The following is a 72,089-nucleotide window of genomic DNA, read 5'->3' as shown; positions in this document are numbered from 1 at the left end:
ACGTCAAGTATTTACGGATGGACATTTTATTTATTGAATCAATCTCTGCTTAAAGTCTAACATTCCACTATATGAATATATTGCGATACAAAATATAAGCAGAGACTTATAAATCCATACTAAAACAGTTTAAAATAATTAACATAGTAATTAAATTTTGTTATGATTATTGTAAAATATTAAATACGTTTTTTGTGATTTAAAATACTTGTAAATTGAAACCATGCAAGTATTTTTTCATTCACGACCGCTTAAAATTTAGATATTTAGCTTTAACTTTGAGTACGCATCCCTGCTCATTGGTGATCATACGTTGCATATATTTTTCATTAATGTAAATGACTGTTCAAACCTGTGAGACATAATGCACGTATATATGACAAATAAACGTTTAGATATGCAAAAACATATATTCAATCTTTCGGAACATTTGCTTACAATGAAATAAAAAAACAGCCCAAATAATCACCGGTTTGGCGATTAAATAAGTATAACAAAACTTTTCTTTTGACTAGTAACAAACCAATCAATAATTAATTAACATTAACATTATTAACCTATTTCATACCCGTTTGTAATTACATATTTACACAGTTGACATTGCTTACATCCACTTCTTTGTTCTATGTACAAAATGGTATGTCAATTGTTTCAGTATATGTTTCTGTTATGATATGGGAGGGGGGAAAAAGAATCAGTAGATGTCTGTGTTTATCGACTTCAATTGAAATGTAAATAATGATCGTAATAGACTATATAAGTGACAAATGCTGGTTATTCTTCCTAGGAGGATGATTGATTGTGTTAAAAAGATAACTTTATGGGTAAAAATAAGGGGAAAAGAAGGAGTCGAGAAACCTTGAGTGAGTAACTAAACTAAACCAAAAACCCACCCAAGATGGCTACCTATGTGAAATGTGTACCAGAAACACCAAGTATCTAAGAAGTAATTGGCAATTCTAATAAACCTGGAATTCTAGAGCCTAGTAGCTGGAGAGCTGAGAATATAGAGGATGTTGGTCAATATTTCATTTCAAATAAACTAGATGTTAATACCACTACAATGTCTTTCAAAAATGTGCACCGCTTAAAACAGAGAACGGATGGTAAACCTCGGAGTATAGTTGCAAGATTCACAAGTTAGTATGGTAAAGAGAAGGACCAACGTGCCGCTATTGAAAAACTTAAAGACAATGCCAACTACTCTGTATCAACAATACCCTATGGAGATTTCGGAGAGGTGCAAACAACTACTCCCCAGACTGAATGATGCTAAAAGACATGGCAGACGCGCAAGACTTCTGAATGACAAACTTTTCATCGACGGACACTTGGCAAATAACCGACCACCACTTCCCTGACCTCCAGTAGAGATTCATAGATTCGATCACCCACAACCGCAACACTTTCAGTCGGCTAAAGAAACCCCACTAAGACCACGATAGGGGGCTGAAAACAGGAGTTGTAATGTTCCTTCGAACAGTTATAGTAGTTCGGACAATGTAGAAAATGAAATAAAAATCTTATCTCTTAATGTATATTGTCTAAAATCAAAACTTTTGTATCATAATTTTAATGATCTTTGTGTATAAAGAAAATCGTACTTGAAATTTCAAAAAAACAAAATCTGATTTTGTACAATGGGTAACAATTTCAAATGATCTATTACAAGATGATAAAGAATTATTGTTCGGATGTGTGTATATTCCACCTGAAAACTCCAAATATGCATCAAAAGAGGTTTTTACTGAAATCGAAGATAAACTTCTTCATTTAGATGATACCAGTTGTAATATCGAACTGTGAGGAGATTTTAATGCAAAGACAAGAACATTAGATGACTATGTTGTACCTGTCGACTCTCTATTTGAAGTGTGGATGATTTTGATGATAATGGATTGCTAGTATATTTGTATGATTATCAGAAACTATTGTTAAACACTATTTATTTATCAAGATTTTCGGAAGATACGTCTCCAGTTAATAATTATGGATACAAATTGTTAGATTTTTGTAAAAAAACTAAATGTTTATATCGGAAATAGCAGATTGAATGAAAATGATAAATCTGTTGGTAAGGGGAAATGTAAAGATATATCGCTTGTAGATTATTTCTTATTATCCTCAATTGTGTTTTCCAAATTCAAAATATTTTGATGATTTAGATTACAATCCCCAATATTCATATGTACATTGTGGACTAAATGTGTATTTGCATTCCAATGTAAAGAAAATCACTACAAAACTTAATGTAGGTCGTTGCGGGGATTAATTGGGGAGATAAACCTATAAAAGCATTAGGGGTGTTTTTTGGACATGATAAAGAGGAATGCAAAAAATTACATTGGGATTGTAAAATAGAAAAAATGATAAAAAATGTTCAAGACATGGGAAACAAGGAATCTTTCAATTCTAGGGAAAATACTGATTATTAAAACATTAATCTTGCCTTTATTTACATTCTTGGGAAGTGTTTGCTTAACTCCCGAAAATTATCTTAAAGAACTAGAAACACGAAGCTTTAAATATATTTGGGCTCGGAAGCCAGACAAAGTAAAAAGAAACCTGGTCCATATGAAAAAGGAGGCTTACAAATGGTCGATTTTAAAAGTTATTTTATGTCTCTAAAGGCATCATGGGTATATAGACTTGTTAATGGTAAATTTGCCAACTGGAAGCTTATGCCTTTTAAATATCTAAAGGTGTCTAATAATATTTTATCTATATTTGATATGAATTTAGATTATATAAAACATTTAGAATATTTTAAATGTGTGCCAGAATTTTATAGAAAAGTAATAAAGTCCTGGCTTTTGACTGGGGGTGGGAAAACAAATCAACCAGTTACATATGTTGATATAAGAAAGCAAACAATATGGGGGAATAAATTTATTACATTTCATAATAAACCAATTATCTTTGAAAACTGGATTAAGAGTGATATAATATATTTAAATGACATTCTAGATGCCACTATGTCATTATCAGAAAAAAATATTTTAAACAAATTAAATAAAGGCAACAGTAGTATACCGCTGTTCGAAACTCATAAATCGATAGAGATAAAAACAAATCCGGGTTACAAACTAAAACTGAGGGAAACGCATCAAATATGAGAGAACAACGACACAACAAAAACACAACATTAAAATAGAACACACACAGAAACGAACTATAATATAACAATGGCCATTTTCCTGACTTGGTACAGGACATTTTAAGAAAAAAAATGGTGGGTTGAACCTGGTTTTGTGGCATGCCAAACCTCCCGCTTTTATGGCAACGTCAAACACAACACCAAAACGACAACATCACATGACAGGACCACAATACAAATAAATGGGAGAACATATAGGACAAAGAAACACACGAATAATAGCTAGCAGAAGGTACTAGGCTTAAAATTTAATACGCCAGACGTGCGTCTCGTCCACACAAGACTAACCAGTGACGCTCAGGTAAAAAAAGTTTGAAAGCCAAAACAAGTACAAAGCTGAAGAGCACCGAGGACCAAAAGTTCCAAAAAGTTGCGCCTAACACGGCCAGGATTTTCTGCCTGGGACAAGAACATCCTTATTATTTAGAATAATATATAATTTTGCAAACAGTAAATATTATAAAATGACTATATAATAGATATACATGATAAAACCAAAGTGGGGACTAACTACAGAATAAAAACGGATACATTACATAAAACAACTTAATCCAACATATAAAAATACACAGCCGAGTTAGCTGAAGCCTCAACGCACAAAGTGACGTCACATTTGAAATTCTAAAAAAACACACAAAGTGACGTCACATATGAATTTGTAAAAATATTTCCCAAAAATAAGATAGGATTAGGATTGATTCAAGATAGATTTGTAATACTGCCATTACATTTATTAATTACAATGAAAATTACAATACTTATTAATATCAAATTGTGGTAGTAATTAGATAATTAATTGTATTATCTAGCTATGTCGGTGTTTCTTCTGAATCAAACTGTAAACCAAATATATCGTATAAATTTCGTTGAACCAAACTAAAATCTCATAAATGAAGGGGTGATTAATTATCTATACCATACCACACGAACATAACAGAAAATACATTAAGACATTTGACAAAATCCGACGAGAACAACAAATATAACATCAAAATTAAATAGATGAATTTGGGATAGAAAGGTACCGTGACACGTCTTATAGCAATGCGGTTTCACACTCGAATGTAAGGTTAACTAGATTGCTGAATTTCATAAATTGAAACAATCTATTCCACAAAATTGGATTGACATAGTTAAACAAGAAAATTCTGTTCAAAGTACAGTAAATGTCCAGAGAAATAAAATCACATGGAAAGGTCGTTATTTTGAGACTACATGTTTTTCAAATAAACTGTTATATGATTCGCTAGTGAATAATAAAAAAAGAACCGTCAGTAGGGATAAGTAGGTGGCTTAAAATTCTACCAATGCAAGAAGCTCAAAAAATGAATTCATTATATAACTTTATTTTCAAATATTTAACTGAAAATAAATTAAAAATATACAGATGGAAATTACTTCAGTTTATTGTACCAACAAAAAAGCTTTTATTACAATAGAAAATAACGAATAATAATACCGGTATGTGTAATTTTTGTAACATAGAAGAAGACTATTCTCATTATTTTTTCGATTGTTCTTATTTGACAAGATTTTGGCAACAAATATACGACCTCTTAAAAAGGAGTCATTTAGATATTTTAATAAAACTACAACACCTGATATTTGGATACAAAATCACAGACAACAAGTATTACTCAATAAATTTTTTGATTACAATAATTAGTTTTTCAATATACAAGTCATACTATATATCTGAGCAGAAAACAAAAAACATAGACGTCTACAGAATTTTTGTCAATAAATACACCAAGAGAGTAGATACAAATATTAATGGACATAAGGCAATAAGTCCAATGTTACTAACAATTAAAAGGAACATAATCAATGAATAATTTTCTAATATTGTTATTATAGTGTTTTGTATACAAAATGTATGTCAATTAATCTAATCAGCTGATTATTCCCTGGGTAGTCAGTGGATTGTAACAGGGTACGTCAAGAGAAACTTGGAATCTTGATGGTTTATGTAACAAGCAATATTTGATGAATAAAATTATTATGTTGTTAAAAAAAAAATATCGTAGGAGTTGAGAAATGTATACTAAATCCGGGGGGTAAAGAAAGTATATAGTTACTAAGGTGAGGAAAATTCCTACTTTCATAATTGAAATTGTCTCGTTTGTCATATATTCTGTTACTGAGATTACCGCTGTTGTCACATTCGAGGTAGATGTCTACAAATAAGGCTGAGTAAGCTGTATCTGTGGTTTCTTTAATCTCTATTTCAGGAGGATATATTAATTGGATCCAATCAGAAAAGTTTTGATTGTTAATGGAAAGAACCTCATCAATCTACCTGTATGAGAAAATAAATGATCTAGCTTCATTAATCTTCTTGTTTTTAAAAGTGTCTGCGGTGTCTGAAGGAACTCCGACTCATATGAAAATAATAAAAGGTCGGCCAGGTAACCATGTACAATCTGTAATGTGTTTATTGTCAAAGTGACCATATGTAATCATTGATCTGTTTAAACCTCCCACTTTTATTTATTTCCCATTGAACCATACATCATGCACGATTACCTTGAAGAATATATTGATCTCATTAAAGTAATCCATCAAACATAATATGGACTGGTGCATGGTTCTATTGAGAATGTCGCTTGGTATTTACGCCTTCGTTTTATATTCGCCTTTAAACAATGAAAGCTGTATATTAAGAATTGCTTGAAGGGTAACTTTGATTTGTATCAGTACTGTGTGTAAAAAGTAAAATCACAAAAATACTGAACTCCGAGGAAAATTCTAAAAGGAAAGTCCATAATCAAATGGCAAAATCAAAAGCTCAAACACATCAAACGAATGGATAACAACTGTCATATTCCTGACTTGGTACAGGCATTTTCTTATGTAGAAAATGGTGGATTGAACCTGGTTTTATAGCTAGCTAAACCTCTCACTTGTATAAATCACTCTAATTCAACGAGACAATTTAGAATAGTGAATTATGTAGAGTGTATACCCCAAGGAGCACCTGAATTCATCCGGACTTGATTTGGTTCGTGTTACTCAATTTTAGGTTTTCTGTGAAGTACAAATATAATGCAATGTGGTAATGTAACCAAGAGATAAATATCCAACAGTATTCAAATGACGCGGATTTAAGCAACTACTGAGCACCATATACGGGAACCATACGTGCTCCAACAATCACCAAAAACACATACCATTATATAGTCAGCGTTTAAAGGTCTCGACATGACAAAATGGAGAATGACTCAAACGGAAAACCTTCAGGCTTATTTGTGACAAATGAATAATCGAAACAAGTTATGACCGTCAACAACCAAAGACAAACACTGGAAGACAATCACTGGATTACAGACTTCTGACCTTCGACCTTGAGGACTTTTATTGGTCGTTCTGTACTTTTTTCTTTACATGGCGTTGTCTGTTTTTATTCGACTTCTAATTCTGTATTGCTCCTTTGGTATCTTCTCACTTTTTCAATGTAAAATATGTTCGTTATCTCGTCTTATTCTTGTTTTAAATTAATACAACTTTTAAATCGGTGAATCAAACCTTTGAGAGGTATTTCATGATAATATTCGTAATATGAATAGCATTTATTTATTTCAAGTTACCTTGCTCGCACTTGAAGGAACAGTGAGCTTCTATTTATCATTTTAACAACGAAACAAACGCTTTTAGGCATTTAGGTTTATTTGATGTTTGTTTGACATTTTAAGGAGTAAAAGTAAGGAAGTATCTTTGACCCGAAAAAATAATTTACTTATATGAAAAGTAGGATATGTATTTGGTAAACATTGTTATTTGTACGATCAATATGACTTGTAAAGAGGGATTTCATAGTGGAAAAGTTGTCAGCTTAAAAATGTTCATTTGGAAATATATGTAAGCATGCTAGAAAAGGCCTTAACTCGTCAGGTCAATACAAAGCACAAAACACAAAATTTACTTTATTTTCTTTTTGTTTCTATTTCTACTTTCATAACGATTAAGCATAGTTTTTTTTCACAAAATATTTTTCTATTGAATCGATTATGATTACTCAATTATTTAAAATAAAAAGTAATTCCACCTATGTAATTTTATCTTATATAAGACTATTGTTTATCGTCTACATGGTTTTTGTTTTATGTTGTTTGTTTTCATGTGTGTTTACTGTTTGGTCTTATATTATCTTGCCTTATATTACAGATATTTTATTTTTATTTTCTATATGTATGTAAAGGTTCAGATAAAACATCAGCTACTTCATTTATAAGTTTAAAGCAACTATATGCACATGATTTTTTGTTTATACACAGTTTTGATTTAGAAGAATAATCAACATGGTTAGAAAATACAAATATAACACCATTACAAACACAATTCCATATTAATATTCTTGGAAAATGCATAAAATGAAATTGAGAATGGAAACGGGGAATGTGTCTAAGAGACACAACAACCCGACCAAAGAGCAAAAAAGAGTCAAGGCCACCAATGGATAACACCATTACAATCTCAATCCCATTTTGATATTCATGTCCTTAAATATAACAAATCTATTTTATTTTTAAAAATTTACCTGTTATAATATAAGCGTTACAACAAATACGTCACATTTTGTGACGTTGATCCATTCATGTGACGCGCAGTTTATATTTCGTTTGTGGTGTCCTGATGCGCTGTCGTAAATTCATGGAAGGTTTTCTGCGGTTTACGTGTTGTAATGTAATATTATATTATCTATTTATGTATTTCTCTGTGCTGAGTGTTCTTGCGTTTGTTTGTACTGTATTCCTGTCACGAAGTGTTGTCATTTTAACGGTATTTTGAACATTGCCATATAAGCGGGAGGTTTGGCCAACCATAAAACCAGGTTCAACCCACTATTTTTTTCTATAAATGTCCTGTACCAAGTTAGGAATATGGCAGTTTTTACCTACCATCCGTTTCTATGTATGTTGGCGTTTGCTTTTGTTGTAGTTCCATTGTTTTCCTCTTACAGTTGATGTGTTTTCCTCGGTTTAAAAGAGGGACGAAAGATACCAGAGGGACAGTCAAACTCATAGATCGAAAACAAACTGACAACGCCATGGCCAAAAATAAAAAGACAAACAGACAAATAAGGGTACAGATGACACAACAAAGAAAACCAAAGACTAAGCAACACGAACCCCACCAAAAACTGGGAGTGATCTCAGGTGCTTCGGAAGGGTAAGCAGATCCTTTAAGTTTGTTACCAGTATTTGTTTTTGCTTAATCGAATTATGACTATTGAACAGCGGTATACTAGTGTTGCTTTTATTTGTAGCCAAAAGTTCGTATCGCGTTATCTTCTATTAATGTTTTTGTTTCCTTATCTATATTTTAATAAAAATAATAATAGTCTTTATTTCTATAAATAGAAATTCATCATCTTATCTCTGACTGCACCTCTCATCACTCAGAGTCTTTTGATAGACAGTGGTTATCTTATGTCTGACCCTGTTTTAGTATTTCATTATGCATAATTCACTTTTCTGTTATTCAACATCACAGACATCACGCCAACATTTTAAAATAGAAACAATTTACGAAAATCCTTTTTTGTTCGCAACTTATGAACGTAGAACTTTAATTGCTGCTTATAAGGACTCCGCTCTTTCTGAAGTTCGCTTACATGGCTCAGTTTTAACATCTTATAAGCGCCCTATCCATTGATGGTCAATGTTTTCGCGTAGAATTTAAACCCCAATGTGAACAAAGATTGTATTTCAGAAAACTTAACATATGCGACTTTTATTTGATAAACTACTGATGTAGGATATCAATCAGTCTCGACTTACACTTATCTCTATAGCAACTGAAAACGATAATGCATATTCATTAGAACTGTTAATTATCTAGAACACATGTGGTCATAGAAAAGAACAAATCATACCACATCTTCTTTTTTAGATGTACTCCGAAAAAACAGCAAACATTTCCAGTATTCCGAAATGCTATAAGAGCATCCAATATATTTCTGGTTTCCGTGAACCCTCAGTGGTTCACGCCAACAATGATGCATACAAAGTCCATGCATGTACGCCTTTGACCCTGTATTTCCACTGACATAATAAATGCAGTATCACTACACTGAATTTTACGAAATACTTAGGATTTTCTACCCCAGTAAAAGATTACTTTATATGTATTTGGCAAAACTGTTTCGAATTTTATGATCCTCAATGCTTGTCAACTTCTTAAATGTTATCTTGCCTTTTTATTTTTTTTTTATTCGAGCGTCACCGATGAGTCTATTGTAGACGAAACGCGCGTAAATGACTAGCTTTTTACTAAGACTTCCAAAGAATTTGCAAGGTATTAACAAATGTATGAGGACATATACTTCTGCATAAATAAAAGGCACATATTTTAATTTTAACATTTTAATAGAATTTCAATTCCACAAAAATCATCAGATTATCTACATTATCGATAAAGATATCAATTTACGTATGCAGTATAACAATTAATAATAAAGTGAAAATGGTTTAAATAGACGTTGTATATAATTATTAATATTTTGTCATTTTCAAACAATGAAATGTGTATTGCCTGATTCTATAATTTTAAGTTAACCTCATCTAATGAAAAGCTTCGCTTACAGTGATGTCCGGGTGCTGTACCTAACGAGCTAAATCCTTGCTGAGACGCATAACACTTCTAATAATATGTAATATATGTTTCTGTTTTTAATTTATAAATCAAGGTTTTGTTAAATTCAGTTACTTTTTCACCAGAAATTATGCTTGGAATTGCAAAAAAATGTTTCTATACATAAATCTGCTGTTAACGGGATATCGTAAAGTATTCTACAGGTTTTCTGACTTTGTCCCCTTTCACAGGTAACACCTGCCTCATATTAAACAACAAAAAAATATGACAGACAGCAACCAACGTCAACGAATGAATAATAGGCTAGATACACGAAGAAAGTGTCGAGGTAAAACATTGTTGTGAACGCTCAATCTCCCCTGTCTACCATGGACAGAGATGTAACAGTAAAACATAAGGTCAACTGTAAAAATTAATTGGAAACGGCTTGACTCGTCAGAATAACACGAGACACAGCATATATGCTGTTGCAGAATGCTAGTTCAAAGCCCATTTCAACCCATAAATAAACAATGTTTTCCAAGACAAAAATATCAATCAGTAACAGCTCGGCCGTGGTTATTCATGATAAATAAATTTGTACAACAGTGTCGTCCTCTGTCCTAGCTTCCATTTCATAATAAAAGTTCCAATATAATGTTTCAATGTCTTCTTTGTACTTCTCAATTTCGTCCTCGCTTTTGTTTTCGGCAAATATAGAAACTACTTTTGGTGAAAGAAGGATAAACAAAATAGACAATGTGTCAGTAAGATATTCTGAACTATCGAATCTTCCGGTCTTGCGCAATATGATCAAAGTAACTGTCATGAATATTACAGTCAATGTCGTTTTTAGAATTAACAGAAATACTCTTTTGTGAACAGAATAACAATGATCTACAATGTGATTAAACAGATCCTCATCAACTCTATCAGTATCTCTATTTTCAGAACGAGCTCCGTTTCGTTGGATTGTGGTACTTTGGATGAGATGTTTGTTTTTTATCTCGAATATCACGTTCAACAAAATGTAATACGAATTAATGAATTCAGAAAAATAAGACACGAAATATCCAAGCGAGAACAATGTTACCAGGTTAACTCGCCACACGTGTTCTGATATGGTAAACGCAGCAATAATTAAATAGAAAAATGATCGGAACAAATATTCAAAAACTCCCACATGTTCTCTGATCGTTGGTAAATAAAATATTAAAAACAAAATGATAAAGAAACATTTTCGTTTCCTTGTGTAATCTTTTTTAACGTATGCAATAGGCATATAAAAAATAAACCAAATCACTGGCAGAGAACAAAATAAAATGTTCATTAAAGCATTTAAAAGAAAAAGAAAGCTTCCAAAGATGAAATTACACAGAAAAAAAAATATGCATTTATTACATGTATATTTCACGTCACTTACTTCTGTGTAGGTATCATTATTAACCATACAATTGCTACAGCAACACCTACTTTTAGAGCAGAAAGAATGTTTGAATAAAAATATCCAGAACCTAGATGAAAGTAACATTGTAAATCTTAAAATTAGCATTTTACTTGCATTTAATAACCAATTACTACTTCTGTCGTGGTTATATGAATCCATGATTTCACTTACAAGATATAATTGTTTACTGCTGTCTGGTGAAAAACAGACAATGTAGTCGTCGTTTTCATTTAGCATATAATAAATCCAAACGTTTAAAACTACAAAGATGAGGAATGACAACACGAAGGGTATCCAAATCGAGACATGTAATGACCGGCTTGACAACGTAGCATGGTATGTGATCCCTTGATACTCTGGAACACGAAATCGATAATCGTGAGGAAATCTTACGTATTCGTCACTCCTTTTCCAGTACTCGTTTCCAATGTTTAAAAACTTATAAGCCGACAAAGAAAATATTATGATGGCTACTGTTATGTAATAACGAGCGATTGGAGCATATTTAATGCGATTATTTTTCCGTGTTTCTTTACTTTTCCATGAGCCAATGAAGATTTTTTTTAAATACCTACTAACACCGAAATCAGTCCATGAGCCGAAGAAATATTTTTGCAAAAACCTACTTAAACTATACGGTTTGGCTAGCTTGACCTCCTTTTTGTAATAGCAATCTAATTCATTTTTCGGTTTTGGTTGAAACCCTTCAACTACAACAGAAAAGAAAGGATACATATACGCTAAAATACCAAGTGATACAGTTAAAATTTTAGTTATATCATATTTAGAAAAAGTTTGAATCTCAAATTTTCCTTCCATGACATCACCAACAAAGTAACAGTTCCAATCATATCCAATCCAAATTGTGGTCATCAACCAAATTATCATTGCAGTTGACGACGTATTATCGGACGTGCGATGGCAAAGATACGAATTATTTATATTTCCAATTATATTGTCAATTAAGTACGTCACAATATGCTTAGTTTCATTCTGATACGAAATCTCTTTTTCCCCTTCGCAACTCTCTGACATAATCCATGGAATATGAAGCGGACGAGTTCCGTATTCACTAATGGTAAATGTCAATGCAACAAAGTCCATGGGGAAATTGATAGTCTCATATCGTGCGTGGGTTTCCAGCCATATCCATTCCTGTAATCCATTTCTCTCCTTGTCATCCGACAGAAAGCGTTCAAAACTTTTTGAGTCAGATTTTTTCTGTTCTAAAAAGATAAATGCACTGTAAAACGTGTCATCTTTAAGAAAGTCGTAAAATTTATGACTGGCTTCATTCGAATCGTCAATGCTAAAATTAAAGCCACACTTTCCTTCTATAATAATGGTGCTATTACTGTCCTTGAAGGTTTGTAAATCCACAATGTGCGTTGGAGACAATTGTGTCAACGTAAATCCATTTATGAAGAAGAAAAGAGTGCTTAATGTGAGTATCTGAAAAACTAAAATAAAATAATTCAATCAAAAGGATGCGTCTACTTTTGGAATCAGTTTTTTCTTCTGTTCGAGAAAGATAAATATGATACAAAATTACTAGAATGTAACAACAAACCAGATTAGTATTCAAGTACTACAATTAAAGGAAAAATTATCTAGCATTCAAATAAGTTTGATAAGTCAAAAATAAGGAATAAGCATTATTAAAATTTTTATAACTTATTCTCTAACCAATAGATCGGAGAATTCCATGCTGGTTACGAAAACTGATTGCTATTTGATAAATACTTAGAAGTTATTAACTTAGTTTTAATACTTACACTTGATAGTCATAATGCCAAAATATATGTGCTCTTTGTGTTTTTTCACTTACATATCAACTGCTTTTGTACACCAATGCACACGTACTTTGAAAGCATACAGTGTATCAATTCGGTTAATAATGCGGAAGTTAGAAAATTAACACTGAAATTGGATTAGCCAATTATATTTAATATTATAATGATAAATATGACAATGGAAATACCGGGTCCTTCACATTCATAAATGGAAATACCGGGTCCTTCACATACATAAATGCTTGGACTTTGTGTGCACCATTGTTATCATTTGTTTGACATAATGAAGTCGGTTTCAGGATAAAAATTATAATCGCCTTGAATTTATATTTTTTATGCAGTTAGAATACTATTTTAGATTTTTTTATTTAAATACAATTTGTTTTTTTTCTGTTTATAACTATTTCTATTTACTCAAAGAGACAAATAGGATCGGACACACGTTTTACCGATTTATGAAGTCTTATCCTTTGCATAATATAACAATTACAATAATTATACAGAGCATGTGCAGTTGGGAATATCTACCTGATAGAAATCCGAATTCACCAAAAAGGCGTCTTTTCGGGCCACAGCACATTTGCTACAATGTTACGTTTGCGCCACTGGTTTTCAAAATAGCTACTATCATTTGCGTCACAACTTAGTATACAATTGCGCAAATTCTTTTAATTTTACGCTATAGAACCAGATGCTGTTTTTTTTTTTTTTTTTTTTTTGTGTTTTGGGTTATATCATATTAAGAGAAGGTTTGACTCAAATGTTCCTTCAAAGTTATATCATATCCAATCAAAATTGTAGTTATCCGCCAAATTAGCATTGCAGTTAGTATTGTCCGACGTGCTGTGACCAAGATACAATTTGCTGATATTTTCAATAATGTTGTCTCAGTCTGATACGAAATTTTATTGTCTCCCTGACTTTCCTCTGACAGTATATTCAGAGAATTGTAAGCGGGCGCGTTTCGTACTAAAATAAATACTTTTGCGCCATTTTCAAGTAGCACAAATGAAGTTTATGTAAATTGTATCCCAAGTATGAGGCTCGTATAAGAAGATTTAAGAGTTTAAGAGTACCCCATGCGCAGTCATTTACCTTAAGGTATAATCTTAAGTATACAAAGGCAATTAAACAAAAAGTGAAGCGAAATAAAACACTAAGCAACGCAATTTTATATGATTTTAATATGTTTTTATTGAGAAATGGGACTGAACAGCGCAGCTCTGTTAAAGTTACATAGTTAATAAAATTGAGAATGGAAATGGGGAATGTGTCAAAGAGACAACAACCCGACCATAGAGCAGACAACAGCCGAAGGCCACCCTTCTGGTGGTAAGGCAAAAACATGTTTATCGTGCATCAAAAGTACCGATAGGAACTTTCATTATATAATACCGTATCTAGTGTGTAGGATATTTTCTAATGGCTAAAATAGTATATGGTGAAAAAATGAAAACAATACGCTATAAATTTCATGCGTCCCGAAGCGCTTTTTTGGATTTAGCTTCATCAGGAACGATCAAAGCCAAGGATGAATAAGAACTGAAACAGTTGAAGAGTTAAATGACCACAAAGAACCTGAAAAATAAAAGCCAAATCCATATAAGGTCAACTTTGCCTGAGGGAGTAAAAATCTAAGTTTCTTTTTAATTTCATTATTAGCTCACCTAGCCAAAAGGGCCAAGTGAGCTTTTCTCGTCACTTGGCGTCCGTCGTCCGTCGTCGTTCGTTAACTTTTACAAAAATCTTCTCCTCTGAAACTACTGGGCCAAATAAAACCAAACTTGGCCTAAATCATCCTTAGGGTATCTAGTTTTAAAAATATATCCGATGACCCCACCCATCAACCAAGATAGCAGCCATGGCAAAAAAATAGAACATGGCGGTAAAATGTCGTTTTTGGCTTATATCTCTGAAACTAACGCATTTAGAGCAAATCTGACATGGGGTGAAAATGTTCATCAGGTCAAGATCTATCTGCCCTGAAATTTTCAGACGCATCAGACAACCCGTTGTTGGGTTGCTGCCCCTGAATTGGAAATTTTAAGGAAATTTAGCAGTTTTTGGTTATTAACTTGAATATTATAATAGATAGAGATAAACTGTAAACAGCAAGCAAAATTGTTCAGCAAAGTAAGCTCTACAAATAAGTCAAATGATCAAAATTGTCAATTGACCCCCTTCAGGAGTTATTGCCCTTTAAAGTCAATGTTTCACATTTTTCGTAAATTGTTGTAACCTTTTACAAAAATCTTTTCCTCTGAAACTACTGGGCCAAGTTCATTATAGATAGAGATAACTGTAAACAGCAAGAATGTTCAGTAAAGTAAGATCTACAAACAAGTCACCATCATCAAAACAGAGAATTTTGTCATGAATTCTATTCTTGTCTCTAATGTTGTAGAGTTCCTTTGTTTAATATGAACATAGACCAAGGTGAGCGACACAGGCTCTTTAGAGCCTCTAGTTTAATGAAAACAACAATTCAAGAAAGTATTGTTATAAAGCATGACTACTGAGCTGATAGTCCACCAGCAGAGGTATCGACCAAGTGCTGTAAAAATTAAAACAACACGTTATAAATTTCATTAATCCGAAGCGCTTTTCTAGATTTACCTTCATCAGGAACACTGAAAGCCTAATATTTGAAAGCCAAGGATGATAATGTTTAAGAACCAAAACAGTTGACGAGTTATATGACCAGAAAGAACATGAAAAAATAACTATATGCATAAAATGACAACTTTGCCTGAGTTGAAATCTTAGTTTCTTTTAAATTTCAAAATAAAAAAACAAATGTTCAAAATTTGTCTAACATGAGTTCTTTGGAACAGATATTCTGGGGGAACTTTTATTCCGTCACACCAAAACGGCCGTAAATGGTGACATTGGTTAGATAACTTTTTCTTTTAACAGTGGAAATCTGTGCTGAATCAGTGGAATAAACTTCAAAATTTTGAGGTAGACGTTTTAATGAAAGATTTTTTGCATGGGCTGATAATTAAGCGATTTCAAACTACAAAAAACAGGAATTTACAATCAGAGAGTGTGGTATTTTAGAACAATACCGTATAATGACAATATGCAATTTTCAAAAATAAAAGATATCTGTTATTCTGTTTTAAACAAATATATTTCAACATAGCGTGAAGACTACAACAAAATAAATACTGTAAGGGGAAACACACATAAAAAACTGCGCATTTACATACACTTTAAAAATACATTTGAGACAGAATCATACTCTAAGGTTAACATGCAAACGTTATACAGAAGTCTCTACGTCAAATTTAGATTTGGAGTAGCCTCTTTATGTATCATTTCGGAAGATATGAGAATTTTCGAGGAACGGACTTGGTTTTGCTGTCCGAATTGCATTGGGAACGAATAGTACGTACTTTTATTTGTTTTTGATACTTTTTTCAAACCAATATGAGCTTAGCTTTCGGTGATTCTATGCGGGGTTACATATATCATGTTGTGTCCCAAAACTGGCAGAGACATTTTAGATAGTCGTCGTTGATTTATATATACATGTAGATAAAAAAAATATCTATTTTATAGTTCTATTCAGTATTGTTTTCCATTATGTATAAATAATCGTCCCTCGTCATTCTATATGAATAACTTTTACATATTTGTGATTGTTTTAATCAATATGTTTGTACTTGTTTGTAAAAGGTGAGACGTAGATAAGATATTTTATCATAAGTATTGTCATTAAATTCAAAAATGTTATTTTTGGTTCAATGTTTATTTGGTTTGTTAACCTTGTATGTTGATTACAGATTTAAAAATACATTCAATGATAATTTCTTAACACAGATATAACTGATAAGTTATCCGATTTATCGTTCTACGCTAGGCTTAATTTAGTTAACACTTGGTCTTGTCCTCTATAGCTACGGACATTAAAATCTCCAGGTTTTTTTTTAAAGTGTTTAAAGAAATGAAGTATTGAATCAGAATGAATTTTTGTCATGTCACGGACTTTTATAACTGTACACGGTATGATTATTTGGTTTTGTTCTTTGTTGAAGGCATACGGTGACCTGTAGCTGCTTACATCGGTGTCATTCTGATTCATTGGAAATCTTAATTGCCACACCTCCTTATTTGTGTATATCCGACACTCATACAACATAGATATAAGAAAATGTGGTATGAGTGCAAATGAGACAACTCTCCATCCAAGTCACAATTAGTAAATAGTAAACCATTATAGGTCAAAGTATGGTTTTCAACACGGAGCCTTGGCTCACACCGAACAGCAAGCTATAAAGGGCCCCAAAAATTACTAGTGTAAAACAATTCAAACAGGAAAACCAACGGCTTCTTATTTACTAAGAAAATATTCTAAACTTAGAGTGACACTGAAAGTATAATATATCCACCTTATATTGACCGATTTTGACTTCACAAACATCTGGCCTATACGCTGATATATGACTGTACGATTGGAAAGATACAGGAAGACAACATCGTCTGACCGGTGTGCAATGTCCAATATGTTTTTATAGAATTTAAATGAAGAAAAAATACTAGGAATACTTTGATGTCTTTCAAAACTATTAATCAAAGAAATGATATTCATCTCACAAAATACCAGACTCAAGGATTGAACAACTACAGTACAATCATTAATTTTACCAATAAGTTTATATATGTAGATAAACAATAATGACCACATTTGGATTAACAGGCCACTGTTACTCATTGAAGACGGAACTACTTCAGACGATTTGTATGCATTGTTATTTTTATGATCTACCCTTTCCCTCATCTTCTTTAGTTGTTATAATCTCACTTAACTGAATGTAAACGGAACTACTTACCATTATCCCATCTCCTTGAATTAATATAAATCAAATCTTTATAATAAATAAGTCTGCAATATCCACATGTCTACACACGCTGAGATGTTCAAGACATAAAAAAATAAATGATATGAAAATGTGCAAGTTACTAGTATCAAAGTGTAAATTTTTGACAATCGTGGTCCTCATTTCTGGATATATATTCCTGGCATTAAAAGCCTATAATAAGAGAGGTAAGAACTACACTTATTCAAATCAAACAGAAATTAATACAATTCCTTAAGCTTTCGTTTTAACTTAATATGCAAAACAATGTTTTTTTTAAAGATTAATGTTGTTGAAAAGTTTAATATGAAATAACACGAATAGCTAAATGAATATCAAAGTGATTATTTATGTCGGTTGGGTAGCTGTCTTATAGCATATCCAACTATCGCGGTCATCACGTGACTTTTACAATTCAGTTGTATATCATTAATGGCCGATTGATTATCAATGAAAATGAACGGGCTACATAGATTAAACGATCATAACTTTTTTGTTACATTGTGTATTTTACCTTCCAACCCCGCGTTTTATAGTATTTTCATTTTTACAATTAAAAATGTTTTAAGTTTCAGTTCAGAAATATGATTTCTTGCTTCAAATTAAGTTTGAAAATGGAGGTGACATAACCACACAGCCTCCGTTGACTTCTTCGTTAAAACTCAAAAAAATTGCAATGGGACCTTCTTATATGATCAATTTTCTCAACTTATTATTTGTTAATAATATCCTTCCAACCCCTAAAAAGATCGACAACACATTCATTTAAATGAAATCGAAACCCAAATCAGTTTAGGTAACAAACTTTTTGCTTCAAAATTTGATTGAAAAGTTTACATTTTGGCATTCGTTAACAATATTTTGAAAATGGCGGCCGATGTCGGAAGTAAACAAAGACACAACATGTATTCATTTAGCAATTAATTAAAAAGTAATTTGTGAAATATTAATTAAAGTGTGTCTTATTATTTTTAGAAATTTCTTATTTCACCTTTAATTTAATATATTTATTAGAAACATTCTCTCGCACTCAAAACAAAGATTTATATGCATCAACCATGCATTGTTTACATTGACCATGTTGACAACGTAGGTCGACTTGTGAAAATATATATTCCGACAGACTGTAATATTTTTACGATGAAAAAACTGTTGGATGCATGCGTTTTCAGTTTTTGTCTTACCTTAAAGCAGCATATAATCAAATATTTTGTCTTTTTGATAAAGTGGATACATGCTTTTTGTTTTGATAAAATTTCGAAGTTACGTAAAAAAAATGGCGACCAAACAATTTTCAAACGTAGACGATGTTCGACACTAATTTTGCCCATGCAAATAACACAATTTAATTTCACTGTTTATATTGCAATTAAATATGACACGTTATTGTCACTCTAATAATACCCAAGGACATAGCTTGATTAAGGAGATATTAAGTCATCAACGTGATCAGGTGAAAACAAACACGGCACCTAATCACGATGTAAGATCATGTAAGTTTTGACAAGACTTATGTAGATTAGTATGGTCCGATTCTTATAGAAATTATTTTATGGTATTATTTTATATTAATAAAAAAAAAATCGAAACCCCGAGGTGAAATATCTATATTTTTCAATTTTCTAAATCATTCATCACACGGGTTACCAGTAAATTTTTCATAATCCTAATTAAACCAGTAACATGCAGAGTTATCGAACGTAATTATGACTGGTATAGTTGCATATGACGAAATACCCTCATCTCCTTGAATTCATATTTATAAAAAGATCAAAACACTTACAAAATTACGCTAGTAATCTACCCCCTCGTTGTTGAACTTTTTGATCTTATTGTACTTATCGAAACTACAGAGAGAGCAAATGGAAACGTAACCATTTGTGATAAATTATTGGAAAACAAGAGTGACAACACTGAAATGTCTCGTCTGCTTTACTAATCATGATTGAGGTTATGTTGAAAGTCTTATTAAAAAAGGTTATACAATAAGTATTACATAATATTAACATTATCAATTATCCATGTAAATGAGGTAAAGGTCAGATGAACCCTTACAGACGGAAATGCTCTCCTTACAAGCATTCCATATAACAAGTATATATAGTTAACATGTTGCTTATAGTATCTGAGAATTAGACAAAAGAAAACGATAAAAACTTTGACCAATGAACCATGAAAATGAGGTCAGTACGTGTCATATGAACTATGCCAGACAAACATGTACATCTTGCAATCATTCCATACAACAAATATAGTTACTCTATGGAGTATAGTATCTTAGAAACAGACTTAACCATGAAAATATAAGACAGACTTATGAACCATGAAAATCAGGTCATGGTAGGACGAACCTGTCCGACAGACTTGTACATGATACAATCATTTCAGACAAAACGTATAGCTGACCTAATGATTATAGAACCTGAGAAACAGACCTACCCATGAAAACTTCAAATTGACCAATGAACCATAAAAATGACGTCAAAGTCATATGAACTCTGCCAGACAGACATATGCAACTTGCAATCATTCAATACACCAAATATAGTTAAACTATTGCTTAAAGCATTTAAGAAACATATTTAATAATGAAAACTTATCCCATGAACATTAGACAAGGTCAGATGAACCCTGCCAGACAGACTTTTACACCTTACAATCATTACTTACACCAAATATAATTGACCTATTACTTATAGTATATGAGAAACGGATTAAAACACAAACACTTAACATTGACCAATGAACCATAAAAATGAGTTCAAGGTCAGACGAAACCTGCTAAACAGACATGAACACCTTACAATCATTGCATAAATCAAATAAAATTGACCTACTGCTTATAGAATCTGAGATATGGACTTGACCACGAAAACTAACCTTGATCACAGATCCGTGAAATGAGATCGAGGGCAGGTGAACCTTATCTGACGCACATGTAGATTTTCCAAGGGTCCCATATACCACACATAGTTATTCTATTATTCATTATAAGTGAAAAATGCACATTACAAAACAACTGTTCATTTTTTTAGCAGTCGCTGAACCTTGAAAATGAGGTCAATAACAATTAATGGACATATGAAAGATTAAAATTCTTCTGATACATGCTTTAAAAGTTTGTTGAATAATTTCTTTGTGTACAAGGTTGTTTTTGTTTTTTTTGGTTTTTTTTTTTTTTTTCTTCATTGGCCTATATGGATGAAACTGCGTTTAAATAACAAAAATCAATATCTGAAGGCTACAAATATCATAACTAAAAGAGAAGACAAAATAAAGAAATGGAAAAAACTTTCATAATTACAGCAGCGCTTTTCATGATAATTTTGTCGACAACCTTAAAACAGTGACTGTTGTTGAGAAATGTATTTTTAAATTGAACTTTCAAAGCTGATTATGTTAACTACTGTCATCAGTTGTTCAATTTCAATTATTTCCTAACTGTTTATAGCTGTCGGTGTCTTCACTCGAACCCTTTCTTTATTTCCGAACTGTTTATAGCTGTCGGTGTCTTCACTCTAACCCTTTCTTTATTTCCTAACTGTTTATAGCTGTCGGTGTCTTCACTCTAACCCTTTCTTTATTTCCTAACTGTTTATAGCTGTCGGTGTCTTCACTCTAATCCTTCTTTAGTTTCAGTTGTTAAGTCAATCGAGAAGTATCCCCTCACAGATGACAACATTATAAACACTTCGTTCAGAGAAAGAAGTTTAACCAATGACGAAAGGACAGAAGACAATGCAAATTATACACAGTTCTACGAAGGAGGGACAGGGGGTAGCCGTAATGATTTGTCGTTCCCCGAAGGAACAGGAAGTAGCCGTAATGATTTGTCGTTCCCTGAAGGAACAGGAGACAATAGTAATTATTTATCGTTCAATGAAGGAAAGGGAGAAAATGTTGGTGATTTATTGGTCCCTGAAGGAACAGGGGGTAGTAATAATTTATCGTTCCCCGGTGGGACAGTAGACATAAGTAATGACCAATCGGTCACTGAAGATACAGATATACAAATTAGTGACATTGTAAATAATAATAGATATTCATCCAAGGTACAATCAACGCCTGGTGAGTTTATAATGTACTAAATATGTGTTTGGAAAATATAGATCGCGACAACAACACAACAACACAAATCACCAACAAAAGAAACTGGAGAAAATCATACAATCAGTAGACGTCCATACAATTAAACAAACTCAAATTCATTCAAAATATAGCCAACATGCATATGAATTCAGCAAAGACAAAAAAAAATAACTATAACTTAATTCCAACCTAAATAGAAAATTGACATACACTGACGATGTCCATGACCGTAATTTCTTGTTTTACCGTTTTTTTTTCCAGAAGTTAACACAATTTTAACTTTCTTAAAATGCAAACTAAAAAGGAGCAGTGTCTCGAAGATTTATTAATACTTTGAATAGTTATTGGCACTGATAAGACAAGCAGAAATGATAAGTCCATTTAATCTAAGTTATAATCAGTGCCTACGGATCTTTGTGGATATTTATTTGTTTGTAAGTTATCGTGCAGTAGTTTAAGTTTAAGCACATTTCTTTCGCTTTTACAGGCAATAACTTTTGTAACAACTCTACATGTGTTTTAATTGTTGGATATTGTCGTGGTGGAACAACGATGACGTTAGACGTCCTGTCAGAGACAGATAATGCTTTTTCTTTATTTGAACCGATCAGTGATCTTACATTAAGCTCAAATTTAAAAGTGCCAGTATTGTTTTTTAATGGAACTGTGAGGTAAGTTTGATTAATCCTTGGTCACCAATTTTAAGGACATGAACACGAATATTCACTCTTTGCAGGAAAATCACCAATAATCAGTTCATAAATTTATGTAAAAATAAATAAGTGCAGGTGATATTCCATTGTTTCCTGAAGAAGGCGTCCATGATGTATATTCACACAGTCTGTTTTGTAAAGTAATGTTGTATTAGCAATAGCAAGAACACATGTATAGCATATACAATAATAAAATATGATAAGGGTCCATATTTCACCCTCTTGGAGATTACCAAACGAATGTCCACAATTGAAATACCAACTGCTAATAAAAAAAAACTGAAACAATACCTAGCGCAATGAAATGCGCGTATCCAGGCTACACTTATTATGGAACTAAGCAATAATTTCTCGAGCAAATTTAAATGCATTGAATTGTGAAGTAGTTATTTTTGCACTTATTTGAAAGGAAAATAGCGAGGCGACCATTTTCGAAATAAGTATAAAGTAAGATCTCCAAATTACAAAAAGTTCTCAAGGAACAACTTACAATGCATGGACGCGTTATAATGTATCAACGTTTCGTGTGTATTTTAGAATAGACCCCATTTAATTAACCAACGAGATGATCTCCGAAGTATTCCGTAGATCATATGACCTGATATAAACATAAATACAAGTAAAAATACACAGGCAAGCACGTGCAATCGTGTAATGACGATTTTTCTAGATCTGTTCGGTTTCATGTCATAGATTGAAAAATTATGTTACTCGTCGTGTTACCTGTATTTGAAAAAGTTTTTTTTTTTTTTTTTTTTGTGGGCAGAATCAGTCAACGAAAATTTGTTTTACTTTTAATGTTGACATTTTTTTTCATTTTAATAAATAAACATGCTTAGCCTATATGCGTAGCCCATTCCCGTTAAGGATTTGTTTGAAGTTCGCATGAATACGGACTCAAATGTGTTGAATTATTGACTTGCAAGCCAATAATACATCATCGATGATTTTAAGTTTATTTCGATAAAACTGGCTGCTAATAGCGAAATATTATTTCACAATTCCGCTTTAATAAATGTTCAAAACTAAAAATCATGATTTTTTGCCAACTTCGTACCTAATGTCCCTTTAACTAATATTAATTGACTATTTTCGTCATTTCAGAAATATAACTACGGACACAGCTCTACCTAGAGTGCAGGCTGAGATGTTAATGCATTGGTTTAATTGTGATTTCACTAAACTAAATATCGGAGATTTAAAAAACCAAAATTTATTAATGCATTCACTTGACATGAGAACGTACTTCACGTGTCTCCGACATGCATCATTTTCTTATTGTATCAATAAACTGGAACAAGTATGTTTGACAAAGCCTAGAAGAATCATAAAAGTTATTCGTCTACGGATGGCATCATTAGAACATATTCTAAAGCAAACTACTAATATCAAAATTATTTACTTAGTGAGAGATCCAAGAGCTATAACCATTTCAATGTTAAAATATGGACTTATTCAATCAGTTGTGAAGGGGTCAGGAATAATATGCAATCAAATGATGGCAGACAGAAATGCAACTAAACTGTTCAAATATATATATCCTAACAACATATTTGTGTTGAGATATGAGACTCTTGTACAGAAACCTGTACAGGTATTTAGAAAAGTTTTTAGTTTTTCAAATTTAAATTTCACGCTGAAGGTAGACAATTATATTAGACAGCATCTTTTGGGAAGAGGCCAAAAAAATAGAAGTCCGTGGCTTACAAAATTAGGAAATGCTTTGAAAATTGCAAATACCTGGCGAACATTTATTTCCAGTGAACAATTATATAATATTGACGCAGCTTGCCATCGTACCTATAAGGCATTTGGTTACAGACAGCTTGGTTTTACATCCATAAAAAATCTTGACATAACGTTACTATAAAGTGAACCATCTTCTTGCTAATTCTTCTCATAGCTTTAACTGGACGTTCAGCAACCGACAATCAATCGATCTTCATAGCTTTTAAAAGGGAATCAGATCTGGTAATTTAATTATAAACTGTCCTTATTGTGTTATAGGACGACGGGGAAATAAAGGCTGATAATGATATGTGTAATTTGTTATTTAATTATTATACTTGATATATCCACTATATTAATAGGTGAATATGGTAAACTTGTCAGATATCGCGTGGTTACATTGATTTTGGTATTTGCATGAATTGTTAGTGGTAACTTCTTTGTTTCACTTTTCTCGCCGACCAAAAGACGGTCTGAATATTTACTATTCTAGCTTAGCTGAAAAAAATCATAACACATATACATGTATCACAAATCGGTTCTCCTAACCTTTGGTATTGTGTGTTCAATTGTTTTCGTGACCATTGACCTGCTTTAAAAACAAGGTTATGTTTTCTGTATTTAAGAAGTCATGAAGTCAATTAACGTTTGATTTTTACACAAAAATTTTGTTAGAGTGCAGTCACGCTGAAGTGGCTCGCCTACTTTACTGATAATGGCCAAGTTCTATGTTCTTCCATTTACTGCCCACATATAATATGTTGAAAGTCGTCGAGACCAAGGCCTCACTGCAGATATCTAGATGACCTTATCACAAAACTTTAACTTTCATTGATGAACCATGAAAAAGAGTCAGGGTAAGTGGAACCTTGTCAGACAGGGCTGAGGCATGCACAACTTGCATCATTATATACTTATCAATCATAGTATAGGAAAAACTGGCCTAAATTCAATCTATTAAAGTTGACATTTGAACCATGAAACGAGGTCATGACTAGATGAACCTCCTCGGACGTACATATACGCTTTATAGTGTATGAGAAACCCGCCTTATCATTAAATCAAAGAGCTGAAAGCTCTGAGGAAAAATGACGCCACTGTCTCTAATATTGTGATATTTTTTATGCAAGTCTTGATTTTCACATACCGTAATTAGTTTAACATTCCAACATGTCTCATAAGCATATAATTGATATTCGTATATGTGTGTGTTATGTGAAGATGACAACTGGCTGTTTTTTTAGTACAAATGTATAGGTCAAGACTACCTGAATGATCTACAGTATCCAATGACTACTGGCTGTTTTTTTCTATAAATAAATAGGTCAAGACTACCACAATGATCTACAATATCCAATGACTACTGGCTGTTCTTTTGTACTAATAAATAGGTCAAGACTATTTGAATGATCTACAATATCCAATGACTACTGGCTGTTCTTTTGTACATATAAATAAAGACTACCTGAATGATCTAAAGTATTCTAAGTAATGTGATTTTTGTCTTGCAATTACATTTTTCTAAATCAAGAATATAGACTACTAGTATCCTTTTCAAACCAAATGATTCTGAAGAGCCTGTTGTTATCAAGCTCTTATACCCCACATACTCATTAAATAAGTTACTAGTGACCTAGTTATTTCTGTTACTTGAAGCAAATTATATTTCTGTAGATTTAGACAATAGTATAATATTGTTTTACTAGTTTTATTTCACCTTGAAGATTAGACAAATAGGGATACTCCTTTGATTTTTTATTTCATGTCAGTCAGGTCGCTTTATATGAAACTTGAAACCACTTCTCTGCCATATTGTTATTTCATAACAACTCTGCCCTTGACCATGTTGACCCATGTAATTGATATTCATTCTATAACCATATATCATAGTCAGTTAGTTTTTGATTTTGCACTCCCACACCACCTTTCAGGTCAAATGTCTGTCTCCATTTAAGTTAATGACATTGAACAATCATGGTTTTAACACAATTCCAATAGTCAAGCGGCAAAATCTATCACCAGAAATTACAAGTCAAGAGAGGATGGACGGGATACGTCTCTAAAATGCTTGCCTACCTGGAACTACAACAAGATCTCCAGACAAGGCGAACAAGGAGTTGAAGCCAGAAGTTAATATTTATGTAAAAAGTAGTTGAGGGGCTGATTCCCGCTATTGAACCATACTGTCATTCTATAATATTATTGCGTAAGTATTTCTGTATTGTCCTTGTTATTGGTCCATGTCTTGGTGTATTGGTCTGAGGCGAAGCCGAAGGCCAATACTGCTGGCCGAGGACCAACAATAAGGCCAATACAGAAATACATGTAATAGTATCTTTATTAATTAACTACAGTGTTACAATATTTTTTTTATTTCATTTCACAAGAGATAAACATTTTTACCTTGAAGTGGAACTATCCAAATCTCAGTTTCTTTTTATAAGATGCAATATCTAATGATTTGGTGCCGTTTCCATGCATCTTCAGCCTTTTCTCATCTGATGAATTTTTCTACCCTTTCCAGTCACTATAAAGTGTTACAACTTTAATTTAGACACAACACATAAATAGTAATTGGAAAGGTACTGCCATTGCATGTGTAATGCAAATATATTTAAAAAAAAATAATGTAAGAGTTGAAATTGATACAACTATCCATAAGCCAATTGACCAAAGAACGAAGATTTGCGCAATAACAGAATGCATATGCCTGGTTCGGGCTTAAAAATAAAAGACCGTTTACAAAACATGAGAAGCGAAAGTGAACAGTAAAAATCGACATGATGAAATTATGAGGTCGTCAAGAAATGAACTTTGTGATAATTTACTCGTTCCCTAAACCTGAAATATTTCCATCGTCTACTTTCAAAATGCTTTTCAAATGAATGGGACCGTCTTTAACCTAAAATATATGCCATACTGAACGTTTCAGCTTGTTTATGGTGAGTAAATAAAAACTGCGTCGTACAAACAACTGTTTACTTTCAGTTTGAGTTTATCGTGACTTACGATCTAAAAACTAGAGACGTTCCGAAATCCTGTTTTGGCCGGATCAGAACTCGGCCAATACGGAAAAAAAATCTGTATTGGCCGAGTTGACGTCTTAAATTGCATATGCAGTTTTCATCATTTTAAGTACAATAACAGTGTAGTTAATTAATAATGATACAGTTACAGACTCTGCTGCTATAACTTTGTGAACAAAGATTCATACGCACCGCGTGGGTATAACCGTATTACTAATTTCCGATTATTAAAATCTTCGTAAATCTTGATAAAGACCAGTTTCTATCCAATGGATATCAAAATGATTCCGATTATTACTTTTTTAATGATTGTAAAGTTGAAATGGCATGAAAGGCTGACATTATTTAGGAGAACTATTTTGTCTAGCGATTGCTGATCATTGGAGGGTAAAAAGTCCAACACCATAACAAAACGGATCTATTTATCATGTATACATACCGATTGTTTACGATTGTAAGACATGTGCATAAAAGTGAAAGCTCGAATAAATATGAAAAATATAACAAAGGGATAGCTCCAAATACCATTTAATAACAAAAAACATATGGACAGGTCAAGATATCTTTTTGGTAAATAAAATAACGTATGTAAACTGGTTCCAGTCCGACTACAACACTTTAACAAAGACTTTGTTCGAGTGTAGCGTAATACAAGCAGATTCTAGTTAGTATGTAAAATAGTAAATATGAAACCGAGTGCGGTAGGCGGAGGCATAATCAACTTCCGTTAGGTCTGGTCAATGGTATCGGAAACATGCCGCTGATAGCGTCATTTTACAAAAACTGTAAATTGACCACTGAACCATGAAATGAAATAAAGGTCAGGTACACTGTCTGAAATGATTCTATGTAATAAATATAGCTGACCTATTATGGTAGTTATAATTATGTATAAGGAATGAATTATTATGTTAATTGATTTTTCTCTGAGTGATTATGTCGTCTTTAACTAAATCCATTGGATGTGTACTGATTGATATTTTAGTCTTGTATACCAGATTTTTTATAAGTAATTATTGGCTTTGAACTGGTTTCAGTAACTGCGAGTACTTTCATATTGATATTTTGTGTTCAAGGGTAGTATCTTTGATTAGCTTGCTTGCTAGCTGAACCATGAAATCATTATTAGCTAAGGTACTACCTTCTTTTGGGTGGAGTCAATAGTTAAGCAGGGAACCAATCAAAAGTAGGAACAATATATAAATATTGTGAAACAGTTTTTCAAGTTGGTTCAAAAATATGTTTTCAGGTTGTAGGCGTGTTTGATTTGTCAATTTCATTTCAATCAATTACCTCTGTTCATTGGTAACTAGATTGTTTACATGTGTAATTCTATATACCATTCTGAATTAATCTATTAAAAAAAACTTTCATATCCTTATTATATATGTAAGGATATCAGTATCTTTGAGTATGATGTGTATTTTTTTTTTGGGGGGGGGGGGGGTGGTTTGCTACAGAAGGTGTAAAAATAAACTTAGTCTGGTCATCTTTGAGATGTTCCTCTCACCATGCTTTGTAAAAATGGCATTGTATTGTTTTGATTATAATGAAATTGACAAATCAAACACACCTACAACATGCTTGTGAATTAGCTTTTTATTGACACTATATTTTACTTCTCAATTTAGATTGAAAACATTTATTTTCTACACCGGTTGCAATGTCCTTACTTTTGATTGGTTCAGTCTACTTAACTATAATAATTGACTCCATCCAAAGGAAGGTGGTACCTTAACTAATAATGAATTCACGGTTCAGCTAGCAAGCAAGCTTACCAAAGATTTTACCTTTACCTACACACTCAAGTCATTGTGCTGTAGTTGTTTCTCTGTATTTGTATGTACCTGTCCCAAGTCAGGAGTTTGTAATTAGTGGTTGTCACTTGTTGCTGTATATCATATTTGTTTTCCCTTTTGTTTTGTACTTTTGTTCATAGATGAGGTCATTAGTTTTCTCGTTTTACATGTCATGTCAGGACTTTTATAGCTTACTATGCCGTATGGGTTTTGCTCATTGTTGGAAGGCTATACAGGTGATCTATAGTTGCTTACATCTATATCATTTGGTCTCAGGTTGAAAGTTGTCTCATTGGCAATCATACACATCTTATTTTTATGTTAAATGGCAAATAACTTTTGAACTTGTCAAATAAAATCTACCAAGTGCACATGTTCGTGTATTAGTATAAAGTATAAAATAGTCAATCAATTATGTATAAACAAATCATATATAAAAGAAGGCATACATTTTACTGATGACCCACTAATTTATCCAAAGGTTTTAAAAGTTAGAGAACAGAAACAGTTTGCATACACACATACAGTGGTGGCTCAGTTGAACTATGTTTTTGGCCATTACTTTCTTCCTTGTACAAGACACAATCTAGTAGTTGTGAATATTAATGACAAGTTTCAGTATGCAACTGACAGGTGTTTTGAACGTTAATAAAGAGAGCAGAAATGATTTGTGACAGACAAGCTGATTACTATAGACCTTCCACTGATCTATCATCAGGGGGCCCAATTATTGGTGTTTAACCTGTAAGGGCAAATAATACATGCATATCAGGATGAAAATATATTAACATGATATGAAAAGAACCCTGTTTTGTACTTGGCAAACATGCTAGTTCACAAAGTAACAGTCTGCAGGAAGGCATGTCACCCTATCTGAGCATCATAGACTTTACTCTTAAACTTAAAATGCTGCATGCTTGGCAGAGAAGCAGCAAATATCAATTTTCTATTTTGTTTTTGTTTGACCCAATCTTGGATCAAAACCAGGATTCCTGCACTCTCAGCATGCTAAAAGACCCCCAAGGCAGTAAACTTAGGAAGACAACTGATCACTGGAGCTTGAAATAAAGGCCAAGACATACTACCCTCATACCATTGATTGTTGGTTGCTTTATGTCCACTGGCAAATATGTCATACATGTTCATGAAGATCCTCAATACCAATCAACATACCAAATATCAATACCTTATCATGTATAGTTACTTAGCAGTCTGCACCAGTCACTATTCCGATGCCCTCAACTAGTAAAATTTTATTCGGACTAGTAAGTATTTGCAAAACTTTGTTTAGACACACAAGAAAAATATCCCAATATTGGTCTCGGACTAGTAGTTGGAAAAAATTTTGGTGCAGACTGCTTAAGAACAGCTCTAATCCTGAAAACTAAATCTGACCTTTGGATAATGAAAATGAGGTCAAAAGCAAGGCAGTGATGTGCAAACAAGATGCAATCATCATCTATACAATTATTTATCAACTTGCTGAAATATGAAATAAAACATTGAGATTATTTGTAACTGTTGCAAAAGAGTAACATCTATGTCTAATATACTGCATGTTTTTGTAGCAGTAGCGATATAAATTTTCTTGATGGTTAATGTGCTGTCTGTATTGGGACTTCAGATTTTACAATGAATTGATTGTTAGAATTGGTGGAATCTATAAACAACAAATAAATGGAGCGTTTTTATATTTTATTCTACATCAAAATAATGATTTTTGTAATGTCAACAATGAACAACGAAATCAATTGATGCATAAACAAAGCATTGTCGGACAATATCTTACAATTTTATATACACGATTACAGTACAAATGTTTTAAATGGACGTTGATGTCTGAAATGAATGTAATAAATATGATCTTGTAAATGAACATTATTAAATGCTTGGGATTTCAGATATTTTTGAATCTTTAGCATTCAACGGAGTTACACACTGTTAAACAGTTTAAAATGACCAAATACAATAAAAAAACTGAACAATAAAATCTGTTATACAGTCAACTTCATTCAAATCTTCTCAACTTTTACTTAATACCATAAAGTAAATAATTTACACAGAGTTTAAATTAATTGATTTGTTGGGCCAGTTTTTCTTTAGGGGATATTTTCATTTTATCTTAAATGCAAAACTAGCAATAAAAAACTCGGGGAAAATTACCCACTTTATTTATAGTAAGCAATTTAAAAACATAACCTTTAAAATACAACACTTGTTTTAAAATAATTTCTTGATATTAAAAAATTCTCCTTATTTTCAAGAAGAAATCAAGATCTAATCTTATTGATCTACAAAAATAAATAAATAGCTTCATTTTATTCAATTATTTACATTAAAATTACTTGTCCATTTAATACAGAGAAGACATTTGATAAACATCACTGTAAGCAACATCGTACAATGTATGAAATTACATTGCTCACCACTGATAAATTTATTGTGGAGGAAATAAAACCTTTCCTCAGAATGTTTTTTACCTGGCCATTTAATTTTTTTGCAAAGAGGACTGTCCCATTGGATTAATATTGTTCTCTGTGGAGTTTATTCAATGAGAACTTTAAATTTCTCCTTGAAAAACCAATCATTCATTCATTAATTTGGCTGTATAAAAAATAGTCTTAGTTACGAGCCTTGTCTCACCAGTGGGCCCCTTATTTTAAATCCTGAATATGCATCTGATAAGGTTAAACATGTCTATCACTTCTGGGGCATGCTTAGAATTTTTACAATAATGGAGGGAACACTTACCTAATAATTTTGTTTTTGAAATGTTTACTGGTTCATGAGGTAGGTTCATAGCAGAAGCAAAAGATACCTGAGAAACTAAGCATTTGTTTCTTTTATGCTTAAATTTCATAACTATTTGACCATTGCCAAACAGCCACAGTTACAATAGTGTGTCCGTGTAATTTATTTACGGGGGTAAAATATGAAGGCCCAAGGTCCTGAATATAAATATTGTTTCAAAATAGTCCAATTATTTTTATGGAAATACGACCAAAGAGTAAATATATTTTTATATTTAATCTAATGTCTACAAATATTTAACTTTACAAAGGAAGACAACAAAATTTATGATTGAAAGATACAAAACCTTTTACAAACAGAACAAATTTGACCCCAAAATGCCCTTGAAGATGCAAAAATATGATCTCATTTTAATGATATATCCCTTTGTTTGATCATTTCTGTTGACTGAACCAAACGGTATGCCATTTAAAACTGAGTAATGAATGTCTATGGTAGCTGTTTTATACTCATAGTAGCTGCCATTTTTCTGTTTGTATGCTGGTTTAATAAAATTGCACAATTTGTATTCATGTCTTCTTTGGTCTGCCTCTCTTTTTTGTCTGAAAATTTAAATAACAAATATGTACTATAATAAGAAATGTTCTTACAGAAGTCTAATTTACTGACATATAACCAAACACAAATTGTGATAAATCAAAAGATAGAAATTAATTACAGGCAATAGTAGTAGTCTACAGATGCTCAAATCTTATAAATCCATTAGGAAGATACAATTAAAAAAAATCAAACTTTGGGAATGGCATGTATTCCAAAATGAGTGAATTCGGGTGCATGGACAGGGTATATCTTAATAGCAAAAACTTCTTTTAATCTTCTTACTGTAAGAACCCTTGTTTTAATACTGACTGCTATTAGATAAAATATCATAATTTTAGTTCAACACTGGAATAAATTATTTTTTTAACTTGTTAAAAATATCATGTTGCAATTCTTGGCATCATGTTTCAATTTGTCTGAAAAAAAAATAATATTTTGTAATTTTTGTTTATAATTTGAAAGCAATATATCCTCGTCTCATGGGTTTTCATGCTATTAAGAATGTACATGTATTGTGACATCACAATTTCCATTGAAAAAGCATGCATAGTACGAATTCCTATGACGTATGAAAACATAACCTGACCATAATACTTACACTATCAGGTGTCTGTACTTTAGTTTTGATACGTATTGATGTCCCTGATTTAGGTGTTGATGCAGCTGATGATGTTTCCTGACTATCACCATCAGACACTCCATTTGGCAAATTTTTACCTTTCCTCCTAAAAAAAAAAAACATCACTTAATGTAATAAAATTTGAATAAATATCTGATTTGAAGAAGTCAATAAAACAAGAGCAGTGATTGGATTGCTTGATTGGTTGTCCAGTTAATGTCCAGTAGCAAATATTTCACATATGCTCAAGACAAGAACATATTAACAAAAAATACAATTGTTAGGTTCTTCAAGGTAAGGGTCATCTTGGATGGATGGAGGAAATTTAAACTGCCACTGGAAAGTAGGAATATAATGGATAGGGACAGAAATTTTGCCTTAAAACAGGCTACCTATGGAACATAGTTAGTGCATAAGTTCTTTAAGGTGCAAAGGTCATGGCACTCTCTCTACAAGTGTTTCTTGTTTTTTATATAGATTAGAACGTTGGTTTTCCTGTTTGAATTGTTTTACACTAGTCATTTTGGAGCCCTGTATAGCTTGCTGTTGGATGTGAGCCAAGGCTCTGTGTTGAAGGCCGTACTTTGACCTATAATTGTTTACTTTTTATACATTGTGACTTGGATGGAGAGTTGTTTTATTGGCACTCATACCACATCTTCTTATTTATAAATATACTTGTGTTTGTCTACTTACACATTTTTGGGAGCTGATTTAACATTGAACTGGTCAAGTCTTGTCTGTTTTGATGCTGTTTTTCTGACATTTTTTTTAGTTTTGTCCTCTGGAGGTGATTCGTCGGATTCTCCATCAGATCTGTTTAACTTACTCCTAGTTATTGTTGTTCTGTAAAATATTTACATAATCCTCAAAATAAGTCATCATTAAAGATAGTCAGTTATGATCGATTGATTATTAGTTGTTAAACATCATTAAAGATAGTCAGTAATGATCGAGTGATTGTTAGTTGTTAAACATCATTAAAGATAGTCAGTAATGATCGATTGATTATTAGTTGTTAAACATCATTAAAGATAGTCAGTAATGATCGAGTGATTGTTAGTTGTTAAACATCATTAAAGATAGTCAGTAATGATCGATTGATTATTAGTTGTTAAACATCATTAAAGATAGTCAGTAATGATCGAGAGATTGTTAGTTGTTAAACATCATTAAAGATAGTCAGTAATGATCGAGTGATTGTTAGTTGTTAAACATCATTAAAGATAGTCAGTAATGATCGATTGATTATTAGTTGTTAAACATCATTAAAGATAGTCAGTAATGATCGAGTGATTGTTAGTTGTTAAACATCATTAAAGATAGTCAGTAATGATCGAGTGATTGTTAGTTGTTAAACATCATTAAAGATAGTCAGTAATGATCGATTGATTATTAGTTGTTAAACATCATTAAAGATAGTCAGTAATGATCGAGAGATTGTTAGTTGTTAAACATCATGAAAGATAGTCAGTAATGATCGATTGATTGTTAGTTGTTAAACATCATGAAAGATAGTAAATAATGATCGATTGATTGTTAGTTATATTTTAACAACATTATTGGCTCTATCATGGTGGTGTGTTTTTTATTGCAGAAGGAAGCCAAAAAGCACACAGAGAATAACTGAGCTTTGGCAGGAAAAATGATAATCCTAGTCAATAAAGATTGGATTCGGAAACATCTGCCACATGAGCTCACCACCTCAATGTTCACTGGCCTGTGATACAGAAGATCAATTATTTAAACCAGTCGGCTACAGAGGGCCTATAGCTATTGTTGTTCTGTAAAATATTTCCATAATTAGCCTGATATCTCTGTATTATTTAAACAATAAATTGTAGGACCCTACCAATAATAGTTCAATAACAAGCAACTAATTTATTACATGACAATCATTTAGTTTCAGATGACCGAAAATTTGTAATTTCTGACAAAATGGAATTGAAAATGTTTTTCAAAATTTAATCTGATCTAATTTTGGCAATTGTCATATCTATTTAAAATTGGACATGCCTGGAAAATAGGAGTTTCCAGATCCTTGTCTGGTAGCAGTCTTTCATGCAAATACAAATACAAATATGAATACGATTACTTTATACATATAAATGCAATTAAAGGGACCGTTTCCGAGTATATACATATATATTATATTATTTATATGGTAATTTTAAGATATATTTCATTGAAAATAAATGATAAATCATGTAAGCTTACTTTTTTAAATTATGCGGGGATTTCTTTGGAGTAGATTTTGATGAAGATTTTACAGATGATGCAGATGATTTTGTTGATGACCTCCCTGGTGAACTTGGTGTAGATGATTCACTCACAGACGGACTGAGATTCTTTAAGGCAGGACTGCAAAATTCAATAATCATTGAAATTATATAGAAAAACTTTTAAAAGGAAAATTCATAGAGGAAACCCCCATTACAAATGGCAAAATCAAAAGCTCAAACACATCAAACGAATGGAAAATAACTGTCATATTTTTGACTTGGTACTTGCATTTCTTTTTGTAGAAAATGGTGGATTAAACCTGGTTTTATAGCTAGCTAATCCTCTCACTTGTATGACAGTCAAGTGAAATTTCATTATATTGACAATGATGTGTGAGCAAAACAGACAGACATAATTTGTAAAAATGTCAAAAAATGGACAGATTAATAACAAATAAATCAAAAATAAATGAGGAATGTGTCCATGGGACACAGATGATGCCCCCGCTTGCATATCATATAGTTTTAAAGGGACATAACTGACGAACAGTAAAAGTGACGCTACCCATATTTGTACTTGATCTGAGTTTTGATGTAATAAGTATTGTGTATAAGTTTCATAACATTTGGTTGAGGCAAACTTAAGAGAACAGAAACGAAAAATTTAGCAATTTTTCCATTTGTAAAGGGCATAACTCTAGAACAGTTAAAGTGACACCACCAAAATTCAAACTTGATCTGTATTTTGTGGTAATAAGCATTGTGTATAAGTTTCATAACATTTGGTTGAGGCAAACTAAAGTTAGAGAACGGAAACCAACTTTGGGACGTACGTACGGACAAACAAGGGTAAAACTTAATGCCCCCTCTGCTACGGCGGGGGCATAACAAAGAATGTTGTAAGCTCCATGAAATATTTGCATTAATTTTTGCCATATGAGTTAATGAGTCCTTTAATGAACAAGCTCACATATTATGGTCCCCTTTCTAGCAGATTTTTCATATTAAACTCATCCTTTTTTTGAGTGGAGACCTTTATAATCTTCTTTGGAAGAGGATCAAACAAGAAACAAAGGCAATATCCTAGGGACCACAAAGTGATGATGCATGAAAGGTTTAAACATCTGCTTTTCTGTCAAGTGAGTATGAAAATGTCAATGAACAGTATCCACACAACTAAATACTCACGTTAACTTTGATTTTTTTACAGGTGTACTTTCTTTGGAAACACTTTCAGTCTTTCGCTTCCTTGCACTTCCTGGCTTTGGAGAATCTGAAGTTCTAACTGTGGAATCTGTTTTTGCACCATTCATTAATGACTTAGATTTCTGAAGTGTGTCAACTTTTGAAGTCCTCACATTTGACTTAGAATTTTTATCACTAACATTTTTAGCCTTTTTTGTTTTAGGTCCTAATGGAATTTCCTGTGATTCCTGCGACTCAGAATTAGCCACTGAACTATCATCATCTTCATCACCGTCTGATTCTTCAGTGTCCATTGATTTTGGCACATTTTTACCTGAGGTTTTTGTTTGTTTTTTGTTACGCACTTTTGCTGTTTTAGGTTCTTTGTTTTCATCCTTAGTGTCAGTATTAAGTTTTCGTTTTTGTGGTTTTTTCTTGTCCACATTTTTCCCTGAATCATTTTTCTTCACAGAATCAGCACTAGAATTCGGTGAACTTTCAGTTTCAGAACTGTAAACATGTAAAACAGAAAATATTGTATGTATGAATGTTATGTGGTATATATGTCTTTAACTACTAAGAAGTCCATCTAAACTTGTAAACAATTTCTTATACAATTAAAGGTTTGAATAATTGTTTCTATCTACATGATCTACATCTAAATTTATACAAACCCTTAACTATAAATAGTACAAATGTTTGATATTCAATTTTTGTTTTCCCCAATGGTAAAAATGTATAAAAACATGTGTTTACAGCTACTTTGTAATACTACAAATTTGAAATATTAATGTTGTTTGCTAAGTTTTTTCAGTAAAAGATGGACGCCATTTAACCAAGATCAGTACAAGAAAAACATAATTATCACCTTATTGCTTTATTGGTTATTGTAGTTGCTGTATAAGTTCTGACAACACAATCAGCTAATTATTAAACTCTGTCATTTTCCAATCATTATCACGTGACACGATGTAAACTCCAGAGAAACTATTTTTATGAACGGAAATATAAATGTTAACGAAATGAAAAAGACAACCTCCATGGTCGAAAATAACAAAATAATTTGGCTAATTTATTTCACTTTATATTTCTTTTTATGCCAACTTAGGAATTATCTACAACAACATGTCCAGTACTTTCTACACTCCTGGAGTACACACTTAACATTGGGTTTCTATCATAACATGTGCAGATGGCCGGAAATATTGCAATCCTAACAACAGGTTTCTATGACAACATGTCCAGTACTTTCTACACTCCTCAAGTACTCACCTAACATCAGTTTTCTTTGTTTTTGGTTGTCTTTGTTCCCTGGGAGATATAGGAAGTGGATTGACCACTGGTCCAGGACTCTCCACTATTATCTCTGTTGTCTGACCCTTACTTGTGTTAGCTTTTCCTGATGTATCTATCAAGGCATTTACGCCTTTCCTCTACAATAGAAATATATTAACCACTTTTAGGACAACATATACAAATATATATATAAATTATCTGTCAAAAGAACTGTATAAAGATTTATTTGTACCTTCAGAAAACTTGAGACAAAAAAGGCTTTCCAAACTTTTAAAAGAAATCTCTTAAAGAGTAAGTGTACGTGTCTGTTAAGTTGAAATTGGAGAGCAACCTTATTTTTCAATCCTTAATTTATACATTTTAAATACTTCACTGATAGTGATGACCAGTGAGAAGCTGTCTGCTTTCCATATGGTAAATGGAATAATCTTACAGGCAATGAGTATGTAGGCAACTTAATCCAAAATAGACAAAACTGTATGTGTACATTTTATATATTTTATGACCTTCAAATGTAATAATCTTACAGATAATGATTTAAGACAACTGAATCCAAAAAATAGACAAAACAGTATGTGTATATTTTATATACCTTATGGCCTTCAAATGAAAAGTCTTTAGGTAGATAATTCTGTGTATTGCTGTAACTCTGAAAGAAATATGTTTGTATATACTGTTTAAGTAGGTAGGTAGGTATGGTTCAATTCTGAATAAAAGTTAAAAGAATATTTCTCATCATGTAAGTAAGCATTGTTCCATTAAATAAAACAAGCAAACATCAAAAACACATATAAATCATTTCCATGGATAACTGCCTATACAAAATTGTTTTTAGACTCCTATTAGCAGTCAACTGTATAGTTTTGTACTGAAGTTGGAAAGAAGCATGTTTGTCTGTATATAGAATAACCACAAATTGTCTTGGAATATACACTGAAAATGAGATTTATTGATGAATGGCTGCTTTCCGTTTCATGCGAAATATTACACAGATGTTCAAAATAAGAACATATTTAACTATCAGACATGCTTTATACTTATGTTGTTGAACCTATATGTGGTTAGATTTTGTACTTCCTGTACTTCAATTGAAACCGCGAAACTGTTGATTTTACCTTTTCATGATCATTAACATAATAATATCATAAAAACAAAAACTTGAACTTGTAGTTACATTACTCAACATATAACTATACTTAATGTTATGGTACTCAACATATTAACTCTAAATTTTGTTACAGTACTCAACATGTGACTAGACCTAATGGTTTAGTACTCAACATATTAACTCTACATTTTGTTACAGTTCTCAACATATAACTATACCTTTTGGCTTTCCTGTTTGAATTGTTTTACACTAGTCATTTTGAGGCCCTTTATAGCTTGCTGCTCAGTGTGAGCCAAGGCTCCATGTCGAAGGCCGTACTTTAACCTATAATTGTTTACTTTTTACACATTGTGACTTGGATGGAGAGTTGTCTCATTGGCACTCATACCACATCTTCTTATTTCTACTTATGTTACATTGCTCAACCTGTAAGTATGCCTTATGTTGCAATACTCAACATGTAACTTTACATTATGTTTTGGTACTCTACCTTTAGTAACAGTACTCAAAATATAACCAGTGTTACAGTACTCAACATATACCTATACCTTATATTACAATACTCAACATATTAACTCTATCTTATGTTACAGTGCTCAACATATAATCATACCTTATATTACAATACTCAACATATTAACTCTATCTTATGTTACAGAGCTCAACATATAATCATACCTTGTCTGGTTTAGTGAAGTGTTTAGCCGATAACCTTGGTTCAACAGTGACATCTTTAAGAGTAATGTTACCACTTTTACTATTCAGTAATCCCAAAGCCACATCACATACAGCATATAGTTTCTGAAATAATAAATAACACCATATAATATCTGAGTCACATCACATAAAGCATAGTTTCTGAAATGAATAAAATTACACCATATAATATCATATAGCCACATCACTCTCTGTATTGCATGAACTTTCCAAAATAAACAATAATATAACAGATTAATTCAGTGCCACATCCCATACAGCATCAATCTTAAACAAATATAAGGCCTAAAATAAAATGAAAATTGTATGATGTTGCCAACCAGCAGACAACTTTTTTAAAAATTTTATGACACATATCTTTTCAATTTTGTTTTTAAAGTTTTTTTCATACTCTAACCTTGTTTTCTTGTCTAAAACATGTAACTAGTGCTGATGGCCAAAAAATAATAATCCTGACCTACCTACCCAACCCTACAAGACATGTGTAGGCAACATCAAACAAAGAATTTGCACAGAAACAACAAAAAGTGCCATTTTCTCCTAAACACCAAATGTGAAAATGGTCAATATCAAACTAGACCTCTATTTTGTCATCAGTAGCAACATATTTAAAAAATCTAAAATGCATTGGTTGAACAGTTCATAAGTTATTGCATGGAAACTGTTGGCATACGTCTCCATCTTTAAATACTAGATTTTTCCTTCAGAAAACCCAGTTAAAAATTTACCCACTACAACTTAACATACCATATTTGTTTCTTCATCATCCGGATCCTGAGCATCTTTTGTCTGTTTAATATTCTCTATCATTCGTCTGAAGAATGTGTAATTATAGTCCTCACTCTTACTGATCAAAGGCTCCATATTAAACCACAGACATCTGAAAAATAATATACCAATTTGAGTTCCATAACAGGAGTTCATACATTAATAACACTGAGATTGATTGACTCATTAATCAAATAAAATATGTATGGTTCACATGTTCCTAGTATATGTAACTAATTTACATGCAGAATATTTTCAACCATAACCTGACCAATAAAACATGAATTTCAGGTCATGGTCATATGACATATAACAGATGGACATATACTCCTTTTGCCAAAACCATATACCACATATTGATGAGGGGTAAAGTGACTTATGGACAGATCTCATCCTGAAAACTCAACTTGACCACTGAAGGGTGGAAATAATAACTCATGATGATCTACCTCCATAAAAATTGTTGTCCTCCTAAGTGAAAGTTGGGACAAGATACTAATGTTATTTGTAAAGTGTTAACACAATGGATGTGACCAAGGGTCCGGAAACAGTCATATTTGCCAGTCATGTACTAAACTGAAAGCCATTTGTCCTAAACGGCAGATTGGGATTTAGGACAAATTAATTTTTTTTAAAGAAATAATTTCCATCATTTCATTGAAATCGGGTTTCTTTATTGCCATTTTGTACTTTTTTTTGTTTTGTAATCCCTTTCCTGTAATAAAACTGCCACTCTATACTGTATAGTATGATAGTCCTGAGGGCCCTCCCAATAACCATATTAATGCCTCTGGGAAATATTGGCTAATGATCCCTAATAACTTTTTACCTGTCAGTGATCACAAGCTCAGAACTAATATTATAAAGAAATTAAAATTCTATGACAACTTTCTTCATTATTTAATTACTTTTCAGCAAAGGCTATCGGCAATTCTGATTTTAAATTAAAACTTGATTTAGTTTACATAGAAAAAAGTAATTATTCACGAGTCAAACATGTGCTTTATTTACTATGTAATACGCATGCATGAAATTGTCTTCACCATATTAGACAATCATAAAATACAAAATTATTTCATGCTAAATTAAACGAATGCAACTATTATCTGTTATATTCAAACACATTTAAAGGTTATAAAATTAAAAATCCTGTGACTTCCTGTCAATTTGATAAACAGAACGAATCCCGGAAATGAATCTGGAATTACTCATACTTTAGGATTGTCATGAAGCTTCTGGTTTTAATTTCATCTTCAAATTTGAAAGAAACATGAGCAATGTCTGAGAAATTTACCATTTGAGTCATTAAAATCAATTCAATTTTAAACTGTTGCATTCCATTAACCGTTCTTGAACGTTTTTCAGAGAAAAACGGTAAGAAAATTCATGCAGTAAATGCGATGAAACAGTCAACACAAGTTCGTTGATGCTATGAATCTAGTGTGAATAATTTCGACAGTTTGAAAAAGGGGCTCAATTTTTAAGTCATCTTAAGTCATCTCAAAATGACAGAAATTGTGTAAAAAAAATTCCTGATCCTTGGATGTGACAAACTCTATCTGTTGGGATGTTTATATATTGAACTCTGTAATGGCAAAAAATTTCATACTATTTAAAAATACAATGGAGCTGATTAGGACAGAAAAGACAGTTGGTTAAAAACGGGTCAAAATGTCATTGTAGAACCTTTAGTAATACCAGATCCTTTAACATTCTATGTGTAAATATTAACATAAAAACTTGATTATTGTTAAAGCTTTATTTATTAATACTAGAATGTCAAGAATCAGATGATTCTAAAAAATTTCCACTAGTAAATGACTGGAAGAAGTAATTTCTGGAATTTTACAAAATCCAAAGGCCAAGTAAAATCCTTGATACTTACTCTTTAATATTTTTAAGAGGTTCTACATCATCATGTTCCTTTAGTTCAGGGTCATGTGCCAGTAAATGTATGGCATAGGGCATCACATAGTCTGGTAAGAAATGGAATATTCTTCCTGAAATACATTTTAATTGAACATTATTAATTTTAATTGAACATTGTTACTTTTAATCGAACATTATTATCTTTAAACATGAAAATAAATTCTACTATTAGAGAAAGCATTGCCCACATAATTTATTTAAACTTTTAAACAGTGGTTCAACGCAAATAAAACTAGAGGCTCTCAAGAGCCTGTGTCGCTCACCTGATTCTACTTTGGTTTTGGAAATCATGTAAAAATAGATTAAAATCATAACAGATACCCTAATAATGAGTGAGGCCAAATTAGGTTTAATATTGGTCCTGTAATTTAATAAAAAATCCTGGTGGCCATCTTGAACAGTAAATCGGCAACAAAGTAGCAACACTTAATCAGCACCTCATAAGAAACATTTATGCCATGTTTTGGTTTCATTCCATTCAGTGCACCTCTAGAAGAAGCATTTGTATGTATTTCCCATAGGGTCTTATGTTAAAGGAAGTCCCCCCATTGGCGGCCATCATGGATGAAGGATCAGCTTCAAAGTAACAAAACTTAGTCAGCACCTCATAAGGAACATTCATGCCATGTTTGGTTTCAATCCATTCAGTATGTGGTTCTCTATAAGAAGACATTTGTATGTATTTTCCATAGGGTCCTTTGTTAAACATTGTCCCCATCTGGCAGCCATCATTGATGAAGGATCAGCTTCAAAGTAACAACACTTGGTCAGCACCTCAAAAGGAACATGCATGCCAGGTTTGGTTTCATTCCATTCAATGGTTCTCTAAAAGAAAACATTTGTACGTATTTCTCATAGGGTCCTATGTTAAACTAAGTCCTCCGCTGGCGGCCATCTTAGATTATGGATCGGCTTCATAGTAACAACACTTGCTCAGCACCTCATCAGGAACATTCATGCCATGTTTGGTTTCATTGCATTCAGTGGTTCTCTAAAAGAAGACATTTGTATGTATTTCCCATAGGGTCCTATGTTAAACTAAGTCCCCCGCTGGAGGCCATCTTGGATGATGGATCAGCTTCAAAGTAACAACACTTGGTCAGCACCTCATAAAGGAACATTCTTGCCATGTTTGGTTTCATTCCATTCAGTGGTTCTCTAAAAGAAGACGTTTGTATGTATTTCCCATAGGGTCCAATGTTAAACTAAGTCCCCCACTGGCGGCCATCTTGGATTATGGATCGGCTTCAAAGTAACAACACTCGGTCAGCACCTCATAAGGAACATTCATGCCATAGATATAAGAAGATGTGGTATGAGTGCCAATGAGACAACTCTCCATCCAAGTCAAAATTTATAAAAGTAAACCATTATAGGTCACAGTACGGTCTTCAACACGGAGCCTTGGCTCACACCGAACAGTAAGCTATAAAGGGCCCCCAAAAAATTACTAGTGTAAAACCATTCAAACGGGAAAACCAATGGTCTAATCTATATAAAAAACGAGAAACGAGAAACACTTATGAACCACATCAACAAACGACAACTACTGAACATCAGATTCATGACTTAGGACAGGTGCAAACAAATGCAGCGGGTTTAAACGTTTTAATGGTACCAAACCTTCACCCTTTTTCTGAAACAATAGTGTAACATCACAACATAGAAAGACACACTATAAAATATCAACTGAAATAGCTTAACTCAATCAAAGGACATATTAACACCATTGAACATACACTGAACAAATAAATTTGACCTATGACACAATGTAAATACAAAATAAACTAAGGGAAGAATAATAAAAGTAACATGTTATATATGTAAGAAATGTTAAACAATTAAAGAAAAACAATATGCTCGAACAAAAATACCATCCATTTGCAATAACTTTAAACATGTTTGGTTTCATTCCATTCAGTGGTTCTCTGAAAGAAGACATTTGTATGTATTTCTCATAGGGTCCCATGTTAAACTAAGTCCCCTGCAGGCGGCCATCTTGGATTATGGGTCGGCTTCAAAGTAACAACACTCGGTCAGCACCTCATAAGAAACATTCATGCCATGTTTGGTTTCATTCCATTCAGTGGTTCTCTAAAAGAAGACATTTGTATGTATTTCCCATAGGGTCCAATGTTAAACTAAGTCCCCTGCTGGCGGCCATCTTGGATAATGGATCAGCTTCATAGTAACAACACTTGGTCAGCACCTCATAAGGAACATTCATGCCATGTTTGGTTTCATTCCATTCAGTGGTTCTCTAAAAGAAGACATTTGTATGTATTTCTCATAGGGTCCCATGTTAAACTAAGTCCCCTGCTGGCGGCCATCTTGGATTATGGATTGGCTTCATAGTAACAACACTCGGTCAGCACCTCATAGGGAACATTCATGCCATGTTTGGTTTCATTCCATTCAGTGGTTCTCTAAAAGAAGACATTTGTATGTATTTCCCATAGGGTCCTATGTTAAACTAAGTCCCCCGCTGGCGGCCATCTTGGATTATGGATCAGCTTCAAAGTAACAACACTCAGTCAGCACCTCATAAGAAACATTCATGCCATGTTTGGTTTCATTCCATTCAGTGGTTCTCTAAAAGAAGACATTTGTATGTATTTCCCATAGGGTCCTATGTTAAACTAAGTCCCCCGCTGGAGGCCATCTTGGATGATGGATCCGCTACAAAGTAACAACACTTGGTCAGCACCTCATAAGGAACATTCATGCCATGTTTGGTTTCATTCCATTCAGTGGTTCTCTAGAAGAAGTTCAAAATGTAAAAAGTTAACGCAGACAACGGACCACGCCGGACGATGACAGTCAACGGACGCCAAGTGATGAGAAAAGCTCACTTGGCCCTTTGGGCCAGGTGAGCTAAAAACAAGAATATATATGTTCAAAGAAAAGTTTGCATATCAACAAATACATTAACTACACCACCATCCAGCTGCCAGATATATATATATATATATTGATGTATTTCAATCTTGATGCAGATACAATTAGTTCCTATCATAGCTGACAAGTTTACCTATGTATTAATTTTCATCAAAGCCAAGACAAAATGGAACATAATATATCATCCTTTATGGGTTTATTGTTTTGATGTTGTTTTTATTAATGTATACCACATCTCCTTTGATTGTGAACATGAACAGATCTTCTTGGTCCTTTCTCAGTGCTACATGTAAATATTATTTAAATACTTGGGCTCTTTCACACAAATTCTTACGATATATATATACTGAAATGTTCATGACTTGCAAATTTTTTTTCGTGAAATGTGGCTGAATTTGGTTACACACAAATGTTGTGTATAGTTACATACCTTGAATGGATGGATTCTGTTTAATGTATTCCCTTCTCTTTGTGATATTGTTCTGTAGGAATTGTTTGATCTGTGTTCGCCGTTCCCTCATTGGATCGTTAGCCGCCAGACAAAATATTGACATATACTGTAGAGGTAGTCGAAGTGTGAGTAAACTTTTGTGTAATTTTAGAGAGAATATGTGACGTACATGGTAACAGCTATCCTGTAACATATAAGAATATTGTGTAATTTGAGTGCGATTAGTAAACAAACATGGTAACAGACATTCATCTAGGCTTATTTTCATGCATTAAATAACTGCATGTTCAGTTGAAAATATTACAGTTAAATTTCAGGATAATACTTGATAACAGCAGGTTTTCCAATTGTCAAATGTAAAAAAAAACTATTTCCTGCATTTTGAGAATAGTTGTTTAATAAATCTAAACTTTGTGTGATATGTTTTAATTCAATATGGCCATTTGTAAAACAAGAATCTTTTACTGATATTTGTCAAGAGACTGATTGTTCGGAGGTTAATTATGATATCATCTTTAGGAAGTATTGTATACTTTCTTTTACATTACATTACTTACATTCATCAATAAAGCCAGAGCTTGGAACTGTTCATGTGTAATGATATCAGAGAAACGTTTCTCCTCTGCTAATTTGTTCTTACATTCATTAATAAAGCCAGAGCTTGGAACTGTTCATGTGTAATGATATCAGAGAAACGTTTCTCCTCTACTAATTTGTACTTGCATTCATCAATAAAGCCAGAGCTTAGAACTGTTCATGAGTAATGATATCAGAGAAACGTTTCTCCTCTGCTAATTTGTACTTACATTCATCAATAAAGCCAGAGCTTGGAACTGTTCATGTGTAATGATATCAGAGAAATGTTTCTCCTCTGCTAATTTGTACTTACATTCATCAATAACGCCAGAGCTTGGAACTGTTCATGTGTAATGATATCAGAGAAACATTTTTCCTCTGCTAATTTGATCATACAACAACCAGCTTGTAATCTCAGTCTAGCTAATTCTGGTTTACTGAAAGTATAAAAATAAATTGTTTAGGGTTGTTCCTAAAAGCATGGGGCAATGACCCATAATACAAACTTTTCATTTAAGTTATAATTCTTACAAAATTCTACGTGATATGACACCACACACAATTAATTTGTGTGCTTCCCAAGATCCCCATCACAAACTACTTAGGAACAGCCCTGATCTTATTCTGGTTTACAATAAAACATCCCGAAACAATTAAAAGTCTTCTTAACTAACACCATAGCACAAATAACTCAGTTTTACTGCAAAGCACAATTATAAACTTAGGATAACTCTATTCTGGTTAACATCAACACAGTAATGGAATGATTTACTACAAGACATAATGTTACTTACATTTAAAGCTTAATTTTCTAAAGTATATTTAATTTTTGATACTTTATTACAGAGATTCCTGGTGTTGTTGGAAGCAAGAAAATAATCCCAATTCATCTGTGAATGAAAATTCAATATTTATGATGCTTACTTAATATTTCCTTTCTCCATCAGATCTCCTTCGTGAGCTATGACAGTATACAGTAGCCGTAGCGTTGACGTCCCTGAATTGTTGGCATTACTCTTCAGACCTTGTAACCATCTAGTTAATAACTTCATTGATTGTAACTACAAAATAAATTCACCGGTTAAGGTAAAAAAATAATTTGTAACGCATGATAGGTCTTGCAAGTTGACCTTAACCAAAAAACAACCTTAAAACACTTCAGCAATAAGATTTTGTTAAATTTTCTAAAGATTCAAACTCTTAGCTCCTTTTAATGAGCCAATCATTAGGGCTATTCCATTAAAAAGGAGGTACTAGGGTTGGAAGGCAATTTTTAAGTACCCCCATGACCAAGAGGAATGTACCATGTATCTTTAATAACACCAACCAACAGGAGGTCGTTTCATGATAATACAAGAACCAACTGGAATATATCTAACTTATTTTTTACTGGCCCTTCAAAATTGAGAAGAAATTACCTCTTGGAATTGTAGATATATGTATACTCTATAAAAACGTCTACATGTAATATCAACATTTATTAATGATAAAGAAAATTACTGTCACATTTCATTAGATTTTGACATGAAAATTTGTGAACTAAAAGTTATTTTGAGTTTCTGTATAAAATATTTCATTTCTTTACCATATATCTTTTGGTTTTCAATTCAAGTGTTTATATTTCATCATCATAGATGTATTTTGTCACCTGCCTGGAATTATTATTTTTTTTATTTTTTATTTGATCGGCAAAACCGGAATTACCCTTATCCGACCCCTGAATCTGATCCGGTATTGAAATCTTAAAAAGGTCGGCAAAGTTAATTTTTATTTTCTTTCAAATCGAAGGTCTGTCGGGCCTAGCTAGTAATCAAAACGAAAGTCCGATTGCAATAGTGGAAGGTCGTGGACCTCGGATAATTTGAACCTCCGAATATTATTTTCGAATTTGACATCGTTTGTCATGTGCTTGTCATTAAAGTGAAGTAACTCTTGCACTTCCAGAACTGGTACCATAGGTAGAATATAACGTTGCGCCTGCCGCTGCGTAAGTCGTGGGAACAGTTATGTTTTCCAAAATATTACGAAATGAGCAGGAGACAAAAACAATCGGTTATACAAGTCCTTGCAAAAACAAATAATAAATTACGAAAAAAATAACACAATGAAACAGACAGTCACGAAAACTGACTGTCAAAGAAGACCAACAACCAACAATACTTAGTTTCTCTAAACACCAAGGGCCACTGGCCATAAACGCTTCAACACATCAACAACCAACAGGATTTTTTATAATTGCCGTCCGACCCTGGTACATTCTTTTTAATGGAATAGCCCTTATCAAAATAAGGAGAAGGTTGCCAAACACAGAACTATCCATATAAGACCAAAAGATTGATTAATTGTTGTTTGCTGAACGTCCGGAGGTAAATAAATACCTAAAGACAAAGATGTGATAGATTCCTCTGTAACATGATGTTCAGAATACCAACTTACCTTAGCCATAGATTCCTCTGTAACATGATGCTCAGAATACCAACTTTCTGTTGTTGATGGACCAAATGTCTGTAACAAAAATGTAAAGTTCTAAACCCCTGTACATATAATACATTCAAAATGAAACATACATATATGTGAATTCTTTTCCTGTATTGAACAATACCTTTATCATTAAATATGGAAAACCTAAAAAGTAAATATACTTTGGTAGAGACACATCTAAAAGTTCTCAAAGATTAGACACTGGATGAAAGTTAGAACAACTGTTCAAAATATATACTCCTCAGACATTATAGAATTTTTACCAATAAATACAGACCAACATTTTAATATTGACAGAACAGCTTATTCTTGTGAGACACCATCTGGCTTGACATTTCCATGGATTTTAATATAAACAGATAGACCTCTTATTCACTGAGGCACAATATGGCTATATATCTCTATTACTGGTATAGATTATAATAGACAGACTTGCTTATTCACTCAAGGCCTCATTTGGCTATATACCCCCATATCTTGTTCACAATTAAATACTATATACTTACATGGTCTTGCATTAGGAGATCTTTGACAATAACTTTAGAGACTATAGTTTTTATATCAGGAGCAAATTCTTCAGGACAAAGCTTGGCTATGTGTCCTAGTCCTACTATAGCTGTGATGAAGTTTGCTGATTCTGGATTTAGTGACTTCTTATAATGCTATAAATAAATAAAATTGTTCTAATGAGTCAAGCAAAAACCAACTTTGCAATCATCATAAGAATCAGTAAAATCTTAAGCTATGGTTGTCCAATATATCCATTTCTAATGCTAATACATCAAATTACATTTGTCCCCAATACATGAAATGGGTGTCTCTCTTGCACATCAACACAAGTCCTAGCAAATTAGGTTTTTAAGTTCTTTTCTCTCCAGCCATGAAAAGCTTACAAAACATTCTATCTTGTCTCCCTTTATTTTTTTTAATGTGGAAACTACATAAAAATACTACATTTCACATAACTATAGACCCAGGAGAATTTTTCATTTATTTATTATCACTTTCTTTTATAAAACATACAAATGTCAAGGTACTTACCTCAAAGATTTGTCCATAAATAGCTTCTTTATTTTTACATATAGTATTAATACATCTAATGGCATGCTTGCACTGTTTAGGATTACCCAACTTAGCTGCACTGGAGACAACTGGTAATAAACTCCTGAAAGATATATACAAAACACTTTATTCTATTTCTTTCAAATTTGCCTATATACTAACCTTTTATTTAATAAACATCATCACGCTATGGTCAAGTCATCATTATTATATGGTATTCATGTGTGCAAAGCAAAATACAACATTCCTTTAGTTGAATAAATATATGCCATAAGCTTTGGAAAAGAAATAGATTTTTTATAAACCAGCTGATTATGCATCAATCAAAGCTTTTTTCAGCAATCAATGATGACTAAGACATTTTGTTGGACTGTAAGCCAGCTCAGGTATCATTTTCCACTGTTTACAATTTGTTACAGATACATTTTGTATTTGTATTTGAATAATTCTTACTCACTACCAAACCGGCCCTCTAAATAATAAACTTTAACATTACTGTGGTTTCATTATCATACGTTGGATATTGATTTTTTGGTGGATTTCTTGGATACAGGTGAACCAATTTTAATTTTCAACGAAGTACATATTTTGTATAGGCTTGTATGTAGACTTTGTCTTAACCATAATATAAAAAATCCATGAAAATACAATTTTTCCTCAATTCATGAAAAATAAATAAATAAACAGTATGGTAAATTCATTTGAAGTGAACAAGCACCGACTGAAACTAATTTTTCATAAATAAATAAAACTAACATTTTAAGGTGTACTGCAAAAAGTTGGTTTTTTTTCTTCATATATACACTAAAATATTGAAAATCACTTCTAAGTGCCATCTTTACCCGGCTAGTTACTCAGATATAACATTTTAGTTCAGTCTGTACCAATGACATTCATAGAGATAGATATTCAAAAAATAAAAATGAGCTAAATAATCATCACATGTACTTACGAATATATATTTGGATAATCCTTTTGAAGATTTTTCCCAATGTTATTGAATATCTGTAGTGTAAGGTCAGCTGAAAATAAAGGAAATTACTTTTGACAGTTATACAGTTTGAAAAATTATTTAAAATGGAAGTTTAAAGCTTACAAATATATAAACATGTAATTAATGAGAACACATGTATAAGGTAAAATAAATGCATGTGAACAATCCTGCAGTTAATATATTTATAACAATACTTGCTTTGACACCCCTTAATTTTACAGGAAAGGCCTTTATATGTTCATTGATGTTACACAGTCAATTAAATCTGAACCAACAAATAAGTTGAAATAATAAAGTAAAAAGAACAATAAAATACAAATCTATACATACCAACACTTTCATCATCATGTTTCATAAACGTTAATAGTAGTTCATATGTCTCTTCTGTCTTGAAATAGTATGGATACGTCCACGACAGTACCTAAGAAATAAACAGGAATACTATATTTAAGATTTTATCTAGTATAGATTTGTTTATGTAAGGTTTAACCTATTACAACATATCTCTAAGAGAATGCAGAAAAACTTGTTAGATATCTACTCAATGTCCAGTGGCACATATTTCATACATCAAGGGCAGTTAAAATGATGATGATGAAGGATGGCTGCTTAATGTCCAGCGGCAAATTAATATGCATATTCAGGACGAGAACATGTTAATGTAATATGAATATTTACCCTGCTTTGTATTAGACCAACACGCTGAGCCGGATTTTTAACATGCTAGCTCACAAGGTAACAGTCCGCTCGAAGACAACGTCACCGTAGGCAGTTAAAATGAACATTGAATTTGAATTTGTTTGTTAGGTGAACCAAAATCTTAATTTTTCCTAAATGTATACCATCTACTGTGTACTGAAAATGTAATAATTCATTTAATCAACTAATACCAAAAGGATTAATAGAAAACCTGATTTACAAGTTTGGTACTTTAATGACAGCAGCTAATAAAGAATTCATGGTTTGAAGAACAAGCAATAAAACCTATAATTTATTTTTTTGTACACACCATAAAAGTTTAGCTGTAGAAGGAATATAAAGAAGAAGCAAATAAAACATCCAATTCCCATTGAGTAAAAACAAATATATCAATGGCAGAGATCTTTTACAGTTACTGATTGGTCTTTGACAATGAAATAATGAGTTCACACCTTATAACAAAAGCATGACAAGTACAAATGATATAATGCTTACCATTAATAATTTAACACTTTTCTCAGCAGCACCATCTATTCCCTCTGTAATTATACCTAGACCTCGGACAGAATCGTCTACATGGGAGACAAGCTGGTCTACTGCTGACACATCTATCATTACAGGGGCCACTCTCTCTAACAGACTTTTTATAGTGTTGTAATATATATTCTGTGTGCCCTGTGATGGACCTCCCAACTTCTTCAAAATTTCTCTCTAAAATATTAAATATATCTTTATTATACATGACAGACACAGGTATCACTTTATAAATGCCCCCTCCGCTACGGCGGGGGCATAAAAAGTGATAACCCTTGCTTCAGTTTACTTTGAAGTAAGATTTTCTCCTGTTCAAAAAGTCTGACCTAATAAATATTGTGCATGCACATCTTCATATGATTTAATACATGTCCGTAAAGCTTTACTGAAAATCCTCCCACAGTATAGAAATATAGAAATGTACTTAAATGATTCAGACAGAAAAAGAAAATTCTCCCACAGTATAGAAATATAGAAAAGTACTAAACTGATTCAGACATACAAAAGAAAGTAACTTATTTCTCTTAAAAACATGTTTTGATTATATAACCATTCAATGTATTAATGAAACATTACCACTAAATCTTGTGCTTTTTTACATGTACAATCTTGACTAAGTAATTTGATTAAGTAGCTCCTAAGTCTTTTGTCATCTTTGATTATCTGACAAAATTTCTTTAGATGCTCTATGGCCTTTCCAGTTTCTGGTAAAGTTCCTACAATTAAAATATAAAACCTTATTAGTTCCTCCTCAGATCCATTCAATCAGGCGATTCTTCCACGTCTTTTTTTAGTGGGTCTTGTGAAATATTCTTATGATTTTTAAAATAGGTATCACCAATTGCAAGTTTATTAAGTTCTCTTTATATGGAATGCTACAATTTTCTCCAAATAAAACTCTACGTATCAAAACTATTATTCACCTGAAATGATGTTGATTTTATCAAATGAAATGTCAAAAGATGAATATGCAAATTACAAAGCCAAATTTTCACATCATTAAAGTCTGTAAACATAATTTTTTCCATCAAAAAGAAACAGGATGATAATTAGCAGAGGCCTAGCAACCAGCACTTAAAAATAGTCATTCTGCATTCGTTCCTTTTATTTTAAGGTATTGCTTTTGCTTTAGTTTTGTTATGTTTCAATTGCAAATGTTTCCATCGTTTATAAGAATTGCTGATTTGTTTAAACCCTGTAGTTCTTACTTGACAAACTAACTATCCTAGGATTCAGTTCAATCGTTTATAAGAATTGCTATTTTTGATTTGTTTTAAACCCTGTAGTTCTTACTTGACAAACTAACTATCCTAGGATTCAGCAAAGCTTGTTGTTCTATTGCTTCCACCATCTGCAAAATCATAGCTCTAACACTGTAAAACAAGGAGGAATATAAAATAAACTGTTCACACAGAGATATGCCCAACCTTTTTGTCATTTTGATAGTAAAAGGTGAATGTTGAAATTAAAACAGCAATGTTATGGAAAATATTCAAAGTCAATGAACTATTACTGAAGGTACAGGGGCAAACAATCTCCATGGAAATGAGATGTGCCAATTCTCATACAACTGCATACCAATTATAAATAGACCTACCACTAGTGGTTCCCCATAAACGGACCTAATCACAAACTAATACACGTAAACTAAGTAAAAGTTTCAAAAGTCAATAGACCATGACTGAGGGGGCAGATCCAAATAATCTCCATGGAAATGAGATGTGCCAATGCTAAGACAACTGCATACCAAATATCATTGACCTACCACCAGTGGTTTCCCTTAAACTGACAATCACAAACTAATACATTGTTGACGCCACCGCTAACGAAGCCAGTACCATCGGAAAGAGCATACCTAAGTCTCGCTTTTTGACTCTGTCAAGGCGCAACAAAACACGTTTGTTCTTCATGTTGACCAGAAACATGTAACATGAAGACTCGTTTTTCTTACAACCAATTGTTACAGTATTGGTACTTATAAGAAAATCTAGTTAAATAATTAAACTTGTTAAATACATTCTTCAAAAAAATGCTCCGCTGGGGCGCAGCTTGATACGACCGCAGAGGTCGAACCCTGAACAGTTGGGGCAAGTATGGACACAACATTCAAGCTTGATACAGCACTGAATTTGGATTGTAATTAAATATTTGACACAGCATAGGTTTCTCACACAGAATGAAAGTGGTCTAAGAACTTGAAAATTTTTAATTTACCTATTCAAACCATATCATTATTATTTGCTTTTATATATAAATCAGAAATAACCAATTTAAAATGGAAAATTTTAAAGAAAAAAAAGGAAACCCCCCCCCCATATTTTTTTTAACCCCATTAAGATTCATCACCCCCAAACTCAATCCCAGCTTTCCCTTTGTGGTATGGTACCTTGCAGTACAATTTCAGAGAGATCCATACACTTGAACAAAAGTTATTGTCTGGAAACTAGAAAAATGCTTGTTTTTTGGCCCCTTTTTGGCCCCAAATTCCTAAACGTTTTGGGCAATTACCCCCAAACTCAAACCCAGCTTTCCCTTTGTGATATGGAACCTTGCAGTACAATTTCATAAAGATCCATACACTTACACACAAGTTATTGTCCTGAAACTAGAAAAATGCTTATTTTTTTGCCCCTTTTTGGACCCTAATTACTAAAATTTTGAGGCAATTACCCCCAAAATCAATCCCAGCCTTCCCTTTGTGGTATGGTACCTTGCAGTACAATTTCAGAGAGATCCATACATTTGAACACAAGTTATTGTCTGGAAACTAGAAAAATGCTTATTTTTGGCCCCTTATTCCTAAATTTTTTGGGCAATTACCCCCAAACTCAAACCCAGCTTTCCCTTTGTGATATGGAACCTTGTAGTACAATTTCATAAAGATCCATACACTTACACACAAGTTATTGTCATGAAACTAGAAAAACGCTTGTTTTTTGCCCCTTTTTTGCCCTTAATTCCTAAAATTTAGAGGCAATTACCCCCAAAATCAATCCCAGCATTCCCTTTGTGATATGGAACCTTGTGATACAATGTCAGAGAGATCCGTACACTTACACACAAGTTATTGTCATGAAACTAGAAATATGCTTGTTTTTTGCCCCTTTTTGGCCCCTTATTCCTAAAATTTGGAGGCAATTACCCCCAAAATCAATCCCAGCATTCCCTTAGTGATATGGAACCTTGTGGTACAATGTCAGAGAGATCCATACACTTACACACAAGTTATGTCTGGAAGTTACAAAAATGCTTATTTTTGGCCCCTAATTCCTTAACTGTGGGTACCATAACCTCCAAAATCAATCCCCACCTTCCTTTTGTGGTATTTAACCGTATGGTAAAATTTCATTGAGATCCATTCACTTAAACTAAAGTAAGAGTGCGAAAACTAATGTGTCTTCGGACGACAACGACGCCAACGTCATACCAATATACGACCACAAAAATTTTTTGCGGCCGTATAAAAAACCAAGATGAAAAACTGGTTTCTTGAAAAAAGTCAATTGATGTTGTGTAATGTGTACATGCAAATCTTTAACTGTAATGTTCATATTTTATCAATGCACAATGACATCAAATTACAGAAAAATCCAAGATTAAAACTATCTAATTATCAATACATCGAGACTCTGTTCCGAGCATTCAAGTTAGTAAACTAACATAAAGTCATAATTTTCACAGATAAGCATCTCAATACACCTATATATATATGTGTTTATACCAGTAGATGCTCATTGTAAAGGCCATATGGTGATCTCCATATATTGGATTTTATAAGGTTGCAGCACATTATAATGTTTCCTTTTTCTTCATTATTATTTTTGTAATATGCATGTTTATATTATAACAACATGTCTTCTTGTCATACCACATACCTTATTCTGTGTTTAAACATTTCCTGGAAAGCTCTGAAAATAAATAAATTCTTTTATTGAGCTTCTAATAACAGTTCTAACATTCATATCGATTAAATATTTCATATATTTGAAATCAGGACACTTTATGCATTTCTAGTGGAAAAGGGATGGGAGGAAGAAAAAAGAAAGGAACAAGGATTTTGTATATTGTTCTTTTTTCTTGTCAGTTAAGTAGTTGAGGCATTCCTGCATGCCCATAAGCAATTGTGACAGCTGTTATAGAAATCTTCTCTTTCATATATGACAATTGAACACAATGCCCAAATCACACTATCATATTTCCATGAACTCTGGGTCAAAGCCCTAATTTGGCATATATATTTCAGAAAATTCACATCATAACGAACATGTGTACCAAGATTCAAGTTGAAGTGACTATAACTTCATGGTAAAAATTGCACAAAATATCAGAAGTTATCACTAGATCATTAATAATTTCTTCAATTGATATACATATTTATAGAAAAATCTTTATAATGCAGAGATAAAGTATATACTACAAAATCTGTTATTTCTTTATCTTACAAGAAAAGATCACGGAGTGTAATATAAGGTGAGTTGAATTGAAAAGTTATTGTATATAAGCAAATAACCAAAAGTATCACATAAAACAATGCCAGGGAGCATCTTGATTAATGATTGACAACCTACCAACAAACATTATTATGAAAAACCACAATAAAAGCACTTTTAATTTGACATATGGCTTTATATCTCAGAATATCTGAAGAAGGAATGTTGTTGTCTTATGTCTCAGCTTACCCAATATTCCTTTTTCAACAATTTTCTTTCATAATTACATCTTGCAGCAACTTGCAAATGAAAACTGAATAATATCCAACAACTGATATTGAAATGGAAACATTTGGCAATATTTTGTGATCACATCTACTTACTTTATTGCATGTTCATCTAAGGTACAATATAACAGTAAGAATTGTCTCATCCTGTCTTCTTCTGGCATATTATAGGGAACTAAACAGGTGTTAAACACTCTCTCTACTAAAAGTCTGAAATAAAAACAAAGTAATATACCTGTATGTATTATGAATCCAATTTCCAAATTTATGGTGAAGCTTAATCAAGACCCAACATAGCACTGCTTCATGAATGAATTGATATATATTTTATATGTCAGGGCCTTTTATAGCCAACTCTACAGTTGCCTAAGCCCTATAATTGCTTACATCCACTTCATTTGAAAATACAAGAAAATAAAAACTTAATGGAGGTTAAAAATAACATTTGCAGTTAATAGATAATTGACAGAAGCAAATAGCCTGTTTCCAGGTTAAAATTAACCCAAAAAGAATAAACAGCTGCGCCATGAGCGCATGATACGCCCGTCGTCTTGTGTGTGAATTTTTATGCAATAAGCATAAATAGTTTCTGACATACGGCGTGACATGCGAAAACCCCCCTTTTTTTTTTTACAAAAAACTCAATATCTATAAAATAAAATTTTGAATCAAAACCAAAAAGTATACAGATCTTAAGATTAATATAACTAAGAAGTGTGTAAAATTTTAAGCAATAATCATAAATCGTTTTTGAGATACGGCGCGACATGTGAAAACACCCCTTTTAAAAAAAAAAATCAATATCTCAAAAATAAAATTTTGAATCAAAACCAAAAAGTATACAGATCTTTAGATTAATATAACTAAGAAGTGTGTAAAATTTTAAGCAATAATCATAAATCATTTTTGAGATATGGCGCGACATGTGAAAAACCCCTCCCCCTTATTTTACAAAATACTCAATAACTCAAAAATAAAATTTTGAATCAAAACCAAAAAGTATACAGATCTTAAGGTTAATATAACTAAGAAGTGTGTAAAGTTTTAAGCAATAATCATAAACTGTTTTTGAGATACGGCGCGACATGTGAAAAACCCCTCCCCCTTTTTAACAAAATACTCAATAACTCAAAAATAAAATTTTGAATCATCACCAAAAAGTATACAGATCTTAAGATTAATATAACTAAGAAGTGTGTAAAGTTTTAAGCAATAATCATAAATTGTTTTTGAGATACGGCGCGACATGTGAAAAAAAACACACACCTGTTTTAGTTACTAAGTCCAGTAACTCAAAAAGTTTTAATCTTATTTTCACCAAAAAGTATACAGATCGTTTGACCATCATAAGAAACAACTATGTTAAGTTTCATGAAATTTGGATAAGTCATTCTCAAGTTACGGTGCGACATGTTTACACCGGACAGACAGACGGACAGACAGACGGACGGACGCCGGACATTTGTATAACATAATACGTCCCGTCAAAAATTTGACGGGCGTATAAAAACACGCAAATTCAATGCTTGATCCACTAAACCAAAGAATAACAATACATTTATTAGTATTAAATGTATGTTACTATAATATTACCTGTCATCACTACTTTGTTGATAATAATGATGGAATATCTTGTCTTTAATAAATGATACTTTCTCCACGTACGATTCCTCTACTTTTTCACCAAACGTGTATTTCTTGTATAGTTGTCCAAGTCCCATTAATGCCTCTCTTCTGACTTGGAACTAGACAAATAAATCATATTGATCATGTACATCATATCATGGCTGGTACGTATTTGATTATAATATAACAAATGAAACCTACCAATCATCAAAAGTGTAATGTATACACACTACAAAAAAAAATCTTTTTCAGAAAATACTGCATTTATGATTCTAAACAATCCGTACAAGTTATATTTCTCAGTTCACATAATCTGGCAGATGCAATAACTCAGGTCTTTACTACTTTCTTATCTAGCGGTCTCTCTTTTATAAAGCCAAGTAATTCTTCATTAATTATACTTAAATCTTTCTTACTTTCTTATCTAGCGTTCTCTCCTTTATAAAGCCAAGTAATTCTTCATTAATTATACTGAAATCTTTCTTTGCTACGCTGAGAACTGTGTTGACAACCTCCATACGAATGGTTTCCTCAGGATCATGGCTTCTTGATTTCAGTTGTTCTACAATATCTTTATTAGTTTCTGGGTGATTAATAAGGAAATATTGTGAGAACTGGACACAGGTCTGACGAACAGGTATACTAATGTCATTAAATCTGAAATAAGAGACAAACAGGTATCCTTTATATGTCATTATGTCTGAAAAAAGTCACAAATGTATACAACTGTCAGAAATTGAAACAAGACAAACAGCTATCCTATTAATGTCTTTTATTAAAGTCAGAAAGAAGTTTGAATTAGTTTCCATGCATTCCAGATTCCAAAACTCGTGCAAACATATAATTGACTTTAAATCAGATGCTCTAAGGAAATCCAACTAACTAATCAGTCTTCACTATAAACTTTTGAATCCACAGACTCAAAAGCTCAATTTTACAAAAATTGGGTGTTTTAGAGATGATTTTTACAGGCCCCAAAGCAATTTTACAAGCCTGGACTGGTGGTGGTTAAGTGTGAAGACTGATTACTAATGCCATTAGTTGAGAAGGAACTGCTTACCCTTCTGGAGCACCTGTCCTTAGTTCAACCCATGTTATTGGTAGGGTTTCTATTGTTCTATTTTCATTTCAATGTGTATTCTTATGTAGAATGTATTATCTGTTTGTTTTTATTTGGTCATTGTTATTTTGTTATTATTGGACTTGATTATTGATTGTCCCTTTTGTACCTTCTTCCCAGTTCTTTTTAATAAGTTAGTTTTGTAGTTTTACCTTCCCAGAAAACAAATCCAAAGTGGTCTATTTTGTTCTACAAGACTAGATCCCTCATCAGAAAACATCTTGGCTAAAAGTTTTGTTACTTGTTTTCTTTCACTTTCTTCATTACTCTGAAAAATTTACATATTGATAAGTAAAGTTGTCTAAATAAAAACAAATATTGGTTTGTTTCAATAGAATTTAATTATTTTTTTTTAATTCTTTAAAATCTAAAGCATGCCAGTTTAATAGCAGTGATGCAGCTAATCTTCAGACCTGTCGGACCTAGGGGACAAAAATTAAGAGGTTCTGGCAAATGACATCTTTGTGTCAGTCCCAATGACCGGCAAATATTTTTACTGTTTGGGGCCTTCAAAATTGAAATTTCTGTAGGTCCTGGTTACCTTGGCTTCCAAATCAATTATGTAGTTGAAAAGAATTGAAAACCAAAAGTTCTAATGACACATTTTATTGCCGGTTATAAGTAAACGTGCTGATGTAAACAGATTTCCATCTTCTCTGCGTTTATCCAATTAGCGAATGTCATGTGATCATAATTATTTTCTTATTTCTCTGGATTTATCATTACACATAGCAATGAATGAAAACGAAAGTAAATTTCTGGTAACAATATTGAATAGAAGCATGTTTTCAGCTTCTTTTTGATAGCTGAGGGATAATTCTGATAACAAGACTCAGCAAGTGTTATCAGGAAGCGTCCCTCGGACACACGGTTCATGCAATGGCGCTTCCAGACAGAAAACCATGCATTTAGGGCACAAATACGTGCCTTAACGAGAACATTGTTAGTAGTAATAGTACGACAAACACGGGTTTCGTCACCATATGACAATTGTCAAATTAGTGGTGCATGAATTAAAACAGTTGGAACAATAGATGGCCAAATCAATTATGAAGTTGAAAAGCATTGAAAACCTAAAGTTCTATTAAGGGACAACTAATGACCAGATTTGTGTAAATTAAATTAAACAAAAACAAGTAGTATGTTCGTTTTCTAAGAGTATTTTTTCATTTTAGTTAATGTGTGAACAGACATATTCGTTTTGACGTAAATGTAGCTTGCCACAGTCTCTGTTTTTGATCTAATTGTTCTTATGCCAATTAATAAGACAAGTCTTATCGGCAAGTGTAGTACAATATTCTCATTTATTTATTTGATGTTACAGGATAATTTAAATTAAATGTGGCCTCAGTCATTAAACCACCCCATGGTCATATCCTTATTTAACCTGGTCGTTCTAGTCAAGGTTTTAGGCATTATATCTTAATCCAACTGGGAAACTGGTTATTATTTTTCAAAATAAGTAGGTCTGGCAAACAGTTGATTGGACTGCCAAAACTGTCTTACATGCAGGACCCAATGTCTGACAGGAAAAAAAAATTATCTGCATCTCTGAAATTGTATATTGGAGATTTATGTACAGTTAAAGTACAAAAATATAACTCCAAATTTAAAATTATTTTGAAACAGAGGGGCGAAAAACCTGAAATGATATTCGAGGAAATTAGAATTTATGATCCTGCATTTCTGCTGTTTTTCTTTCTTTGCATCATACAATCACCCTATGCAGTTTCATATGTAAATTAACATGCATGTGTTTTCAACATGACCTGTCATTGTCAGTATCTATGTTATGAAGGAGATATAAATATATATGTAAAATAAATTATTAATAAAACAATATGCTTGTATTGAAAAAATACCATGGCATTCTTTCACATTTTTTTTTTTTGGTACTCTATGCATGTATGTATGTAGTTTAACAACAGATTTTAAATATAGACTTACCTTCAGTTTAAACTCTAGCTGGGGTAGAACTGACAGCAAAACATTTGGAGAAATCTGATTCAGTTCATAAATTAGGTCATAAAGTCTGTGAGATAGTTCACTTTCAGAACTTTTGCCCAACATCAAAGTATTGTTGAAAAACTGCAAACATACAACAAGAAAACATTGTAAACCAATCTAGCTGCAAAAAATTACTAATTACAAAATCTATAAAAACAAGAATGTGTCCATAGTACACGGATGCCCTACTCGCACTATCATTTTCTATGTTCAGTGGACTGTGAAATTGGGGTCAAAACTCTAATTTGGCATTAAAATTAGAAAGATCATATCATAGGGAACATGTGTACTAAGTTTCAAGTTGATTGGACTTCAACTTCATCAAAAACTACCTTGACCAAAAACTTTTCAACCCGAAGTGGGACAGACGAACGGACGCACAGACCGAAAACATAATGCCCCTAGGTGGGGCATAAAAATAATTTAGTCTTCATTTATGTCTGTAACAATGCTCTTGTATTTATTTAAAGCTACAGCATATCAGATAATGGGGATATTGTGTATCTATTGATATCTGATTATGGGGATATTGTGTATCTATTGATATCAGATAATGGGGATATTGTGTATCTATTGATATCAGATATTGGGGATATTGTGTATCTATTGATATCTGATAATGGGGATATTGTGTATCTATTGATATCAGATAATGGGGATATTGTGTATCTATTGATATCTGATAATGGGGATATTGTGTATCTATTGATATCAGATAATGGGGATATTGTGTATCTATTGATATCAGATAATGGGGATATTGTGTATCTATTGATATCAGATATTGGGGATATTGTGTATCTATTGATATCAGATATTGGGGATTGGGGATATTGTGTATCTATTGATATCAGATAATGGGGATATTGTGTATCTATTGATATCAGATATTGGGGATATTGTTTATCTATTGATATCAGATAATGGGGATATTGTGTATCTATTGATATCAGATAATGGGGATATTGTGTATCTATTGATATCAGATATTGGGGATATTGTGTATCTATTGATATCAGATATTGGGGATATTGTATATCTATTGATATCAGATAATGGGGATTGGGGATATTGTGTATCTATTGATATCAGATATTGGGGATATTGTATATCTATTGATATCAGATAATGGGGATTGGGGATATTGTGTATCTATTGATATCAGATAATGGGGATATTGTGTATCTATTGATATCAGATAATGGGGATATTGTGTATCTATTGATATCAGATATTGGGGATATTGTATATCTATTGATATCAGATAATGGGGATTGGGGATATTGTGTATCTATTGATATCAGATAATGGGGATATTGTGTATCTATTGATATCAGATAATGGGGATATTGTGTATCTATTGATATCAGATAATGGGGATATTGTGTATCTATTGATATCAGATATTGGGGATATTGTGTATCTATTGATATCAGATAATGGGGATATTGTGTATCTATTGATATCAGATAATGGGGATATTGTGTATCTATTGATATCAGATATTGGGGATATTGTGTATCTATTGATATCAGATATTGGGGATATTGTATATCTATTGATATCAGATAATGGGGATTGGGGATATTGTGTATCTATTGATATCAGATAATGGGGATATTGTGTATCTATTGATATCAGATAATGGGGATATTGTGTATCTATTGATATCAGATAATGGGGATATTGTGTATCTATTCATGATACAAAATCCTTACTTAACAAAACCCTAAGTAAAGGAACAGAGCTTATATTGATGTTATATTCATTTTGATGTCAGAGTGAGGCCTTCAACATGGTGCAAATGTTTACACTAGGCAAGTCTTTACTGTCACATTTCTAGTTTAAATGATTATCATACCAGGAGAGATGCATGTTAGGGTATACACAATTCATTTGTATACCACTTGTTACACAACAACATGGATTTTTGGAATACCTGTTTTAATCCCTATTCAATTTTACACCATAAATCTATACATCCCTATAATTAGAAATGATTTGTTTGGTTCTTTGGACATGTCAGGAGATAAATTTCTACTGTATACAGCAAAACTATTATATAAATAATATTATACATACTGCTTGTATATATGGTTCAATAGCATTACTGGATCTGATTAGTAGCTCCTTGGCAAGTGCATATGCTACTCTTTTCTGTGTCTGTAAGAGCAAGAGAAAACATAAAACAATTTGTCCATGTTTAATGATACAGTTTACTAAAACATTGAAATCTTAATATCCCCCTCCTTGAACTTCACAAATCGGTAAAATATAAATTTTACTGAAACTTTCAAATAGCACTTGGTAATTTATGATCAATTTTTCCCCTTAGAGGGTCTTATCGTGTATGTTTCTACTTTACTTGACAGAAAAAAGTCTGTAAGTTCTTGTCTTAAGTCACTATTCCATCATAATGTCCTTAAGAGGTGATAGCTTACCTTGTAGGGTTCTACAACATTTAACAAGATAATGTCCATCAGTTCTTGTGAAACAGAATCAGCCTCGGTTATAAGTGGAGTCAACATATCCAATACAAAGTTCTTAACTTTGCTCGAGTGCTTATCACTACAAACAAAAGTTGTATAATTGATTATAATAAAGTTTACATAGATGAATAAAATCAATTTGTCTCTCTTCTTTTCCCAATAAATGAAAATCTTTATGAAACATTTATGACACTATCGGCCACAATTTTTACACCACCTAATTCAATATGATCTCAAAGAATGTAATCTTTCTTGAAGCATTAAGTCCAGCTGTTCCATGTCTGACCTAATTCGAATAAAGAATTTGTTGTTTTACAAAGTAGATAGGCACTGGACAGAATACTGCTACCATATAATGATGCATGATGTCAGGAAACAACATTTCTTTTCTGCACATTTTTTTTGTGTATCCAAAAGCACTGTTTTTTTTAATGTTCTCTTTACACATGTATACACGTCTAATTGCTTTTCTTTTTTTTACTGTAATCTTGTGCTAAAGAACAATTTATACATTTTATTGATTACTCAGTAATTTGAACATATGAACAAAACAGTACAGTTATATCACGTACAGATTAAAATGACCTTTAGTGATGTTCTGATTAATCAATTATAATTTTCCAGCTGAACATACCTTACAATAGAAAACATGAGCTGGAACAAACTGCAGAAGATTTCTTGGTTCTCTTCCAGTTCGATACAAATATTAAAGGACTTGACCCATGCAAGATTCTACAATAATAAAACAACAGTTGGTATAACTTGGGAGGATTTTTTTGATGATCTCGATTTGCAAGCACACTTCACTGAACTTCACATTAACTATTATTTATTGTGTTTGTAGGTTTAACAATAATAACATCATTCATGGCAGTAAGTGATTTGAGGATGAAACATGAGAGACTGAGAGGTAAGACATATGATAACCCTTCAGCCTATACTTTACACTAAAAGTTGTAGTTTTATTGAAAATCTGAATTTTACACTGTATGTCTATGTAATATGCAGATTTGAAAGGTGTACAGACTATAAACAATACTGGACGGTAGCCAGGTCATTTTGCATTAAGAGGTGATAGTTTCATGTAAATATTGAACTAACAACCTCAATTTTTTTAAATCTTTGATGTACCAAAGAAAAGCACTTTAAATCTGTAAAAGGGGACAAATCTCACAAGCAATTATAAGTTTGGGTATGAACTTACAGAGAATGTACTTTAATATTACCATCCATAATAGCACCTGTTGCAATTAAAACCAGGAGGAAAATTTATCATTTCTTCAAAAACAAAAACGTAAATGCAAATAAAATTACAATATCAAAAAAAAGAATACTTAAATATAGTCTAATAAAAAAAATTCTGTACTTTTCTTCAATCACACCTTTATTTTGGGAAAACTTAATAAACTTCACAAGTTGTAATCAAGTATCTGTATTTAATATTTACCTCTAACAAGTAAAAATATCTCTTGAATGATGGTGAGTCAGGGTCTTCCAAACCTCTCAACTGTTTAACAAGGAATATAAAGATATCCTAAAATTCAAATATAATACATAAGCAATTTTCAAATGAAAGAAGAATGTGTCTAGGACACGAATGCCCCTGCTCAAGAGTAACACTTAATGCCCCGGTTGCCTATGGCATGGGCATTAAAAATAATTTACCTTTCTTCTCATGATGGCAGTTCTTCATACGGCTTTGTTTTGTGGCTGTAAGATATTTGTTTAGATTTATTATAAGAGAAGAAATCATAAACTATTTCCTAGACTTTTCCTGCCTATATATTCAGTGCCTATTTTCAGGAGTATTTCAATGAAAACAAGAATCCATTTTCCCACAAAATATGAGATTTTAATTTACCAATGACAGCAACAAACTGAGGTAATTTATTAGAGTATATTCAATAAAGTTGCAATGAAATTGTTTTATGCATTTGCAGTACAAACATGATCTTGCAGATAATCATTCTATATTTCAATTTAATATCCTCTCAATCAGTCACCTTATTTATAGTGCAATATGTTTAATTAATAGTCAGCTGATATTTGATGCATCTCCCAGTCACAATAAAGATTTCCAATTCTGTTCAAACGGTCATTCCCAGAAGGACAGCAAAAGCCCTGATTTCTTACAAACGCAATGGAAAAGGTCACCAAAATGTCACATCATACATCTTTACCTTCAAGTGTTTAAGATCCTTATAAGGAGCCTCAGGTGCAAATATTCTAAAAACATCAGCAATACAACAGGCAACCAGTAATCTGACATCTTTACTCTGGTGGTCCAGAAAATAATCTGTAGCTAAGTATACAGCAAGCCCAGAATACTGGTCGTTATCATCTTGTCCCATATCCTGGAAAGCCCTAGCTAACAACTGTCCAAAAAAACAAAAAAAAAGTTATCTCCCTTTGACATCTTAACTTGGATGTCCAAAACAGACAGGAGCCTAGTATCCTGTTTTTATCACATTAATGCAAGTGAATAATTCATCAGCGATGTATATTAGCTTATTTTGATAAAATTGAAACAAACTGGCTGCTATAAGCGAATTATCATTTCACGGTTTCACTTTCATAAATGATTGAACTAAAAAAAATAAATGGGGAATGTGTCCATGGGACACAGATGATGTCCCGCCTGCATATAAGGTTATAAAGGGACATAACTCAAGAACTGCAAAAGTGCAAATTTGTACTTGATCTGAGTTTTGTGTTAATAAGCATTGTTTATAAGTTTCATAACATTTGGTTGAGGCAAACTAAAGTTAGAGAACCGAAACGAAAAATTCAGCAATTTTTCCATTTGTAAAGGGCCATAACTCTAGAACGGTAAAAGTGACGCCACCAAAATTCAAACTTGATCTGTGTTTTGTGGTAATAAGCATTGTGTATAAGTTTCATAACATTTGGTTTCAGGCAAACTAAAGTTAGGGAATGGAAACAAATTTTGGGACGTACGTACAGACAGAGAAGGGTAAAACTTAATGCCCCCTCCACTACGACGGGGGCATAAAAATCCTATTTCAATTTTTTTACATTATGTAGCTAATGCCCCTTGAATGGTTTAGAGAAATAAATCTGTAGTATATAACCTGGCAATTAAGTCAAGTGGGTAACAGATCATGTATAATCTTGAATTCTCCCACTTTGTCATGTACTCTTGAGGTTTTTTTTTTTGAGGAGGGGAGGTGTAGATATATGTTATATAATGATAAATTTTAAATCATTTTGTGTGCATATAAAGTTAACATTGACCAATGCAATAGGACTAGGTTTATTTTTGGCTAAATCTTGATTGATAAAACTGGTTGTAGGATGACATGGTTTATCAAATCAAAACTGTCAACTTGTCAAGATTAATGATACATATCACTTGTTCAAAAAAAATTTACCTTCAGCCTTCGCACCAATTCCTCTTTTCCTATCTCTTCAGTAATATCTTTACACCCCGGAGGGTAAACTATCTTATTTGCTTTCCCACTCATGTTAGCACTTGTTCATTTACTACATTTAAATCTGAAATAAAAGAATAATTATTACTAAAAAAAAGTTCACAAACTGAAATTTTTCACCAGTTTGGCTAATTATCAATATCTATAAAAATAAAGATGGTCACCTGGAAAGTTTTGAGTTTTCCAATATACAATAAAATGCTCCGCTGGGCGCAGCTTGATACGACCACAGAGGTCGAACCCTGAACAGTTGGGGCAAGTATGGACACAACATTCAAGCTTGATACAGCTCTGAATTTGGATTGTGATTAAATAATTGACACAGCATAGGTTTCTGACACAGAATGAATGTGGTCTAAGAACTTAAAAAATTTTAATTTACCTATTCAAACCATTCATTATTATTTGCTTTTATATATAAATTAGAAATAACCAATTTAAAATAAAAATGAAGGAAATAAAAAAGAAAAAAAAATCCCTCCCCCCCAAATTTTTTGAACCCCCTTATGATTCATCACCCCCAAACTTAATCCCAGCCTTTTCTTTGTGGTATGATACCTTGCAGTACAATTTCAGAGAGATCCATACACTTGAACACAAGTTATTGTCTGGAAACTAGAAAAATGCTTGTTTTTTGGCCCCAAATTCCTAAACGTTTAGGGCAATTACCCCAAAACTCAAACCCAGCTTTCCCTTTGTGATATGGAACCTTGCAGTACAATTTCATAAAGATCCATACACTTACACACAAGTTATTGTCCTGAAACTAGAAAAATGCTTGTTTTTTGCCCCTAATTCCTAAAATTTTGAGGCAATTACCCCCAAAATCAATCCCAGCATTCCCTTTGTGATATGGAACCTTGTGGTACAATGTCAGAGAGATCCATACACTGACACACAAGTTATGTCTGGAAGTTACAAAAATGCTTATTTTTGGCCCCTAATTCCTTAACTGTTGGTACCATAACCCCCAAAATCAATCCCAACCTTTCGTTTGTGGTATTGAACCTTATGGTAAAATTTCATAGAGATCCATTCACTTAAACTAAAGTTAGAGTGCGAAAACCAACGTGTCTTCGGACGACGACGACGACGTCATACCAATATATGACTGCAAAATTTTTTTGCGGTCGTATAAAAATCACTTCAGTTTTATATATCTAGGTCCAGACATGCCTTAAATCTATTCCAGTTGGACAGGTTTATCTGTAGTATGAAAAGATAAAAGAAGTGTAAAAACAGTCGTATTTGCCATAAGGTTATGATGAACCTAAAACAAATGTACACTCTTCACTTTTGTAACATAATTTTTAAATATTATTTTATACCTTAAATTGCTTTTGTTTTTAAATTTTTATTCCATCAATTATAATTCTAAAGTTAAAATAGAATTATTATTTTTAAGTGCCATCTTCATTACAAAACCAGGCATATTCAAGGTTCATGGGACACTGGCAAAAGTCAGGTGAAGGTGTTCACCAGTAACTTTTCCTCTCAAAGTATAGACCAAATATCCAGTGAAATTGATTGGGCCAAAAAGAATTTATCATTTCCGAGTAACTTTTAGTTATATTATTACTTAGATTTCTACTGTATATTTTTGCGAATATATCAGTTGTTGAAATCACTAACTACAGGGTTCGTGAAACTTGAATTTTTTCTGCCAGACCAAGGACTGACAGAAAGCATACTTCTGCTGGTCCTTCATTTTCTGGAAATTATCACATAATTTGTAATATTAGATACTATAGTGGAAAACATTAGAAAACGCAATTTATATACTCTCAGGGTGCAAACTGGTATCAATGCAACACAACCAGAATCTTGGTATGGTATGGGAACCATTTGTTGTAGGTAGGGGTTAAGGATAGTTAAGCATAACTCTATATCTAGTGATATTGTTGTCTTTTTTCAAAATTACCTTTTTTTGGGGGTTATTGTCAACATAAGTTTCATTACAAACTTCTTTTATTATATTATCTAAAGCTTGTATGACCTCTGATTCGATTTCAGATGACTGATCATTTACTATGATAACTTCGTTCATTTTTTTGAACACATCTCTGATTTTTTGCTGACCTTTGCGGTCTTTCTTGCACAGTTTTTAACGTAATATTTTGAATTGTGAGACATTTTCAACCGGAAAGGAACTTTTTGGGGAGGGGAAAGAAACAGAAAAAATGATCGTATTTAATACATTGAAAACCATGTGATGATTCTAATCAGAAGCCCAGATCTCAAAAGTGCTTTCATAATATTAAAATAATAACATGAATACAAAATTTACATACATTACTACCGATGCAATCACCGTTTGGGAAAAATGTACAACTTATGGGGAGGAATTTTATGCCATTTTTTTTTGTAATTGGGAAATTTCTCTAGGGGAAAAAGTCGAATTTCTGAGGTAATTTGAGCCAAACAATATCACTGATATCTGTTGGAACTCCTATAGTATGCCATGTAAGAGCAGGCCGCTATAGACCTTTCCGCTTTGGGAATCTGCGACGCTTGAACTATTGACGTCATACAACAATCACTTTTCCTTTGTGGTGTCTTATATTTTCTATTGTGACAACTAAATTTTACAGGAACCTTTGTGAAGTCTGATAATGGCAGGCAAATAGCAATAAGGTGCATTACTCTGTCACACTACAAAAGATTGATCAGGTCAGGAATAACCATCAATTGGTTGATTATACTTAATTTCAGGTATAATCCACCATTTGACATATAATGAGAAACACCAATCATGCCAATTGAGGTATAATGTAGATTTATCAAAAAAAAATTTGAAGAGATATTGGATCATCTTTTTGCATTTACCATTCCAAGCTTTGATGACCACTTGGTGATGACATGTAATTGACTCTGACACTTAGTGCTGCATTTTGTTAGAAAAACCCAAAATCTAATGTGACCCTCCTTTTCCTACTTATAAATTCTTGAGTTTTCATTTACTAATCTTATTCCTGTTCTGTAGTCTCTTGCTTTCCATCTAGAATTACAAATCCTAAAGATGGAACTGATGCAGACTTAAGGAAACCAGTCGTGAATATCCATCAATTAGTGGATTATACCTCAACTGAGGTATAATCCACATTTTCACAAAACGCAGCACAGGAAGTTGCATGTCACCAATGTCATCCAAAAAATGTTTGTGATAAAAACTGCATTATACCTCAATTGGTGTATCTCATTATATGTCAAATGGTGAATTAAACCTGAATTGAAGTATAATCCACCAATTGATGGTTATTCCTGACCCGTTGATAGTCATGCAAAACAAATATATAACCCCCTTCAAACCTAGAAAGGTATTTAACCATAAATGTCAAAATTAACTACATATTTCACAAATGTTGATATTGCGACTTTCACAAAGAAAACTTTCAGTTGTCAACTGAAGTTACAAAAGTGTCTGAAAACAATATTTCAAGAACTTGCAGTGTAACAGACAGCATGTTGTTCAGGCTCTGCAACCATTTTGATGGTAAAATATGCAATTAATCATAGCAAGAGGTTTTAGAAAATAAAAAAAAACAGCGCCATTTTGATCCATTTGATCATGCGCGAATATTTTGTCTGGTAAGAACATTTGTTATTTCTTAAATATTGTTTTGAAGTTTTTTTAGATAAGAAGATATGCCATTCTAAAATACATTTTACGTTGTTATTCATACACAAATGGCAACAAACAAGGTAATCTTTATATGCGGTAACGGCGCCAAGTTTCCACCATTAATCGATGTTTTGGAATGAAATGTTAAATCAATTTTTATTGGCCAATCAACAGATACCGAAAAATACCGACGACATTCTCACAAAGTTAGCACACAACGTACAGATAAGACAAAGTTGGTGATATATATGGTTGTTATGGATGTATCTGTTGAGTTGTTACACTAATTGGACAAAGTCATTATCTAAAAAAAAAAGGTTTGGGGACTATGTATACCATCAAGCCCCGAAGAATTGGAATTCTAAGAGGGACCAACTGTGTCACTCGTCTCCCAAGTTGCACAAGTGTTATCAATCAAAGTTTGTGGCTCATAAAGACACAAACAATACAGCATTTAAAAAAAAAAAAATTTTGATATAGAATGTTTGTCAAGTTATGAATATTTGGGTATAACATTTATAGTACTTGTAATTTTTCCTTTATTAAAAAAAAGAGCTTTAAAAACAGTGTGAGAACATTATCAATCTGATAAAAAAAATAGATCTATCGTAACTCCCTTACTCGTCTTATGACCATATCGAAATCACAGATCTATAATCTAATAAGATTGAATAAGAAATACATTTAGGAATAGACTTTCTGAGCGTATAATCGAGCCTGTATTACTAGCTATATATGATTCAGAATTTTTGGTGTATTTAATGTTCATAGTTTGACAATCCGTTCTTCTCATCCTGGTGAACATAACTTAGATGCATTTTATAAGAATTTACTATGTGAACAAGTACATGCATGCCACATTTTGAAATTTACTTCGACCTTTTTGTGGTGGGGTGAGCAGCTGAGACATTGAGTACCCCAACGTACCTTTTCATATAGTTTGAATAACAAAAATACATACCCTATAATACATTTTGCT

At 32.4% G+C, this 72,089-nt stretch overlaps 1 protein-coding gene across 3 annotated transcripts; it reads right to left on the bottom strand.

Annotated features, from left to right (window-relative positions):
• Positions 1-30,865: 30,865 nt before the first annotated feature.
• Positions 30,866-71,269, bottom strand: LOC127726332 (sister chromatid cohesion protein PDS5 homolog B-like). Of its 3 annotated transcripts, none has more exons than XM_052233659.1 (34): positions 71,172-71,269; positions 67,429-67,552; positions 66,217-66,411; positions 65,484-65,570; positions 64,671-64,768; positions 63,989-64,115; positions 63,630-63,710; positions 61,488-61,628; positions 59,693-59,808; positions 58,837-59,077; positions 58,388-58,539; positions 56,891-57,004; positions 55,953-55,985; positions 53,371-53,450; positions 52,654-52,793; positions 52,039-52,254; positions 51,175-51,265; positions 50,803-50,872; positions 49,830-49,953; positions 49,295-49,450; positions 48,744-48,812; positions 47,232-47,368; positions 46,621-46,744; positions 45,711-45,915; positions 42,339-42,453; positions 40,433-40,565; positions 39,647-39,769; positions 38,453-38,509; positions 37,837-37,997; positions 36,568-37,074; positions 35,375-35,518; positions 33,854-34,003; positions 33,137-33,263; positions 30,866-32,540 (listed from the first exon to the last, which is right to left on the bottom strand). In XM_052233659.1, the coding sequence occupies exons 2-34, from the start codon at positions 67,519-67,521 to the stop codon at positions 32,508-32,510; spliced, it is 4,440 nt and encodes a 1,479-aa protein (XP_052089619.1). In that variant the 5' UTR covers positions 67,522-67,552; positions 71,172-71,269; the 3' UTR covers positions 30,866-32,507. The 3 variants fall into 3 exon arrangements, with proteins under 3 accessions (XP_052089619.1, XP_052089618.1, XP_052089620.1); XM_052233658.1 differs by having other exon boundaries at positions 71,158-71,246; XM_052233660.1 differs by lacking the exon at positions 35,375-35,518 and having other exon boundaries at positions 71,158-71,246.
• Between the last annotated feature and the right edge of the window lie 820 nt (positions 71,270-72,089).

This window comes from Mytilus californianus, unplaced genomic scaffold (genome assembly GCF_021869535.1).
Source record: "Mytilus californianus isolate M0D057914Y unplaced genomic scaffold, xbMytCali1.0.p SCAF_17, whole genome shotgun sequence".
In the NCBI taxonomy this organism is placed as follows: domain Eukaryota; kingdom Metazoa; phylum Mollusca; class Bivalvia; order Mytilida; family Mytilidae; genus Mytilus; species Mytilus californianus.
The sequence above is the reverse complement of the archived record's forward strand: the minus strand, read 5'-3'. Positions and strand labels throughout refer to the sequence as shown.

What these genes read in the sequence shown, in the direction of transcription:
- LOC127726332 (XM_052233659.1), bottom strand. Translation starts at nt 67,521, where the DNA reads ATGAGTGGGAAAGCAAATAAGATAGTTTACCCTCCGGGGTGTAAAGAT. An exon ending in GATTATCCAAATATATATTC is followed by an intron (nt 49,954 to 50,802) that starts GTAAGTACATGT and finishes TATATCTTTCAG; the next exon opens with GAGTTTATTACCAGTTGTCT. An exon ending in TCCCCGCATAATTTAAAAAA is followed by an intron (nt 34,004 to 35,374) that starts GTAAGCTTACAT and finishes AATATTTTACAG; the next exon opens with AACAACAATAACTAGGAGTA.